This window comes from Vulpes lagopus, chromosome 14 (assembly GCF_018345385.1).
Source record: "Vulpes lagopus strain Blue_001 chromosome 14, ASM1834538v1, whole genome shotgun sequence".
NCBI lineage: Eukaryota > Metazoa > Chordata > Mammalia > Carnivora > Canidae > Vulpes > Vulpes lagopus.
In genome coordinates, this window is record NC_054837.1 from 7861339 (window position 1) to 7930610 (window position 69272).

The window sequence follows — 69272 nt, forward strand, 5'->3', positions numbered from 1 at the left end:
CTCAGAGATGGAGAAGCTGGTGCCCCTCCTCCATCAGCCAAACTCAACTTGAGCTGCCCCTCTAGCCAGCAGAGCGCCCTGGGGGTGGCTCACAGTCTCTGCTTCTGATTTCTGACCCTTTGCCGTGGGACCCCATGCCTTCAATTCCCTCCAGCCAGGCAGGGATGAACCCACCCCCAGCAGTCATCACTGGTCCCGGCTCCCAAACCGCAGCCGCTCACGGTGCTTCGGGCATGGGGAGAGGTTGGGGGCTCTCTACTCTGCCTCTCCCCAGTAAACACATCAGAACTTTCACCAGAGTCACTGATGTGGGCCCCCCGGCTAGAGCAGGGATGGAAAGGAGCTGCACCCAGCATTGCTGAGTGCCTCCCAGGGGCCTCATGCCGCCTTGGGCTGCATGGGAGGCATTTCAGCCCAGATCTTCTGAGGGTCTGAGGGTCACTCAGAGGCAGGGGCAGAGCCGGTCTGGCCCACTGGTTCCAGGGGGCAGGGGGGTCTTGGACTGTGATCTCTCCCTGTACCCCCTGATAAAGATGGTTCAGGACATCCTTAAATGTCACCACTGGGGCTGACGGGCTGGGAGTACCGTGGGCATCCTCATGATGATAACGTGAGCCTCTGTTTAAGCGTTAGCCACGTGGGTGTGAATCACTGATACACAAGGAAGGGAACCCCCTTGTAGGTGAAGCCGTGTGCCCACAAGGGCAGGGGGAAGGAGGGCAAGAACCCACGAACAAGGGCAGGCAAGGCTAGGGATGACCCCTGTTTTCTATGATAATGTTTGTATTGATTGCTTTTTTTTTTTTTTTTTTAAGATTTTATTTATCTGTTCATAGAGAGAGAGAGAGAGGCAGAGACATAGGCAGAGGGAGAAGCAGGCTCCATGCAGGGAGCCCGACATGGGACCCGATCCCGGGTCTCCAGGATCACGCCCCAGACTGCAGGCGGCGCTAAACCCCTGTGCCACCGGGGCTGCCCTGATTGCTTTTTAAAAAAGAATGACATGTTTTACAAAAGTAATAACACCATAAAATAACCCTGCAGCTTGGTTTTTAATGTGTGATCATTTGGACAGGTTGGAGATGTGAGCCACCAGGCTGACCCCTAGCCGGTGCCCTTCAACCCAGGCTCTCCGGAACTTACCAAAGATTGATGGGCTGACACCGTCCAGGGTGTCCGTGGGCGCTGTTCAAGGCCTCTGGCTCCTGTCTGGGAAACGCCCCAGTGCACGGTCAGCACTTCTGCTCCATGTGGCCCAGGAGCCTGGCCCCCCACCAGGCTGTTCCCTAGCTGCCCTTCTGCAGGTGCCAGGGTAAGTGGAAAGCTTCTCAGGGCACGTGGAGCCGGCGTGGTCTACAGGCCCCTCCCCCTGCCCCTCCGCCTCCCCACCTCCCTCCCGGCTCCCGCCCCTGCACCAGGCCTCTGAAGGCTTGGGAGTCTCAGCCCAACATTGATTTTCACTCCGGCCACCCTTTGATGTTGGTACACACTGTGCCTCCAGGTGTGGGGGGATGATGCTGACCTTGGCCTCCTTGGCCTCGGCAGAGCACACGGCTGACGTCCACCTGTGCATCCTGCCACTCTCCTAAAGGGGCTGCAACCAGCACCAAGGCCGCTGGCCGTCTGTGTTAGATTCTGTTATCACAGAAAGCAGTGCAGATGGGCCTCCCCCTCCTCTGATTAATGTTTAAACACACATGGGGGGGTGGGGGGGAGGCAGCAGGGCGGGGGGGGGGGGGCGGAGGGGATTGTGTCCCCTGCCAGCCCAGAGGCTGCCAGCTGGTGAGGCCGAGGGGAAGTAGGAAACCACGGACACGGGGGTCCTGTGTCCTCTTGAGAGGCTGAGCCTGGGGGGTGACGGTCCCACCCCAAGGAAGCCCCAGGGGCTGGGGGCAGATGCCTCTGGCAGAGTGGGGCTGTGAGGCATGGTGGGAAGTCCCACCTCTGGGCCATAGGAGGTCAGCCAGGAGCAGCCCTGGCAGGGACTGGCAGCCCAGAGGTGCTGGGGTAGCTGGTAGAGAAATGAAACACACGAACTCGGGGTTGGAAGTCAGAGCCCTGCAGGGTCCCCCCACCCTCTGTGCCACCCCGCTTCTGCCTGAATCTCCATCCCAGTTTCCAGGAACCTGGCTCTGGGTCACCCAGGCCTCACTCTCAGACTCTCAGAGGCCTTGGCTTGCTTTGAACACCGCCTGATGTTTTGGAAAAGCTCATTTCCTTTCTGATTATAGAGCTGGCAGGTAGCTCTTTGTAGACATCTTGATAAATACACGGAAAGGCGGTGGACACCACAGCATCATCTGAGATCCCAGGACCCAGGCTGGGAAGCCAGAGCTGAAATTCAGGTATAGCTCTCGCCAGGCTCTTTTCTTTGCAGGTGTGACACGCATGTGTGCACACACGGATAGATCCACGCACACCCGCATGTGCCCACTCAGCATGCTCGCCCCATACCATGCATGAGTTTGTGTGTGCACGCACACCTTCTTTTCTGGGACTTCCTGCCCCTCCTGGGTCCCAGCTCCTGTGCTCCTGGAGCTTTCACAGCATCCTTGTCCTCATGGGGGCCTGTCTGCTGTCCAGGACGAGCCATATGGGAGGGCTGCCTCAGGGTGAGTTCTCAGACGAACTGTGCCAGCTCATGGTAGCTTGGTGGGTGCAGAGGCCCCAGGAGACCTGAGAGACCCTTTCGGCAGTGCCCTCTTCCGCAGCCTCCTAGGGAAGTGGTCTGCACCCAACAAGGGTGGATGGGATCGGGAGGAGTGGCAATGGGGGACCTGTGGCATACCACCTCTCAAAGCACAGGGTGATGTCCTAGAAGAGCAGGAGCCTTGGGGGCACCAAGGGAGGTTTTGGGGGGGGGGGCGTCCTGAGGCACCAAGAGCTTCTCAACAAATGGGTTCTGAGTCACAGAGCTTTCACCCGGAGCCCATCATGAGCCCAGCACCGTGCACCCAGCCTCAGCTCCGCCCCGGCCGCTGAGAGCCAGCAGGCCCCACAGACACAGATGGACAACAGAGGCGGCTACCTTGGGACAGCAGCTTCCACCTACTGAGTGTGCACTAGATCTGGGCACGGGTGTCAGCATCGAAGCCACTGCACATCTGGAACAGCCTGCAGGCCTTTTAAAACCATGAACCAGCCACCATTAAGATTGACAGGACTCCTTGTGTCATACGTAGAGCTCCGGGCACGTAGAGGGAGGGCCATCATACAGGTACACACCCCCCCTCGATATCCTGCGCTTCACACAGTGGGTCTGGCTGGTGACCCCTGCGGTCGGAGGGGGCTGGAGGGGCTGGGCCCCAGTCCAGGGTGCAAACTGGGGGCAGAAGGTAGAAGGCCCTGACCTTAGCCTCCCTTAGACCCCCCAGCTCGAGGGCCAAGAATGGGGAGCAGTAGTGCAGGGCACACGAGGTGATGTTTCCTGTCATCGGCCCCACCACCTGGGCTGTGGCCCCAAAGAGGCCCTGCTGCCACTGCCCCTCTTCGGAGGCCACGTGTCAGGCTGACCCCTGCTGTCCGCCAGAGAGAATCCAGCAGGAGGTTTTGGGGGGGGTTGGGGAGGGCTGGGTGCAGAGCTTAGCACGGGCTCCCAGCCCCTCAGACCTCACGGGTGGGCACCCGCACCGCCGGGCCCTGGTCTGGGATCCCAGGATGAGGGCCCACGGCGACAGAGCTGGCCAGCAGAGGGCAGCAGAGGGCTACCGAGCCTCCCTGATGGAGCCCCGCCCCTGCCCCCGCCCCTGCCCCCGCCCCCCTGGGACCTTGTCCCTCCTCCAGAACCCTGAGACCCTGACCCATGGCTGCAGGGGAATGTCAAGGCTCACCCTTCCCTCTCCCCACCCCGCAAGAGCTGCTAGCCTGAGGAGTACCTGCCCTTTAGGCCCTTTTGCGGGCCCCAACACAGGGCCCCTGGCATCCCTCCCCATCACACACACACGCACACACACACACACATCACCCTCCTTGACACTGTCCTGGCCAAACCTGGAGTCTCACTCAGGGTCTCCTTCCTGCACTCCTGAGCCCCCAGAGGCTGGGGTGAGGCTCTAGAGTGTTCCAGGTTGTGCTCATGATGAACACACCCCAGGGCCCCTACAGCACACCGATGTCGCCACTGCACCACACCTCCTGGAGACGGTAACTTCTGGCAGCACAGAGACCTCTGCTTGGCAGGTGGGCCGGGGGCACCTGCCACCCACTCCCAGTGTCGAGGTCCCAGCCCCACCTTCTCCACAGTTCTTCCGAGCCCCCCAAGTGCAGGAAACTGTGCATGGGGTGCCACGAGGGGGAATTCTGACCCCAGAGGCCTGCTCCACAGGCAGGGGAACAACTTCACGGAGCAAGACAGCCTCCATGGTCCTATCCCTAGTCTGGCCGCTCGAAGGGCCCAGCCCTGGGCCCAGTCGGCCCCACACCTGACTCTTCTCGCACATGCCCTGGCCCTGTCCTCTCCAGACACTACACAGCACTCCTGGCCCTAGAGATACTGCCCCTATTCTCCTCCAATCGCCCCCTCTCCTACCCCCTCCCCCTCTGTCCTTGCTTGGCCTCTGTTCTGGACAGAAGCTTCTAACTGCCCTCCTGCCCCACCGATGCCTGAGAAACCATCCAGGGCAACCTCCTGCGCTTAGACTGAACCTCGGCTGCCCCATCCCAGCCACATCAGCACCTCTCCTACCCTGCCTACGGCAGTTGGGACATGACTGGGACTGACCCTTTCCTGCTGTGAGGACGAGGGCCTGGCTGGCTCAGCTCATCAGAACAGGCTTGTCCCTGCCACAGCGGCTGGTCCGAATCAGCCTAGGCTGGTCCCAGGCTAGCCCAGTCACTGTGTCCTGCCTGGGATATGGTGACGGTCCAGGTTGGTGATGGCAGTGGGGCCCAGGTGGTTACTGGATGGCTAGCTGAGGTGAACAGACCGTGAGCTACTGAGATGGCAAGTTGGGCCCGCAGAGCCACACTGCTGAGGGAACCCCAAGGAGCAGAGCTGAGCCCTGATCAAGCATCACCTGAAGCCTACCCTGCTGCAAATCCTCCCAGTTACATAAGCCCACAAGTTCCTTTCACCATCCCACTCAGTTTGCAGTGAGTTATCTGTTCCTTGGAGCCAAGGCTCACCGTGGGTGTGTCACCCCCATCCACCTCCACCTCACCCCACCCCTGGCCAAAGCTTCTTCCCTCTGCGGCGTGCCACGTGAGCTCCAACAGCAATATCATTACCCTTATTGCCTCCATCTGGACTGGGGCCAAAGACCCGACAGGCTCCATGCCCCCTCTCCCCCCTACTCCGACCAGGTCTTTGCTGAGCGCTGGTCACTCATTACTTACCTCTGACACCCGTCTCAAGTTCGAGGGGACTGGATTTGCCCTGGGAGAGCCATGCCCCCTAGGAGGTAGAGCGAAGCGAGGCCCTGCACCCCCAGCCTAAAGCCCCGGGGGTTTGCAGTCAGAGGTAGTTGCCCTACCCATGCTGGGGTTCACCATGCTGGTCTCTCTTCTTGGGGGCAGGGGGATGTTGTGACAATCTAGGGGAGTCACGTCAGGGGCAGGGGATGAAGGTTCCACCTGTTGTAGTAAGAAACTCGTGTTTTGGTTTTTCCCTTTCTGCTTCCCAGTTAGGAGTGAGGCAGCCTAGGAGGAGAGTGGCTGGTGGCCCCACGGTCTGCAGGATGAAATGCAAATATCCTTTCCACAGATGAGAGGCTGTTCTAGGCCACGGTGAGCTCTGGTTCAAGGGCCGCTGTGGTTCTCTGAGAAAGAACAGAGGCTTCTGGGAGGTAGAAAGGAGTGTGGGGGTACCAACTTCAGTTCCAGGGTCCCCAGGCATCTCCTCCGCCACACCTCAGTCACCAGGAAAATGCCACCTCCCTAGGCCCACAGCAGTACCCCAGGGCTCCCAATTAGCCGCAGGCACAGCCAGCCACTGAGTCCCCGAGTCCCGGTTGGGGAGGACGCACCCCTGTGCTCCGTGCTGCGGGCCCTCCTCGTTGAAAGCCTGTCTTCCCAATTATCTGCAGCCTGCTTGCCTCGGGGATAATTGGCTCCCTGCAGCTCTTTGCGAGGTCCTCCGCCTCCGGGGAAAGCAGGCGGGTGATGCCCACCCCAAAAAAACAATCCCATTGGCCCACAGCGAGCCCCAGAGGTGCCCCTTGGCCCCCAAGGGCCCAGTGCCAACCAACAGCGCCAACCAACCAACTCAGTGGCTGGCTGTGTCCATCTGGAAGTCATTGCATAGAAGAGGAGAATGCCCTCAACCCAGACTCTGGAGGGACCCCTACCGCCCCCCAATCCTGCTCTATCCCCCAGGGAAGGCCGCTCCTCCATGCCCCCTGGCCCTGCCCATTGCCCCACCTGGGTCCACACCTCGTCCTCAGGGGCCCGCAGCCCGACAGCATGCTTTGTCCACCCTCCTGCACCCACACCAGGCGTCTGCAGCCCCCTATCCCACATGGGGAGCACCAGGAAGACAGGCCAGGCCTGATGTGCCCTGCGTGTGACGCCGGGTCTGTGGCCGGGCAGGTGGCCAGAGCAATGGCCTTGGCTGGGTCTCTGATGAGCTTGAGAAGCTGGCAAAACCTGTGCGCTCCCTCTAGGAATAGGTACGAACTCCGAAGCCTGCCTCCCCTCCCAGGGTGTGGGGCGGTTACCCACCCAGGGCACCCAAGTGGGGCCCCTCGGCACAAGTCTGCAGACCAAGCAGCAGCCCGAATTGGCAAGTGAGCCCTGAGGGGCAGCTCGGGCCCAGCCCAGGCCCCTGATGCTGGTGACGTGGGGCCTTCCGTGAGCCCTGTACAGTGAGGGCTCGGCCGGGCGGCCGCTCAAGCGTTCTCCACGGGGAACGGACCGAACCTGGCTTCCCTGGCTCCTTCCAAAGCGCAGTATTTTCAAGGACAAGGGCATTTTGTAATGAAAGGGTTTGATGAGTAACAGAAACAACTTCCCACTTGCAAAAAACTGCAGAGAGCCACTGCTACAGGCTCTGCATGCAAACGGAGGCCTCCTACCTGGCTCTGCTCCCGAGAGGGGGAAGGTCACCCTGCTGTCCCCTCTGCCCCTGGTGCCAGCCTTGGGCCTCTTATCCCATCCCTGGCCCCAGCAGTGGCCCTCACCAGGTCCCTCACTTCACCCCTGCCAAGGACTCTAGCTGGTGCAGCCTCGCGCCTCTTCCCATTGAGGTGCAGGGCGGTGGCCACAGTCTCCCAGCAGCTGACAGTGTCTCCAGGCAGGTGGCTTCAGGTGGCTGGGGAGAAGGCAGGACCGGCCACCCTGGTGGCCGTGAGCAGCAACCCAGGGAGAGGAGGTTTGTGGCGGCCTGTGGCAGTCCGAGGGGGAGTCCGGCCACAAAGAGCCAGCCAGGGTGTGGCAGTGACGCTTCCCACCATACCTGGGGATGGGCAGGGTCCCAGGCACATCGCAGGCTGGGCAAGAGGAGGCCCTCAGTGGGGATCAGAGAAGGGTGGAGGGGAACTGGGGGCAAGCACTTGGTAGCCGCAAGCCTTTCTTTTTTTTTCTGAGCATCCAGCAGAGTCGGGTTTGTCTGGCCTGGAGCCCTGCAGTGGTGGGCTGTGGCTAGAGCTCAGAGACAATAGTTGCTGCCAGTGTGGTTTGGGGAACGTCCTCCAGGCTCCTGGGGCGGGAGGGTCCCATCTTTGGAACGGAGGGGCTGGGGGGGGCTCTTCCAGACACAGCGCCCGTGGGGAGAACGGGCTCTGGGCTGGCTGCCCACCCCACCTTGGCCACCTTCCCCCTACTGTGTGCTCGCCAAGCCCGTGTCCCCTGGCCTGTCTGCTAGCTTGTCCCCTCCCTCCCCATCCTGGCTGGTCCCCTGGAGCTCTCCCTCCCCAGCTTCATTGTTCAGATCCCAAAAGTCCAGCGCATGAGAGACCAAACCGACCCACAGGAAGGGAGGCACCTCGCTCAGGGCAGAGGTGGGAGTGGGAGCTGCTGTCTGCAGAGGTGACAGAAGAAACCAGCTCTGAGTGCCCCAACCAGCCCTGGGGCCCGCAGGGCCACGCTCTGGGCTCCCCAAAGACCTTGCAGCTTCCTAAGAGCCCTGAGGCCAGGTCCCAGCTGGAAGGGACGCAGCCTTTCCTACAAGCCCCTCATAAGCCGCAGGATTTGGCTTCTCAGGCAACTCTGAAGACCACGAGGGTGGGCGCCCTGCTACCTCCCTCGCTCGGCTCAAACCAGAAAACGTGCGCTGGCTCCCTGTACGGTTGGTTCTGAATTTCCAGTGTGGTTCCTCCAGTTTCACAAAATACTGCCCCAGTCTAGACATCTACAAGGAAAGGAGGTGGGGCTATTGTGGGTGGGTATGGGGGAGCAACCACGGACACTCATCGCTCTTCCTCTCCCTCTCCCTCTTGCTCACTCGCTTTCTCTCTCTGTCTTCAATCTGGCTCCGATATTTTTTTAAGTGAAAATCTCTGCTCCATGGTGGTGGCTCCTGCACTGCGGCCCCGGGGCCTCTGGGGTCAGAATTCCCCCTCGTGGCACCCCATGCGCAGTTTCCTGCACTTGGGGGGCTCGGAAGAACTGTGGAGAAGGTGGGGCTGGGACCTCGACACTGGGAGTGGGTGGCAGGTGCACACGAAGTAGTCAGGACCCAAGGCACCCAGCGCCCAGGGCCTCTACTGCCGGAGGCGTGGAGCCTGCGGCCCGGTGTGGGGGAAGGACGGCTCGGGGGGCGGATCTGCCCTTCTCACCCCTGGCTTTCCTGCCGGTCCTCATCTACCCGCAGCTGTCCTGAGGCAGGACCCTTGCACTACTGGTTCTTTTGCTCTTGTCTGGTTCCTTCTGATCTCCTCTTCTGAGACACCCTTCTTCAGGACCTAGTAAGGCAGCCCCTGGCCCCACCCCAAGTTCTGTTTCTGCAGCACCTCATTGTGTTGTACCTCCTCACTGCCTGCACCCGCCCTGGCACGTGTGCCCTAAGGAGACCGGGGTGCAGTGGAGAACGGGGCTCCCATGCCCCCCCGGGGGACCCTCTGGGGTCATTTCTCAGGTTGGGCGCACACTGGACTCTTGCTCCGGCTCTGCCTTCCATCCATGTTCCATCCTCTCCTACCAGGCCGGGCATCTCGGTGCCAGGAGGGCGTCGGGACAGGGGCCTGGCTATGGGGCCGAAAGCACAGCCTCAAGATCTGGGCCTGGCTACGGGTGTGGGCGCAGCCCGGCTCCCCGACGCTCCCTCCCCATAAATAAAAGATTCCCTTCCTCCTGCTTTGCGCAGCCGCTGCCTGCTTGTTGGCCCAGCCCTTTGTGCCCACGCGTTGCCATGGAGACAGCGATTCAAAGGCCTGGCACTTCAAGGCTCCCCTCCTCTCCGGGCGGGTGGGCTGGGGTAGCTGGGCTGGTGCACAGGCTGCTGCCCTCTCGCTGCCTAGAGGCGCGGTCCTGACCATCCAGGCCCCACCACCTCTCACTCTAGTGCCGTGGGGACCGTGGGGACCGGCCCCCCCAGAACCGCTGTGCTCTTATAGGCACCTTGTTCAAAGTTGGCTGTAATGGGGCCCCTGAAGCATGCTGAGCCCTGGTGAGACCTTGCTCCCCTCCGTCTCTCTGCGGCTCGGCCTGGTGCTTGGCGCAAGAGGGGATGGCGGCGTGGGATCTGGATGCGCCCCGCCACCCCCCACCCCAGCCCAATTTACCATCTGTCTGCCTGGACTCCTGAAGAGTCCCCGAGGCTGTGGGACACAGACAGGGGGAGAGGCTGGCCTTCCCTCCCTGCCCCCAGCACAGGCCTGGGGCCAGCAGGGGGGCTAGCCCCACGGGGCCCCTGATCCAGGACCAAGGCCGCCCCTCTGCACCTCCACATTCCCTGTGTGAAGCCTGTCTCTGAGTCACCCCATCGAGAGCACAGCAGGGTCTTTGAGGCTCTCTCACTTTCTCCTCGTCCTGTGCATCACTCACACTTTTTATCTCCCCTCAATCCACCTTTAATCATCTCCTCTGACTCCTGCAACTAGAAAAATCTACAGCAGAATTTGCTGGTTGCAGCCACTCCCTCCCACCCACTCTGGTGTGGCAGACAGAGAGGCGGCCATTCGGGATTCAGTGCCACTCGGTGCAGCATTCAGGCACGTCTGGGACCACTTCAAGCCTCAGTTTCCTCTCCTGCAGATGGAAGTGGCCATCTAACCTTTAACAAATATCCACAGATGTGCGGGGCCAGGAACAGGATGCCCCATTTATTTGGGGAGACTCTGGCCCTTTGCTCCAATCCTGGAACTCTGGCGAGGGTGGCCAGTCACAGACCCTCCCCTTGCCCCCATCCCCAGGCAGACCGGACCAAGCTGGCCCTTCCCTGGGAGTTCACAGATAGAGAGAAGGAAGCCAGAGAAAAGCAGGAGAGCTGGCTGCACCCTGGGCTAGGGCCTCCAGGCCTGGGCTTTGCACCCACCTTCCTTGACAAAGGGTGTGGACACCAAGAAACCTGGTTGTGCGGGTTTGTAACAGGAGACAGCAGAAGCCAGGCAGCTTTGCTGGGTGCTGTCCCAGCACAGCAGCCAGGTGACCCTCCATGGTTTACCTTAACCTCCTGGGAGCAGGTTCTCAGTTCTAGAAGGAACTGGGGATAGTCAGATGTCCACTGTCAGTACAGAGTTCCCTCATGACCAGTGTCCAAAACTCAAGCTCAAGGTGTCCAATGACACCGCTGGGCCCAATCCTAGCAGACAGAGGACCACAGGCACCTCCAAGCACTGCCTGCTAGTGTCTCGGGTCCAAACATCGGCGTTTGAGTGGACACGTGTGCCTCAGGGCAGGCGTGCCCCAGCTGAGGCCTCCAGGCTTCATAAAGAGAAAGAACGTGTCAGTGGCCCCACTTCTCGACCTGAGGCTGAGTCAGCTGGGCTCTGCTGCTTGGACCCCCTGCCCATCAGGCTCTGCTGCAGCCTGGATGTGTACCCCCCAGATTCATATGTTGAGATCTTTTTTTAAAAAGATTTTATTTATTTATTCATGAGAGACACATTGAGAGAGAGAGAGAGAGAGAGGCAGAGACATAGGCAGAAGGAGAAGCAGGCTCCATGAAGGGAGCCTGATGTAGGACTCAATCCCAGGACTCCAGGATCATGCCTTGGGTCAAAGGCAGGTGCTAAACTGCTGAGCCACCCAGGCGTCCACATATATTGAAATCTTAACCCCAAAGACGATGGTACCAGGAGGTGGGGCCCCTGGGGGTGCTTAAGCAGAGGGTGGAGCCCCCATGGTTGGGATTAGTGACCTTATAAAAGAAACTCCAGAGAGGGCTCTTGTGCCTTCTGCCCTCTGAGGACACAAGAAGCCTATGACCCAGAAGAGGGCCCTCACCGGACAATGCTAGCACCTGACTGGGGACTCCAGCCTCCAGAACTGGGATCAATAACTTTATGCTGTTTATAAACCACCCAGCTGGTGGTATCTTGTTATAGGAGCCCAGACAAACTGAGACACCGCATGAGCCTCCAGTGGGCCTGACCCGGGCCCCAGGATGTGCCTGGAAGGGAGGAGGCTTGGCCTGACTCAGGGGCCTCTCCAGCGTGGTCTTTCCTCAGGCCTGGAACAGAGCAGATCACTAAGAGAGCTGGGCCCTTCCCCAGGCCCAGCCCTGATTGCTCAGGCGCCCCAATATATGAGCTCACACATCACCAGGGCTAATGTGGGCTCCTGGGCCCAATGAGCAGAACCCTTCCTGGCCCCTCCTTGGGTAGGCACAGTTGGCTGGGCACCATGAGCCTCCTCCCCTAATGCTTCAAGAGAGCTAAATGGTGCCTGTTCTGCCAAGGTCACTCAGCCAAGAACGGGTAAGGCTCTAGTGTGGAATTTTGAAGGCAGCCTGTCTGACCCTCAGGCCTGGGGGTCCCCCTGCACATGCTACTTTCCATAGAAGAAATGGAAGGAGGCCGGACAGGCTGCGAGACACCACACAGCCTCGCAGGGAAGAGCCTGCTGGGTCTGAGCCCACTGCCCCCACCTCCTGGGAGCTCAGATGGGGCCACCCCCTCCTTCTGCCATCTGCACATGGGGTCACTCACAGAAGAGGGGCTCACCTCAGCCCACCAGAAAAGGGGCCTTGGCAGGGTCCTAGGTACAGAGATACCCTCTGCAGAGTAAGAGCCAGACTAAAAGACTAACTCAGAACTCAGCCCCACGTCCACCAGTGTGCGATGGATGGATGGATGGATGGATGGATGGATGGATTGTACCCAGGGGTCTCCACTGCCAGGAAGAGAAGTCCAGAGCATGTTCCAGGCGGGGCAGGTGTCAGTGAGGGGAGCAGAGGAGGGTGCTGTGGGATTAGGCCCCAGAGGGTGAAAACTGGGCACATGCAAACCGCCTGAGCCAGAGTCTGGGTCACCACTGGAGGGAGTGTGATCCCAGCGCTCAATTCTGTATATCCCAGATTTTCGCTAACAGACCTATCTTTTTATTTTTTTTTATAAACTTTTTATTTTAGAACAGCTTTATATTTATAGAAAAATCGAGACGATCGTACGGGAGTTCCCATATATCACACACCCAGTTCACATCTCACGTTAGGATCTGCAACTGATGGACCCATGTTCATATATGATTATCAGCCAAAGCCCACACTTTATTCCTATTTCCTTAGCTCTTACCTGATGTCCTTTTTCTGCACCAGGATCTGATTTTTAGTCACTGAAACCCCCCAAGCACAAAGGAACATAGAAGAGTGGTTGGCTGGCTGGGCCTCCAGCGGCTGCGTCCCCCGGCACTGTGAGGGCCCGGGCTCAGGCATCTCAGGGGCTTCCTCAGGAGGCAGGCCTGGGCAGAGGAGACAAAGGGACCCACCACACATCTGGCTTCTTGCCCTTCCCCACTCCTTGCTCCTAGGGAGACCTTCCTGGGCCTCAGTTTCTTCATCTGAGACATGGGCCCAGGCTGCTGCCTCATCCACAACCCTGCTCGGGCATGCAGCCGAGCCTTCCTCCTGATTTCAGTTGTGGCCAGATGCTTTTGGGGGCCGGACTCCCTGCTCCCAGAAGTCTGGCCCCCCCAGACAGAGTGTCCCTGTCCTGGGGCCTGGGGGAAGGAGGGAGCACACAGCCTGTGGTTTCCTGACCTGGCAAGTGGAGTCACTCGTGGACATGCCTCCCGGGTTCTTACTCCCCACAACTGTTGCTGCCATCCTCCCACCTCCAGCTCCGCCTCCACTGAAAAGGTGACCTTTTCCCCAGAAAGCTCTGCCAGGACAAGACAAGCTGGTGAGTTATGGGGCAGGGGAGAGCCACATGCTCTGCTTCGGTGAGAGCTGCTCTCAAATCAGTCTGGTCCCTGAAGCTCAGCCCGAGGGCTGCCCAGAGCACCAACTTGTCAGGCATCCCCTCCTCGGACATGAGTAGATGAGGGCCGGGCAGGCAGAGGTAGGCAGGTGAGTCCCTGCACAAAGGGCACTCAGCTTTGGCCACCCTGGCTCAGCACCTAGGAAGCAGCAATCTGGCTCCTCCAGGCAGCCCTCCTGGATCACTGTTCCCTTCTCCCAACTGACCGGCATCTCCGCACCTCCAAGATGGATGTCCCTAGGTAGGCCCTGCAAACTCAGGGATCCTTGACCTGTCCTGGGATCCCCCTCAGGGGTGCTGTTCCCCCTACATTCCACTCCTCTTGTCCTCTCTGTTCCTGTTAATTCTCCCTCCTGTGCAGTAGATCTCACCCCATTTTGCCATCAGGCAAACTGAGGCTGGGAGTTCCAGTATGTGGGAAACCTGGGATTTGCTGGCCACCTGTGACACGTGGGGACGGCTGGGGCTAATAATGTGACATGGGTGAAGCTGACTAGACACAATGAGGGGCACGGAGGGCTGGGAGCCCGCCAGGGCAGTCCTGCTTGCATCTGGCACGGCTCCCCAGATGCAAAAGGAGAGGCTAAAGAAAGCAGGCCTCGGCCAGCAGGGCACCAAATGAAGACAAAGGGGGAGCAGGTGCTTACAGGTGCTCTTCTGCAGCTCCACACAGGTGGGACAGCCCGGCGAGCCCCCACCTGCCGCCTTGTCTGTGGTGGCAGGCTGGATGAGACGGTGTCATTTGCTTTATTTTAAAATAATGCTTTATTTCCTATTTTGGATCTCCCAGCCTGCAATGTGGAATAAAAAGGACACGAAGAATCATCTCCCTCCCTCCCCATCTCCAGCCACTTGACACCCTCAGACTATCTTCAGGTATCCCCTCCCTCCCCCCCAGCAATACATGTGGGTGTCCCCCTCATCACTCCCCAAGCCCTACCTGCAGATGTCCCCTCCCTCACTCCCCACAGCCATACCTGGGGCTGTCCCCTGCCCTCACCTCCCAGACGCACATACGGTTGTCTCCTCTCCCCCCCCCCCAGTAACTGTAGGCGCCCCCTCTCTCACCAGAGCGAGTCCCCTACCTTGATGAGCTCTGCTGCCTCATGGGGGGTGGGGGGCTGGGGGAGCTGCATTTCACTGTAATTTAAATTTGCATCTTTCTCATTTCAAGCAAAGTTGAACCTGTTTTTATGGGTTCACTTCAGGTCTTGGTCCATTTTTCTCTTGGGTTGTAGGTCTTTTTCTTAGGTCTATTCTTTGTAAGAATTACTTACGTTATAACAAGCAGCGGCCCTCTGTGAAATGAGTCACCTATATTCCTGGTTTCTTATTTATCTTTTTACTCTGTGCCCCCCACCATGCATCTGCCTTTTATTTTCATGAGAGTGAATATATCCACCCTTTGTTTTTTTTTTTTTTTTTTTTTTTTTTTTTTTTTTTTTTTAATTTTTATTTATTTATGATAGTCTCAGAGAGAGAGAGAGAGGCAGAGACACAGGCAGAGGGAGAAGCAGGCTCCATGCACTGGGAGCCTGATGTGGGATTCGATCCCGGGTCTCCAGGATCGCGCCCTGGGCCAAAGGCAGGCGCCAAACCGCTGCGCCACCCAGGGATCCCTCCACCCTTTGTTTTATGGCTTCTAGGTTTTGTGTAATTCTTAGAATGATTCAAAATTACAGATTTTTTTTTTAATCCTTCCTAGTAGTTTTACAGTTTCGTCTTCCCTTTTTAAAGCTTTGATCCATTTGGAACTTATTTTGGTGTCAAGGAGTGAGGTAGGTATCCAAACGTTTCCTCCAAATGTCTGTTTAGTTGTCCCAAGACTGTATATTTATTCCATATTTTGAATTACTTATTGAAAAATCCATTTATCCCTCCTGGACTTCACCTGCTCGCTTCTACTTGCACTGGAGTCTTTTGCTGGATTTTCCTTCCCGTCATCTGACTGTCCATGGGCTGTGTTAATTATTGTGGTTCTAGAACATATTTTAGGATCCCACATGGCTGGTCTACCTCGGTTAGCTTATTTTTAAAATTTTTTCCTGGGTTTCTTTGCTCACATATTCTTTCATGTGAACTTCAGAATTGCTTTGGCAGGGCCTCTTGATTTATTCAGAGAACAAGCAGTTAGAATTTCAGCAGGGCCAGAGAAGACGCAGCACCCGGGGCGGGGTTGGGTTCTTCTAGTTACCCTGGGCACCCCCCACCCCCGCCCCCAACCCCAGAGGAGTGTGCAGGCGCGGTGCTGTCCAGGGTGCTGGACTGGGGCCTGGCCCTGGTCTTGGAAGGACAGTGTCTCCAGGGAGTGGAGGAGGGAGAGGACCTACAATCTGGGTGTCCTCACTTGCCTGCGGAAAGGGAAAGGGAGGCAGCCATGGGGTTCTTTGGCCCCAAATGTGGGTCGTTCTATCACATGCCCCTGAGCAGAGCGAGCCTGGCCCAGTGGCCAGAGCAGCACTGGGCAGGGATGTCCGGCAGAGGATCCAGGCCCTGGAAAAGCGGCTGTGGTCACTGTGCCGGGTGCGCATTCCAGAAACAGCCTACAGGCAGGAGGAAGGCAGCAGCCAGTAGACCTTCCGGCTGAACCTGTGCGTGCTCAGCCCAGAGCCTGGGGCCTGGGGCCTGGGAGCTGATTGGAGCCTTCCAGAAACCTGACCCCCCGCCCCAGGCTGCCCAAGAGTGGTGGCTGAGAGACTCGCACCCAGGATATGGGCTGCCCATGGTTCTGCACCCAGGCCTTCCTTGCCCGGTGGCACCCCCGGGGCCCAGGCTCAGCTTCCACAGTGGCTGACCCGAGAGAGCTTTACCTGGAGAAACCAGCCACTTGGGTGGGCTGGTAAGGCAAGGGCACTGAGCAGGGGCCAGGCTGAGGTGGGCAGACCCCAGATGTCCTGATGCAGGCTGGGAGAAGCGCCTCTGCGGCTGGCAACAAACCTCGGCCAGTCTGGACCGTCAGCAGGAATCCTGGCTAAAAATACCCCACTCTCAGAGGCCCGCCTGCTGCCACTGTCTCAGAGCCCCTCCTCACACCAGGCACCAAAAACGTGCCCTTCAACCCCCGTGCAAGGCACTGGGTGACAGCCCATTGAACAGATGAGAAAACTTGGGTTTTCTCTCCCTGTGCACAGGGAGTCCCAGCCTGGGGCCCCAGTCTCCAAGACCAGCCAGAGAGAACTCTGTCTCACCTCAAGACCATGTCTTAGCCACTACCCTTCTCCTTGCCTGTGACCCTGGGCAGAGGTCAGGGCAAAGCTCAGTCAAAAATAGGCCAGGGCATGGGGTGAAAGCTCTGCTATCCTTACCCAGAACAACTCTCTGTCCTGTGGCTCTTGAGGTGCAGAGCCACTTGATGGGGGCCAAAGCCCAGAGAGCTTGAGCTGAGTCACCCAGCAGAATGTGGGGTGCCAGGGACACTCTGTCCCAATTGCCTACTCCATTGGTGCATCAGTCCCTGTGGGCTTCTGGGTGACCAAGCAGCATAGATATACCGTTTATTTTGAGCTTACTAGCTGAGTGATCCAGGACAAAGCTGTGCCCCCTGGGGCTCAGTTTCCCTCACTGGATACGGTGAGATACAGTGGGAGGAATAGGAATCTAGCTGAGCTATGAAGGTATCTGGGATTGGCCTCCCGGCATGTTTGCTCAATGACTAAAATGACTGAGCAAGAGAGCAGATGAAGGCACTGAAGGGAAGAAGGCAAAGGGGTCTTCCACAGTGTCCTTTGGGTGGGAGCTCTGAGCTCCAAGCAGGGTAGGGGGCTGGTCCTTCTCTGCCCTCAACCTCTCCCTCTGGGAAATGGAGCACATTTGCATCCCTGTGGTCATGGCAGCCCAGAGGAGGGGCTCAGGGGCCCAGGGAGCCGTAGGTAGAGCAAGACTGGACACTGAATCGGAGCCCAGTGGAGGACCCCTCACTGTGGCCCCAGAATGGGCCTGTGATTTCTGCCCTGCCCTCCACTCATGTCCACTCCAGCAGCTGTGGCCATGCCTACTCCTGCCTTCCCTAACCCATTGGGTGCTCCCAGGTCCCCTCACCAGGTGCCTCCCCGACCCGGTTTTGACTGCCCTCTGGGCTCCTAGTGTGAACAGCGCATCCCAATTTAGCTGTCACTGCTGGGTGGGTGGCTCTAGAAGGATGCACATTCTTTGCAGGGGTGGAGGAGGGGCATGAATCAAGCGCTGATGCCTTGGGCACAGCCTGGGGACCCCACCTTCCAGAGCTCTGCCCCTGTACCAGATTTTGGGCCCTCAGAGACCAGAAGTATCTTACTCATCCCTAGCTGAGAGACCACCAACCTACTGCACCTACTAGAAGACTCTGAGCTTCCCCCTGGGTGACCACCAGGGAGCCCCGGGGTCTCATGCCTTTCTTTGGAAACCTGAAGAAGGGGCAGATCAGGCCTCGGGGACCAGGTGCCAGCAATGCATGTCCCACTCAGCCTACGTCTCCTCCCCTCTCCAGGCTCAGGCTGTCATCCTGGGGCCTTCTCACAGGGGCTCCAGGTCAGCAGCAAGGGGGCTGGGGAGAAGGGAAAGGCGGTGTGGTGAGAGCCACCGCTGTACAATGGATATGCTTCATCCACAGTCCTCAGCAGCCTCTTGGAGGTGGAAGGTGCACATGGCCTGGAGGGCACATCTAGCATTCCAGGATCCGGGGCTCTGTCCTGTGGGAGGAGGCCCCTGTTCAGTGCAGAGGTCGGAGGCATTTGGAGATGAGCAGACTGGCGGGATTCCTCAGGATGCAGCCAGGGGTCAGCCTTCCCTGTAATGGTTCCAGTTGCTGCTGTGTGTGGCTTTAATAAATAAGAGATGAGGAAGCTGATGAATTATGGCTTAATATGCACCAACGTTGGGCAGAGGGGCTCCTGGGGGGGGGGTGTAAGGCTGATGACGCAAGACCAAGACGCCCTCCGAAGTCATGAGATCGGGGATGATGAGGGGCTTGTAGGGGAAGCAGTGGCTGTGGGCAGAAGTGGCCCTTGGATGGGCTTCTAAGAGGTGGGTGGGTCCACTTCTGTTTTCCCGTCTGTAAAATGGGTAGTGGTGGCAGTGTCTACACCACAGGACAGAATGGAACGACGCACTCAGCACGCCTGGCACAGAGTCGTCGCAGACCTCGGGCAGGCAGCCACCCTCTGCGGTGTGGGCAGATGGCAGGCCGGCGCCCCCCAGCTCCCTGGCACTAGGACCACATTCCCTGCCACCCACTCAGAGGGCTGGGGAAGGGTCACATTGGAGCAGCGCCTGGGTGGCAGGCAAAGGTTTGCCGCAGGAACTTTGAGCTTCCTTCCACATCTCCTTGCACTGAGGGCCCAGAATGTATGTAACAGAGACCATTCTCTTGCTTCCCCACACCTCCCTGGGAAGGCCCTGGGGCTACTGCATGCCTGTGGGTACCTCTCTGGGCTGCCCAAGCAAAGTCACCACAAGCCTGTCTCTCCAGGACAGGAGCCTGCGCAAGCAGCAGCTTTCTAAGGAGGTTGAACTGTGTCCCTATCAGCCCAGGACCAGCCACAGCAGAAGGGTCCCCTTGGTTAAACGTGGAGGTTTTTTTTTTTTTTTTAATTAATTAATTTATTTATTCATGATAGACACACACACACAGAGAGAGAGAGAGAGAGAGGCAGAGACATAGGAGGAGGGAGAAGCAGGCTCCACGCCAGGAGCCCTACGCGGGACTTAATCCCGGGACTCCAGGATAACGCCCTGGGCCAAAGGCAGGCGCTAACCGCTGAGCCACCCAGGGATTCCCCTAAACGTGGAGGTTTGAGTGAAAATTCCACCCTGCCCGTGAGGGCCCCAACTGGCCCTCTCAAGGGATAGGAGAGGTGGACAAAGGAGAAACAGTGACCAGCTGACCTAGCCCAGGAATCATCAGCATCTGGCTTGTCTACAGGCTGCACTGAGCCCAGAGAGGCCAAGGGGCTGGGCCAAGGTCACGCAGCTGGGAGAGCATTCTCATGCCTGACATGCTGTGAAGGCTGGTCCCCAGGGTGGGGGTGGGGGTGGGGGTGAGGCAGCCCCGCAGCGGTGCCATCCCTGGAGGAGCGTGGTGGGCTGCCTGAGCTCGAAGAAGGCCATATCCTATGAGTGGTGTGTCCGAGGAGGGCGATGCAAGCAGAAGCCAGCCCAGGGGTGCGGTGGAGGGGGGTGACAGATCTGTTTAGCCTCAAGAGCAGACCATGCCTACTCTCAATCTCCAGAAAGCCTGAGGGAGCTCAGATCAGTGGGGCTCAAATGGCCTATACTGTCTGCACGCCTGCTGGGCCTCCCGGACCTGGCTGGTGGAGAGCATGAGAAGAGGACAGAGTGTGACCAAGCTCTTCCCACACGGTCTCTGGCTTCTCCCCCAGAGGTCGGCCCCCAGGGCTGGCTGCCCTCCCCACTGACCCCTCACCAACTGTCATGAGCCCTCCCTATCTCACCCTTTGGGCCCTGGGTGGAAATGGCTCATACCTGCCCTCCTGGGAGATGCACTGTCCCGCACACTGTCCTGCACCTGCCCACATCCTGATAAATGTGCCTCACCAAACCCCCTGCCTCCAGCCTGAGTGAGCCGCATCCTGCTGGGCGGACCCGCCTGCCGCCTAGCCCCAGTCTCCGCCTGTCCTGAGCCCCCTCAGCCCTGGCCCACCCCGCCCCGCCCCACCCCAGCCAACACCCGGAGCCGTCCCACAGGCTGGGTGGCCTACGAGGAGGGTGCTGGCCCAGGTACTGACTGGGAGTGCAGATATCCTGCCTGTGGCCCAGAGCGGGCGGGGGGGCGGGGAGCTTTCAACGCCCAAACCTGTGTGCAGGTGGGAGGCCCAGGTGCCAGCCCAGAGCAGCCAGAAACATCCGAGCTGGCAGCTGGAGAGGATCCTGGCGCCAGAATCCTCCACATGGCAATACCGGCTCCCTGTTCCCTCCTATGTGCATTTGTGCCCCAGAATGACTGTCCCCAACTGCCCTCAGGAGGGGACTTTGATCCTACAGGAAAATGGGGTCACAATCGTCAGCAGGTTGGTCAGCCTGCTGTCCCGGATCATTATAGCCACCCAGGAGCATGAGATCCTAGCTCAGACCTCAGACCAATGGCCAGTGCCACATGACTCGCCGTTTGATGTGAGGTGGCCCTGTGGAGGGAACTCTTCCTGGTCTGGGAGCTGCTGCATGCAAGGACTCTGGAGGAAGGGTGCGAGCATGGTGACGAGCCTCAGCCCCTGCTGGCTCTGTCTGGCCTCAGGTTCCCCACTTGTACAATGGAGGACACACCTCCTGTGTCACTGTGGCAAGGATTCACCGGTGGCACTCAGCAAGCAGCACCCACTGGAGAGGTGCCTGCAGGCACGTGGCTAGGGGCAGGAGCAAGTGCACAGGTACCGGAGTGCTCTGGGCTCCACCTCACCTCTGTGTGTCTGGGAATGAAATGTACTCCGCTGTGACCTGGTAACACAAGGCTGGGATGAAAGCAACAGGGACAGAGCGGGCCAAGTTGTGGTCAGGGCCACAGTGCAGCCTAAGGGATCGAGCATTGCAGTCCCTACACCCGGCCGGAGGGCCAGCCCCCCCATGGGCGCCACCGTTGGTTTCCACCCCCTGAGGCTGCCTGCAGCCGGGCTCAGAGAGCTCCTTGCTTTCCCTTGGTGAGGCTGGCGGGCCACAAACCCTGTGCTCTGCTGACCTCTCCCAGAGCCCCCTCTGTGGTTGGGAGGCGTGGTCTGGGGGGGAGGATGCAGAGTGCACCAGGCTTTCTAGTGACCAGGTCCCTCAGATTCGTATCACCAGGTGACACCAGCTAGGGCTCCCAGGGGGACCACTGAGCCCTTGGCCAGAATGACGATGTAGTCACAAGGAAGGGTCCAGAGCCTGCCCTGGGCACAGGGTCCTACAGATTGGAACCAACTTGGCCAGCCAGGCTCTCATCCCTCTGATCCTGTTACCTGCAGGGTGGGCTCAGGAGGCCCAGGCCAGGCTGATCAGCGTCCAGCACCCCTCTGTGTGCAGGACATCGGCAGGGATGCTGGCCTGGCTGCTGGCTGAGGACTCCAGGATGCCCCAGGAGCTAATCTGGGGGGCCAGATAGACCCCCCTTCCCCCCAGGAGAGGGACAGAGGGCCGTCTGTGCAGCTGTGTGTGGGAAGGGGCAGGGTCAGTGGCTTCTCCCGCCCTTGAGCCTAGGCTGGCTTTGCGGAGGGAGAGATGGGGCACTGGGCAGGGAACCTCCTGGGCCTCCCTCCCGTTCCAAAGGAGGGAACCGGTGGGTGCACCCGTGGGTCGGGGCAGGGCGCTGGTGCAGAGGGGGCCACGAGGACGGTCTGGGGGCGTCAGGAACCTGTCGGGCTTGGAGCCTCGGTTTTCTAACTGGCAGACGGGGCAGTCCCACCCCAGCAGAGGATTTAGGGGGTCGAGTGGGCCGGGCGGAAGCGCCCCCCTCCTGGGGCTCCGCGCGGGGTCTCCCGGGCGGCTGGACCCTTCGGGGACCCCCCCAGGCCGGGCCAGCCCCGGCCGCCACGCCCTGGGGCCCGCGCCCCCCGCCGCCGCCCGTGCGCGCCGCCGTCCCCGCCGCCGCCTGCAGGGGCCGCCGCCGCCCCAGCAACGCGCCGCCTTTGTCCGGGCCGCGCGGCGCCGCCGCACCCGCCGGCTGCTCCCTCCTGCGCCGGCCCCGCGCCCCGCGCCCCGCCCCGCCCGCCCGGCCCGCGCAGGTGAGCGCCCCGCCCGCCGCCAGGCCCCGCCCCGCCCCGCCCCCGCCCCGCCCCGGCCCGGCCGGCGGGGGGACCGGGCGGATTCCTCGCGCGGCGAACCACATGATCCCATAAAACATTCATCGGCTCCGGCCCGCGCCGCGAGCGCCCCGCCGCCCGCCGCCCGCGCCCGCGCCCGCGCCCGCGCCCCCCGCCCGCGCCCCGCGCCCGCGCCCGCGCCCCCCCGCCCGGCGCAGCGCCCCGAGCGCGCCCAGCCTCGTCCCGCGGCCGGGCCGGGGCCGGGCCGGAGCGGCGGCGCCTGGATGCGGACCCGGCCGCGGGGACACGGGCGCCGGCCCCCCAGCGACTTTCGGTCCTCGTCGCGCCCCGCCCGACCCCGACGATGAAGAGGGCGCCCGCGGGAGGTGAGTGCGGCCGGGCGGGCCGGGCGGGCCGGGCGGGCCGGGGCGGGCGGGGGGCGCCGCAGTGCCGCGCCGGGGGGCGGGGGGGGCGCCCCGGCCCCGGGAGGGCGGAGCCCGCGGCAGCAGGAAAAGTTGCCGCTTCCCGGGAAAGTTGGCGGCGGCGGCGGGCCCGGGGGCGGCGGGGCCGGGGCCCGGGTGGGGTCTGCCGGCCGGAAGGGCGCGGCCCGGCCTCGGAGCGCCCCGGCCCCGAAGGGGTTAACGAGCAGGGCTGCGGGCAGCGAGCAGGGGAGCAGGGGCGAGGGGGCCGGGGCGCCTCCACCCTTGCCCCAGGACTCGGCTCAGGGCGCCCCGGTGTCCCGGGGGTCAGGCCGCAGCGGGACGAACGGGGGCGTTGGCGGCCGTGGAGGGCGTGGGGGGCGGGGCTGGCCCAGAGCTGCCCCAGGGGGCTGACAAGGGGAGAAGGCAGGCTCAGACCCCCCCACCCCCGCAGCCTGAAGGCCCTGGGCGGGGGTGGGGGGCTGGGGGTGCTCAGCTAAGAGGCCCCAGAAGTGGTGGGCTCACAGCGTCCGAGCGGATGCTGGCAGCCCTCGTGGGACCCTTGGCTGCCCTGGGCGAGGTCCTGAGAGAGGGGTCTGGGGGGGTGACCTCGGGCGAGGCAAGTCGGGCACGCCCTGCCTGGAGGGTGCTCCCTTGGCGCCCACCCGGGCTGCCCTGCTGATGTCCGTGGTGCCGCAGGCTGCATACACGTTTCCTTGCATGTGCACGTGTCTACAAGGGCTGCACACTTGTACACCGCGTGTGCCCATGCATGCCAGGCTGCCCCAGTGTGCACGCACACACACGCCGTGGATGCACATCCATGTCCTCGCCCCCGCCTGCACGCCCACGGCCACACATGCATGCACATAGCATGCCTGCTGTGGTCTCCACGCTTGGCACATGCTGGGGCCCCTTAGTGGGACCTGCTGCCTTGCCTACATGCACATGTGTTGAGGGGGAGGCTCTGGGCAGCCAGAGCTCACAGATGGAGGGGCGAGAAATGGGCTGCAGGAGCACGGCCCCACCTCTGCCTGCCCCTGTGTCCTGGGAGTCTCCCTTCCACAGCCCGCTGGGTCTTTGTGTGTGTGTGTGTGTGTGTGTGTGTGTGTGTGTGTGTGTGACTCAGTATGCTTCTGCACGTGTGTGTCTCCGCACGCGTGAGCGTATGCGCCTGTGGCCACATCGGCATGTGTCTCTTTGCCTCCAGTGTGGGTGACCAGGTTTTACCTGTCTGTGTGCCCAGACGGGCTGTGACCAGGCTTTACCCAGATCTTCAGCAGAGGCACTGAGGGTGTGTGTTGAGGAGCAAATTCAACAAGCCCAGCCTAGGGTGTGAGGCCAAAGCCCCCCCCCCCCCCCCCCCCCGCCGCTATTGCCCCTCCCCCCATGTTGGAGCGACAGTGCCGGGTGAGGACTGGGACTCACCTGGGCAGGGAAGGCCCATTTCCAACCTCGAGGTCAACACGGTGACAAACAAACTAGACCCTTCCTCCTTGCTTTCTAGTCGCTGTCCTCGAGCCCAAATGGGGTACAGGTATGTGCCCACACTGAGGCTGACCCGGGGCGACCTCAGGAAGGCCCTGCCCTCGGGCCTCAGTCCCAGCACAGTAGGAGCCTTATTGGTAAGATGTTCTGTGGTGTGTCACCTGCCTCAGGTGGGGGGCGGGGGGGCACTGAGGTAGGGGTGCTGGTGTCCCACTCTCGCGGTGGTAAGGAGGACGTTGGGCCGGGGCTTGGAGAGGCGGGGCCCTACTGCCTGGTGCCCATCCGTGTCCTTGTCTGTAGAATGGGGACAAGTGGGTCATCCTTATAGAGCGTGCGGGGGTGAAACAGGGGCGGGCCGGAGGTTGGGGCAGGCGCAAGGGCTGGCCACTTCTCTTCTCTAAGCGGGTCGAGGGAGGGAGAAGCAAGCTCCAGAGGACGAACCGAGCTGGGGGAGTGGTCTGCACCCTACCACCGGGCAGAGGGCTGCTCGAAAGCCCTGGTTGCTGGGTGTAGGACGGCAGAACAGCCTGGATCTGGGTCCCCGCGCAGCCAGCCGTCGGTGGAACGACCTTGGGCGTGACAGTTCGCCTCTGTGTGCCTCAGCCTTCTCACCCGTCATTTGGGCCAGCAAGCGGGTCCGCCTTGTGGGTAGTCGGGGGCACTTCCAGGTCAGGTCCCCATGGGGTTCTGATGCCGGCACTTTTGCCTTCAAAATACGCAAAACATCACCCCCCACACACCACCCCAGTCAGTGGTTCCCACAGATGGAAGTCCTCCCAGCACCCTCGCATTGCTGCTGGACCTCTTTTCTACCTGTTTGCAGATAGGGAAACAAAGGCACACAGAGGTCACAGGGGAGTTGGAAAGGGTGATGGGCAGCTGGGGAGCAGGAGGTGAGAGCCCCGCAGAAGGTGGGAGGTGGCCAGCAATCTGCTTCCCGAGCTGCTCTGCTGCTCAGCAGCAGAGAGCCTGCCTCAGTTTCTCTATGTGGAGATTCACAGCCAGCTGGGGGTCCTGCAGTTGGGACGGGCCCTCTCCTGTGGTCATGGATGAAAGGTAGGGGAGAGGGCCAGGGCGTCTCAGGAGGCACAAGGGCTTGTGGGGTGCCTGTGGAGGACTCCCCACCGCCCGCGTGCTGGGTTCTGGGGGTGGAAGGGGAAGTCTTGCTGTCTGGGGAACCCCAGGGCTGGCTGGAGACCTGTCCCGGGGCCAAGGACTCGTGTGCCATTACTCATCGTCAGTGACAGACCACGCAGGGCTGGCCGTGTGTGGCCCTGGTCCCCCGTGCTCTCGGGGCCACAGCCTCCCCGCCTGCTGCTCCAGGCCCAGGGACCTGTGCTCCCCCATGGCCGGTGCTGCCTCTGGGCTGCACCCCGCCCCCTTGTTCCCTGCCCCAGGCCTGAATTCACGGATGCCTGTGACAGCTGGTGCAGCACCTGGAGGGGCCCGGCTGGCGGAGGCAGAAGGAACCCCTCCCCCGGGGCTGCCTTTCCTGCCCCCCCCCCCCCCCCGGGCCGGAGGCCAGAGGGACTCCACAGAGCCTCAGTCTGTGCAGCCAGAAGGGGTCAGAACAGGGGCAGCAGGAAGGGGTTCCACGGTGAGCGAGTGAATCGCATCGAATGAGTGAATGGGTATGTGCAAAGGCATGTGTGAGTGTGTCAGGGGAGTGTGTGTGACTGTGACACTCTTGCCCTGGTCCCTGCTGCGGGGCTCCTGAGGGCTCCTGGCTGTGCCCCGCCCTCGGCCTGGTGGGCCCTGACCTCTGACACCCGGGCAGGGTTGCCTGTCCCTTGGTGGCCACCCTGGGCCTGGGTCTCGAGATCCATGGGAGCCAGGCTGGCTGCCCACCCCCACCCCGTCCCTCCAGCGGTGCTGCGGCACTGGCCCCCATGCCCCATTTCCCCTCTCAGGGTAACCCCTCGGCGCCCCTCCGTGTCCCCCACTCTGCGGCCCAGCTGCCCCATCCCAGACATCGTGTTTGCTCCTGAGACACCGTTCGTTCGCTCATTCATTTGTCCCTAGCCTGTCAGACCCTATTTGGAGGCGGGCAAATAAAGGGATGTGGTCCTTGCCCTCCCGAGTTTATAGGACTAAATGCTTTAAAGGACAGGTGGTCAAAGAGCCAAAAACAGAAGCCCAGGCAGAGGGTGGGCACGCCGTCCACACCCGCTGCATCTCCCCGAACCGTCACTGGAGCGTGTGGGCCCGGCCGGGTGTTGTGTGCTGCCGTTTCTTCTTTTGTCGCTGTATTTTAAACATTTTGCACGTCGGGAACTATTCTTGTGCATCATGGGTTTACTGGTGTGTGTGGAATGCCTTCCTGAGGGTTCGCCATAATTTGTCCGAACTTGCCTCGGCCTCTCACACCATCCAGGGTCCTGTAGCTGGCCCCCAGGGAGTGTCCCCAGGGCAGGCCCTGCAGGTCCCCAAGGGCGTGGCCACGGGCCCCCCTCCCAGCTCCTCCCAACGTTTTGTGGGTGGGCTCCCCGGGCCTCTCGCTCACCTGGGGTCCAGTTTCTCCCAGGTAGTGGTGCAATCTGCTGCTGGGTCAGGACTCTGACCAGTCCTGACCCAGCAGGGGGGATGGCCCTTATGCAGCCGGGCTTCGGGCTGCCCCCCTCCCGCCGCTGCCCTCACCCTGCAGCGTCCTGACAGCCCTGTCTCCTCGTGAGCCCTGCTGAGAGAGGATGAGGATGGCCCACGGGGCACCATCCTACAGCTTTGACCGCCTGTATCCCCAGGACAGGGTCGCCGGGCCCAGGAGGGACAGCTGAAAGGCAGGGCCACGGGCAGGCCTCCTGGAGGGGCCTGTGTGGGCAGAGGCCGGGGACTTGGGTCGCCTGGGTTGGGCGCGGCAGGCTGTGAGCCCTGTCGGGGCCCTGGCACGTGGGGCTGGGCCGCCCGTGATGCGGGGAGCCCAGGTGGAGGGCCCCGGGTGTCAGGAGCCGCAGGGCTTTGTTGAGGCAGCCCTCCCAGCACGCGGGGGCGCTCCTCTGCTCCCCGGTCAGCGCTTCGGCGTCCCTAACTGGCCATCACGGTCACACTCCGCGTCAGTGAAGTTCCAGAGAACGTTGGTGGGATTGAACGAGGATTTCGCAGTCAAGCAAATTTGGGACCGGCTGGGTTAAGCGGCGCTGACGGGTCTCACACACAGCAGGGTGTCTCTGGGCCTTGGGTTTGCAAGCAGGTCGGGCAGGGCCTCTGACGGGCACCCCCACGCGGCCCACTGCAGGGACTGGTGAGCCCAGAAACGGTTTTGGGCAACTGGCTGAGATGCCTCCGAGAGCCTGAGGGAGACCTTTGGGCCCCAGGAAGGGGGAAGGGCCCCCGTGATGGGTGGGCCGTCCTACACCCAAACCATGCAGCCTCGGCACCTGGTGGGCGGGGGGACCACGCTCCTCCTGGCAGTGTGAGGCAATGTGCAAATTTAACCTTTGGGTTTATGACTCTATTTCTTTGCAGCAAATGTCACGGGAAATGTCAGGCTGAGGCTGAAGCTGGTGAAGGGCCCATCGAGGAAGGGGGTGGAGTGCCGAGGGGCTCAGGCCAAGGCGGGGCTCCGGGCCCCTCACCTCCTCCAGGGAGCCTTCTCGGATTGCCCTTCGCTTGCCTGGGCCCAGCGCCGTGTCCTCCATCTGTCCCAGCTATTGTGACCTTGTTGAGATGTTGCCTTTATTCACCTCCTGCCAGGGCCCAGATGGGGCGGGCTCAGAGGCCTGCCAGAAGCTTCCCCATCCCGAAGTCTGGGCAGGCGTTGGATTAGCCTGTGCAGCGCCGGCTCATGTGTGACCTTGGGCAGCACCCGCCCTCTCCTGGTCACCAGAGGCCTCATCTGTAATCCTGTTGACCAGAAGTGGTGATTCCAGTTCAGAGCCTTTGTGGGTGGGAAAGCGCTCAAGTCTGAGGTGTGTAGGGTGCTGGGCTCTGGGGGAGAGCCATGGGTGCTGGGGGGCTGGACCCAGCATCGTGTGGCAGCTCCAAGCACACAGTAGGCGCTCCATCAGGGGCAAGGGACAGTGAGTACACGTGGAAGGTGGGGAGGCGGGGGGCACAAGGCCAGCTGGGGACCCAGAGCCCCAGACTCACATGCCGGCCCACCCACCGCAGCAGGGCCAGCCCTGAGGCCCAGCTTGGCCTGTCACCGGGTTCTGCTGTGGCCCTCAGGTCCCGGCCATCGCTTAGCAGGCATTTATTACCCCCCTGCTGTACGCGAGGCCTATGCAGTTGAGTAGGGGTCTCGGGCCCTAGCTGCCCCCACCCAGCAGTTCTGAATCTTTCCCCTGCACGTGCAGCTCTGCTCTCTGGTGTCATAGGTCCCCTGGCTCCAGGCTGTCCGGTGCTGGTTACCCCGGAACCACCTGCCCCTCTGCCCCCAACATCTCCACCCAAGGGCCACAGTCCTGGCTGCCTTCCATCCTCGAAGGCGAGTCCAGTGACAAGTTGGGCTCCGGGGAAGTCTGTCCCCTTTTACCCCTCAGCGAGGGCCGGCCCCCTTCCAAGTCCACGGCCACAGATGCCCTCAGCTGCCTGCCTGCCATCCCATCCTCCGTTCGGGCTCTGAGATGCTTTCCTAAAACATGTCACCCCAGCCAGGCCCCTCTGCCTAAACTCTCTCAAGTCTACCCCTGGGTGACCCCCATTGTTTTCAGGGCCTGGGCACTTCCTCTTCCACCCTTCCAGCTCCTTGGTCTCAGCACCTGACATGCACACCTGTGCCTGTTCCCCCTCTCCATGTCCCCAAGCCTGGCACCGGGGCTCCCTGAATGGTGGGGTGGTCCCCTGCTCAGCTCCCAGGAGACATAGGGGCTGACAGCGTTGGCCCTTGGGGACGGCTGCTGATTGTCCGGTGCAGGCCAGTTGCCCGAGGTAGCTGCGAGAGGGCGGACCCCTCGGACCCTGAGGAGCAAAGGCACAGGTCTAGAGAGAGCCAGATGCCATCCTATGGTGGATGCCCAAGGCTGGGCAGTTAATATCTGCATCGGGACCCTCCTGGCTTTAGCCCAGAGCCAGCTGAGCACCTGGGCATGTCACTCACTTTCTGAGTCTTCCTGTCACATGGGACACTCCAAAGGGGAGTCAGTGTTAAATGTCGCCCACAGAGCCCAGCCTGTGGGATCCCCTGCCCTAGGCTGGAGCTTCCTGTGGAGATAGAGGCTGGTGATGGGGCTTCCAAGGGCCCTCAGTGGGTCATGGGGCCCCCACTTTCCAGGGACCCCTTGGGTTCCTTCACAGCTGCCCTGTCCTGAGGGGTCTGCGGTGCAACCCAAGCAGCAGGGTAGAGAAGGGTGTGTGGGCGCCCGTGCCTCCCCGGAGCCGGAGCCTCTGTTGAGCCATGGGAGCATGGAGGAGGAGCCCCTGTGTGCACCTGCCCCTGCCCACTGATCCTCCTGCCATGAGGGTCCTTGCTACCTGCCCCATGGGGAGTCTTGACTTACCAGTTCCTGCCAAGGGGAGCCAAGTGAGGAGTGGGGCTGGGAGGCCAGGGGGGCTGGAGGTGGGAGGCGCCGAGCGCAGGCAGGGCCAGCAGCAGGGGGGTCTGGAGGGGCCTCTGGGACCCCCATATGGCAACGAATCCCCGAATCCCAGCAGGAGTCTGGGCCAGGCGGACATTGGGCCTGGTCACCCCCTGCTGCCTCAGAAGGGGAATTCAAGGCCCCCCTGCCTTCACCATGTGGAGACTTCTGCCCCACAATTCACTTTGCAGCAGCTTTGTGGGGCTGTGGAAGGGGTACCGCGTGGTCTTCGGGCAGGGTGCGGGCATGCATTCGGAGGGTGGGCCGTCTGCCGCCCCCCCCCCCAGGCTTCCAGCCCAGCACCGCCCACCCCCAGAGACGGGGCTAGAAGCGGGATTACAGGGAAGGGCCAGCCACCGCCATAGCAGTGTCGGGAGGCCTGGGGGGCCCAAGGTCCCCCAGGATGCTCACACCCAGCTCCCACCTCCTTCCATAGGCCTTTACCTGCCTCCGCAGCACACCCCAGCCGGGAACTGGGGGTGGGGCCCTGGAGCTCTGCCCTGCCTGCGCCCTTCCCAGAGCCCCGCCACCTACCTCCCATGGCCCTCCACTGTCCACGGCCCTCAGCCACCCTGACTGAGGCTCCTGCTCTCCCAGGACACATTTGGCCGGATGACGCCGTGTGAGCCAGTGGCCTAGGAGCCTGGTGGGAACTGGGCTCCCAGGTTTTCTTGCGGGCTAAGCCCCAAGACTACCCCCTGGGGGGGCCATCTGAGGAAGATGCAGGACCATCACTGTCTCCCTGCAGTGAGCACTCCTCACCCCAGGGCATGGGGGCCCCCATATGACAGGGGCTGATGGGGGAGCTGAGGGGGGCCCTGGGGTGTGGTTCCGGAGTATGGCCTGGCAGGCAGCCCCCCAGCATCCCCTGGGCAGAACCATTAGCCAGGCACCGAGATGTACACTGGGGGTGGGGTCTGGGAGGGGAGCCTGGGCAGGTCCCTGAGGGTCACTTGTGTCTCCCTCCATTCTCTTGGTTAAGTGTCAGGCCACCTGTGTTAGGCAGCAGGGACTCCTGGGTTCTTTGACACGTGCTGCCCCCAAGGCCCCCCAGGTCCCAGGGACATGCCCCAAAGCCCATGAGAGCCCCAGGAGAAAGAAGTGCTAGTAGGGGTGTGGTGAGGCCCCTGAGGCCCGGGCCCCCACCCTGAGGTCACAGTAGCCCCTGGGTCTTAAAGAGGCACTGGAGCTCTTGGCCTGGTGGGGGCTCCCGGGGTGGGGGGGCAGCAGAAGCCAAGAGACGCTGGGGCTGCCGCTGGGGAGGTGGGGGAGATGAGATTTGGGTGAGGAGCTTGTGAGGGCCAGAAGGGGACCCAGGGGGGCCGGGGGATCTCGGGCAGGGAGGACAGGGTGGAGTGGACGGTGGTATGCCCTCCCCCCGCCCCCGGCCAGCCCCAGCGCGAGGCCAGCCCGCTGCTCTGTGTGCTCCCGGCCGTGGGACACGTGGCCCCGCACACCGGCCGTGTCCAAGCTGTCTTTCATCCCCCGGCCTCACAGCCCAATTTATGTCAGGCAGAGGCTGACACGGGGACAGGTGTGACAAGTGTCTGGCTTCCTGTTTGAAAATTGGCAAAAGAAAAACTCTCCCCATAAAGATATTCCATCTACATACCTCCTGGATGTCACGGAGAGGACCCGTCACGGCCGAGACAGATGGTGGCCCTAATGGACTCCATTCTTTACCTGCTGCTGGAGCCACGGCCCAGTCCCCAGGGTGGCCCGAGGCGAGTGGTGGCAGTGTGTGTGTGTGAGTGCGTGCAAGTGTCTGTGTGCGTGCATGTGTGGGTGTGTGTGCGTGTGTAGTGTGTGCACGCACGTACATCAGTGCCCCTACGGAGCCCTCCCAAGGCCACGGCTGGCTGTCTCCCCACTCCCGATCACGGGGAGCCTGACATAGGCGTGACCCTCCTCATCAGTGACAAAGGGACCTGGGCGGGGGGGGTGCGGTGTGTTCCTAGAATTTAGACAGACCTTCACCCTCAGGCCCTGCCAGGTGGCCAGCACCAGCACCGGTAAGTTCCCTAGACCCCCCACTCCGAGGCCCGGGGGGTCAAGACCTGCTTGGCATGTCACTCCCTCCAGCCGATGCTTTCTCCCTGCCCAGGGCCCCTGAGCGGGAGTCCCCGGGCTGTGACCCTGGCCAGGCTCCAGGGCTCTGCTTGTTCACCTGCTCCCTTCAGTGGCCCCGTGGGAGTCTGGCGCTGGGGGCAGGAGTGAGGATGGACACCGCAGGCGAGGTGTGGGGTGGGGTGGGGGGGACGGGTCGGGAAGGGCCTGGCCTCCAGAGGCTGGCCCAGTGGGGCTCTGAGGAGAAGAGCCCTTCCAAGGAGATGTGTTGGGAATCAGGTAGGCATTCTGGAAAGGGGAACTGGCCAAGCAAAGGCTCATGGGAGCCAGCCACAGGGTCCAGGGCACGTGCCCGGGCGGAGGTGGAGTGAGGCTGGGTCAGGCACCAGGATGCCCCTTCTATCTGTGACCTGACCTCCCTTCCGTCAGGTGGGGGTGGTGGGTCCCTGCTGGGGTGACGGGAGGCACTCCTGAGACGATCCCACACGTGAGCCAGGCATGTCCTGCGTGCTCATGGCGGACCAGCCCTGTGCGGGCCGCGTGGTCTCTCCCTGCCCTGCGAGGTCGGTTTCATTATCCTCATCCTCCAGCTGACGGAACAGGGCCCACGAGGTTGGGAGGCCTGTGTGAGGCCCCAGAGAGGCAGATGCAGCGCCAAGGCCCGGGCCTTCTCCTGTCCTCCTGCAGGCCCGGCTGCGGTGGGCAGGGACCCCACGGCCTGGGGGTCTTGGAGGAGGTCTCCCTGCCAGAGGACTGCCTCACTCAACCCTTCTCGGGGCAGGACTCCCCCCCCCCCCCCCCGCCCCATCCAGTGTTGGCACATGAGACCAAACAGATCAAACTGAAAACGTTTCCGATTTACCGGTTCGTACGTGTTGTAAAAAAAAATCTGGGAAAATGTATTCGGAGATGTAAGAGAGAAGTTGTATTAGTCAGCTCAGGCTGTCATAACAAATAACAGACTGAGCGGCTTAAACAACAGAAATTTATTTTTTCACAGTTCTGGAGGCTGGAAGTCTGGGATCAGGGTGCCAGCATGGTCCGGTTCTGGTGAGAGCTTTCTTCCTGGCTTGCAGATGGCCACCTTCTCGCCGTGTCCCCACGTGGAGACCATGAAAACAAGCCCTCCAGGACCTCTTCCTAGAAGGGCCCTAATTCCGTCATGGGGGCCCCACCCATGTGACCTCCTCTAGGTCCCCATCTCCCAAGGCTCCTCTTCCAAATTCCATCACACTGGGGGTTAGGGCTTCAACATAGGAATCTGGGGGAGACACAGACGTTTCTGTAATGGGAGTGATGTTGCCTTTGGCCTCGGGGTGCTGCTGCCACACCCTCATGGGGATGTGAGTACCCTGTGGACTCCTGGGCCTGCAGGTCCTCAGGGAGCGCAGAGTCTGCAAGCTGCCTGTAGTGGTGGGCGTTTCTCACATTCGTGCGTGACAGACATTTATGGTGTGTGCTGGTCACCAGTGTCCTGTCCCTGTGGAGCCCACAGCCCAGGGGGCAACCGACAGAAGCAAGCGACACGGAGACCAGCTAAGTTGACCAGCAAGGTGTGTGGTGACGTGGGCACCCTGGACGGAGGAGGAGGGTGTCAGGGACCCTGGGTCCCTCGAGCTTCCCCTGGCCCTGGGATTTGTCAGGTTCTCAGACCCAACTTGTCCCTTCCACAGACGACCAACCCAGACCTGAGCGGTGAAGTCACCAGTGGTGCCTGAGCCGAGCTGGTGCCCCAGCCTCTCAGGCCTATGACAGCCATGAGGGGAGACAGAGAGGCAGCTGGGGGGGGGTGGTCAGGAGTGGGGCGAGGTGGGCACAGCCTGGTTTCCTGCAGCCTGGTCTGGGAGGGAGGCTGTGACTACCTACCCAGGGGATTGCAGGGTTTTAAGTGTCCACTTCCCGCAAGAGGTGCTGCTCGGGTACACGGGCCAAAGGCACCCCGTTCCCTGATCATCTGCTCCCTTCTCTTCATGGGGCTCCCCCGGCCCTGGGGGGCCCCCGAGGCTGCAGGGCCAGTGGGAGGGGGGCCTCTGGGAGTGCAGGCTTCCTCACCTTTGCTGAGCAGTTACTGAGTGCCTGCTTGTGCTGCCCCTCACACGGACCAACGGGGAAGCAGGCTGAGCCCCTGGGAGTTGGGGGCCACCTGGGGGCACTGCGGGGGTGGGGGGACCAAGTCTGTCTGATCTGGGCCTGGGCGTATGCTGGGGGAGGAGGGAATGAGGATGGGGGCGGGGTGTGTGTGAAATCACTAGGAAAATGTTTAGGAAAAAGAAAAATGCCTTTCTAGGCTTAATAAAGTTGAGCCATCCTTGGCCTGGGCAGGGAGGTGGGGGGAGTCCAGCTGGGCACCCGGCACGTCCTCTGTGGGGCGACAGGTCTGGCTGCCCCCAGCCTGAGGGTTACGTGGGGTGGGGGAGAAGGGTGGAACGTGGCCTGCAGATGGCCCCCTGACCCTGATGGTCCAGCCACGTGCCTGCGGTGATCCCCAGCAAGGGCTTCGGCTTTCAGGGGCTCCTCCCCGGGCCCCACCCTTCCTTGGCCCAGGGTGCATGTGTGTCTTGGGTCTAGTGGGGCAGGCTGAGTCTCTTGGGAGCTTCCAGCAGCTGTTGGAGGTGGGGAGAGGCCATGCTGGAGCACCTGCACTGGCCGGTCTTGGGGACCCAGGGGCAAGTGCTGAAGAATAAGGCGGCCCTCCCTAGCCCCTGCCCCCAAGGCAGCCAACCCCCTCCCACATGCCAGCTCCTGGCATAGCAGCCTCAGGAAGTAGCCGAAATACACTGACCTGCTTTTCCAAGAGGCAGCGGCGCCTGGTCCTCCCACCCTCACTGGTGAGAAGCCGCCAACAATTTCCATCCCAAATTGATTTCAAATAAGGAAGAGTTATCACACACAATCATATAGGAATAATTTATCACTCGTTAATAAAAGAGCAATTACTTATTCACGTCGCCCCTGCCTGAGTGCCGCAAGTTCAGTAGTGGAAACGCATTTGGGGCTCTCACTGAAGCCAAGCCTGTTTGTGTTCTGCCAAGGTCAAGGCAAACCCTCCCCAGGGGCCACAGACCCCCCCACTCTGGAGGCCTCATGTGCACCCAACCCCCTGCCAGGTTTACCTGCTGGGCCCCCTGCTCTTGGGGATCCTCAGTCTGGACTGGGAATCTCAGGTCTGTGAACTGGGCAGAGATGAGGAGGAGCTGGGATGGGACTTTGTCCAGCTGTGGAAGGTCTGAGCGCACAGCTGAATTTTCAGGCCAGAAGCTGTCCTCCCATCAAGTGTCTGAACTGTAGAGGCCTCTGGAGCCAAGAGCCCGGAGTGTCCCTAGAGATGGGGAACAACCTCGGTGACCCTTGGCTGAGCATGATGCCAAAGAGCTTTGTTCAGGGCCATGGAAATGCTGCTCCAGCAATCACAGGCCCACTTTCTCCTCCTGCACCCTGGAGATGCCTGCTTCGAAACCACATTCATCTCCACCTTCTAGCAGATACACTTTATTTTCTTTTTTATTTATCTCTATTTCTATTTCTGAGATTTCAGTGCCAAATATACAGTCATTTGGAAAGATAAAATAGTCAACCATATCTTGCTCAAAGTTAAAACCTGCACCCAGTCCTTTAGAGCTAGTCTGGAGAATTGGCTTGCTCTGCCCCAGCCCCCATTCCTCCTTGAAGGCCACCACTGTTGCCTTGGTCCCTGTTTTTCCAAGTGGTTGCCTTCACATTACCATGGCTCCTACCCCAGCCCCCTCTTCCCCAGCATTCTTCCCAGTGTGGTTGTCTCACTACCATCCCTTAAATTCGTAACCAGTGTTTCCCAACCCAGGTCACATGAATGCCCTCCCCAGGTTGGAAGAATGTGTGTAGGGGGAGGGTACTTTGGTGACCTTTCTGCTCTTGTGTGGCCTTTGGTTTTCCTGGAGTTTACAGTTGATTTTGTCTTTTCTCTTTCATCCCATCTACTATCTTCCTATGCTTTCTCTTCTCCACCTCAGATGTTCTACTGGGTGTCTCATTTGACCCCAGGGAGGTCTGGCTCCGGTATGCTGTGGCCCCCTCATAACTGCCAGGACTTCTGTCATCACCCAATATTTCCTGGGCCCCACCTCTTCCTCTTTCTGGGTTTATATACTAGCTCTAGCTGAAGCACATCCTTAACTAACTCTCTAAAGAATGCACACTAAAGAATCCTTCATATGTTAGCAAACCTATTCAGGCTGGATTGGCCTGATCTGGAATTCCACGTTGAACATAATGTCCCTCAGAGTTTTGAAGCCATTGCGATTTTGTTATCTTCTTGACATCCAGTGTGCTGTAGAGAGGCCTGATGCCACATTGCTTTTCCCTTGGGAGCTTCAGGCCTCTTTTGAGCCCCAGGGGCCTGAAGTCACATTGTGAATATCATCTCTTATGTTAGGCACTTGCCCAGTGGAGGTCTGGGTCTTCAGCTCTGGGAGATTTTCTGGTATTATTTCCTTAATAACTTTTTTCTCCTCTATTTTCTTCGTTTTCTCAGATATTTGACCTATATTTGTCTTCTGAATCTCATCAATTTTTTTTCTTTCTTTCTCTTTTTGTTTTTCTTTCTGGAAGACTTCCTTGACCTTGTTTTCCAACACTCCTATCGATTTTTTTGGTAATTTTAGTAATTCTATTTTTAACTGCCAGGTACTCTTTTTGTTTTCTGATGGCTCCTTGTTCATAGTACCCTGTTCTTGTTTTAAATCTTCTTCTATCCCTGAGAGGACACTCATTAGATTTTTTCCTAATTTTTATTGATTCCCTGTACTGTCTCTGTTTCCTCTAGAGTTGTTCTCCCTCTTGTCTGCATTAGAGTCTTTTCTAGATGCCTAGCTTTCTGGTCACGTGGTCCTAGGGAAGCACTGTTGAGAGTGGGGCTTATCAACTGGCAGGTTTGGGGTGATCAGGAAGGAGCTACCCTGAGCACCCCCAGAAGCCTATGGTGAAGACCCTTTCCCCGGGTGCTTCTCCAGGGGAGCAGGTCCATCTCCCTGGTCCTTGCCTTTCTTAACACATACTCCATCATCATCACGTTGGCTCTCAGGGAGGAAGGATGACCACGAGTCTCTAACACAGGGGAGTAGGTGGTCAGGGAGGAGAACTACCAAGTGTGCCACTGTTCTGTGAGAAGCAGCAACAGCTTGAGGCCATGCTGTAGCACAGGCAAGGATCTCTCATGACTCAAGCTGGGCTGCACTGGGCTCCAGGCCTGTCTGTGCATCTCCTCGCTCCACTGAGGCTGAGGCTGAGCCTGACGGCGGGAGTGGGGGAAGTGGCTCTAGGCATGCTTATGGTGCAGCCTGGCTGCCGGGCCCTCCTCCCATACCCTCCTCCTGCCTGAACACAACCTCTCTGGACAAAGCAGGGCCATCAGGCCAGGCAGGAATGGGCTCATGACTGCTGGAAGCAGAGCAATCGGTATGGCTCCAGGATGCCACCTCTGAGTTGTAGGCCTCACCTCCCTGGGCTCATCAGCTGAGATGGGGCTGACCTAAGGTCTTCTGGGGAGGCAGGATACCAACCCCAGAGCCGGAGGCATCTCAGGGTTCCAGGGAGGCTGGTGCTATCCTGTGGTCATCCTTACGTCGTGAATGTGGAGACAGACCCAGAGCTGGCCAGCAGCTTCCCCAGCCAAAGTGGTATTGGGCCCACATCTGATCCTAGGACTACCAGACCCCAGGGCCTACTAGCCCAGGGAACAATAGGCTTGGGCCTAGGATGAAGTGCAGGGGGTTCAGGGAGCCCAGGGCATGGGGGTGTGTGCTCAATAGCTGGCCAGCTGTGGGGAGAACAGCTGCCCCTCAGCTGTATCTGTCTCAGGCTCGGGACCTGCTCTGGTCACCTGGGGCAGTAGCAGGGGTTTTTAGGCCCTGTCCTCTGGCCTCAGCTGGTGGTCATGCTCACCTCCTCTCACTAGGCCCACCCAGTGCCCTTGTCTGAGGAGTGAGGCTGATGGTCATTCCCTTGCTGTGCTGTTGGATGTCATGAGATCTCAGGAAGTCTTGTGCCTAGAGAAGTCCCGGGAGGCCAAGGGCCCTATCTCTCCCCTCTCCCTCCCTGTTCCCTGGTACAGGCCCAACATGGACTGACAGGGCCTTGGTGGGAGACATGCTTGGCCAAGAAGCCCCGCACAGCCTCAAGACACCAATGCTGAAATGGGCATCCTTGGGCCACGACCCTGCTCAGGGATGTCTGGTGTCTACCCTGCCCTGGCCCTCTGCTCACCCACTTCTGGGGCACCCCACCTTTGTGTGAGGCTGGCTGCACTTCAGATTGGCCTTAGGTTGGTCCCAGGCTGGTTCTCAGCTGCCTGTGATCTGAGAGCCTCGCACATGGCCTATGTGATGATGATGATGATGGTGTTGGTGACAACGATCTGGGCTTCCACAACCCACTTTCCATTCAAGATCCTGGCCAGAGGTCCACAGGGTGGTCTAGGGGGCAGCCTACTCAGTGTTTGACCACCGGCCCCCCAACAGCCTCTTTAGCAAAATCATCATTTTTCTTTTGACCTACACACCATTTGGGGGTCACCTTCCCTCCAGCCTTCCAAAGGACAGCCACACTCTGTCCATTCTGGCAGTGTGCTTTCAGCAGGACAGTGGCCTTCTCTGACCCTTGGTTTCCTTTTCATTAGGTGGGGGTTCAGGTGACCTCTGCAGGGCCACTGTGAGGATAAGGATGGCAATAGTCACATGCAGTAGGTGGCCTGTGTGCTCTGATCACAAGCCGAGCTTGTATTTCTTTAAAGGGCCAGATCCTGAACAGTTTCAGCTCTGTGGGCCACACCGTGTGTGGCAACTCCTCTACGCAGCCATTGTAGTGCTAAGCAGCACAATAGACACCCAGGTGTGGCCATATGCTGATAACCCGTTATTTACAAAGACAGGTGGTGGCTGGTGGGCTGGTTTGTCGGATGCCAATGGAACAGGAGCCGTGAGGACCCATTGGTTCAGACGAGGGTTTCACTCTGGTCACCTGGACATGGTGCCCTGGCCAGTGGTGGCCGAAATGGGAGCATCTCATCACTGCCTCTGGAAACCCTCATCCCCTGGAAAGGGCCAGACCTCATGGCCCTGCCCACTTGTCTCTGTCCAGGGACACTCACCAGCCCTCACTGGGCTTCTCCATGGTCTGAGCAGGTGCTGCCCCTCCCTCCCCACCCCAGCTGAGTTACAAAGCCCCTGAACACTCTTCATTCTTTACACCCTTCCCGAGGCTTGACTGCCCTGGTCAGGAGTGTTCGCGAGAGCTCAGCTGCCCTAGGACAGATGAGGTAGCTGCCCTAGGACAGATGAGGTAGCTGCAATCCAGCTGCTCCCGCAGGACTAGGGCTGATCTGAGTCAGACCGCCGAGAGGCAGGACTAGCTGAGCCCAGAGGGCAAGGGGACGTGGGCCTCCCGAGACCTGCACTTGTCTTTTCATAGTAGAATAAATCCTACTCCTACAGAAGCCACCTGCCTGCCTTGTTGGTGATGTTTGACAAGTGCCCAGGTCTCCAGAGCACGTGGGGACACGCCTTCCTGTCTTCTCCCATCGCAAAGAGCAGATCCTCTGCAGCCCTGCTTCCTGGCAAGAGCTCTCCATGTCTGTCCAGCTGCATCACAGCAGCCCTGTGCTGTGTGGCCGGTTCACCCACTGTGCCCTGACCCACCCAGGCTCTGGCAGCTGAAGGCCCAAAAGTGTACACCTAGAGTGCGCACCGTGTGTTCCTATAACATGCACCTGTGTGCTACTACAGCATGCACCCTGAGTGTGTGTTCCCATAGCACGCACCCCAAGGGGTGCATGTTTCCTACAGTGTGCGCCCCAAGTGGGTGTTCCTATCACACGCACCCTCAGTGGGTGTTACTATAGCGTGCACCCCAGGTGTGCGCTGAAGAGTGCACTTCTGCACTGTGTCTGCCCTATTGGAGGCTGATGCTCTGGGCTCGCAGGGATGGTCAGCTTCTGGCAGGTATCAGGTGCAGGGTCCTGGGAGGAGGTGGGATGTGTTGGGGTGGGCAGGACCCAGCACTGTTGGTCCTGCCGGCTAGGCGCCCAGTCCTGGATAGGAGCTGGCAGTGGGAAAGGGTCAGGGAGGCTAGATGGGCATGGTGGTGGGTGTGTGGCAGTGCAGGCCCCAGGCCCCAGGCCCCAGCGCTGGGAGGGCCCCACTTCTGAGCTGTCCCCTTGGGGCAGGGCAGGTCATTTGGCCATCAGCTGATTCCTCCTTAACATCCTCTGGGGACTTGAGCCCATGCTGGCCGCCAGATTGAATTAGTTGAGGGACCAACTGATGAGCAGTTGTGGAGACAGATTCTCCAGGTAATTAGGCAGTGGATGTTTGTTAGGGGTCTGGTGGAGGGGGGTGGGGGATGCTAGCTGAATCCCTGGAGTCAGGGGGGTGTCCTGCACCCTGGGCAGGTTTTCAGCCAAACAGAGCTTCCAGATGCTGGCATCATCAGCCCTCCGTGTGGGACTCCTTGGAGGGGGAGGGGGGGCAGCAAGGGAGATGAGCGTCAGGCAGAAACATGGGCTGGGCAGGGTGAGGTTCCAGAGCCCTGTGGTCCAGCCGCTCAGCCTGGACCAAGGATGGATTCCCAAGGCGTGGTCACAGGACTGAGGATCCCCCCCATCAGAAGGTCTGCTGGGACACTCACCCTAACACCAGAGTGGGCTCTGGTGCTCCTCCCCTGGCAGCTCCTGATGTCTGGGGCCAGGTGGGGATTCCATGGCCCCCTAAATCTCCCCCCTCCGACATATGGCACATGCCATGCAGCAGGGTGACCACCTAGCCAGCCTGCTTCTTAACCATAAGTGTTAGACGCCGGGGACCCGTCTGTTCACAGTGCTCACAGTGTCCAGCGCGGCCCCTATTGTGGGGTATCCCCTCAGGAGCACACCCTTAGTGTGAGCTGTGCATCCAGGGCCTCTGGCCCTCAGGTGGGCCAGCCCCTCCTCCAGCAGCCTTGGTTTCTTTGATTTGAAAGGGACCCAGCGCCCTCCCAAATGCTGTGTTAGCTGAGAAATTCAAGGGGGGACCATAGCTTAGGTTCGGGGGTGGGGGGAATGGTAAAGTGGGGATGGGGAGCTTTAACTCCACTGCCAAGCAAAGCCTTTTAGCAATTGCTCGCTGTGGGGTTTGGAATCCTACAAGTCCCGGGACTGTGAGCAAATGGCCTCCCTCCTAAACATCATTTCCTCCCTGTAAAATAGGAAAATAAAATAGGCCTCTAGGAGGATTCAGCATCTACTCTTGGCACTGAGTCCGCTGCGCACTGAGTGCATTCAGGAGGCTGCTGCTGCTCGCTCCGCCTGCGCTGGGCCTCAGTTTCCCCCGCTGCAGGCAGCTTGGCCTGCTGGAAGTGCTCCGCCCCGGGTCCAGTGCTCTCCCTCCCCGGCAGGTGACCTTGCCTGCTATCGACCTGGCCTGCCCCTGCAGCTGAGAAGATCAATGAGGAGTGGGGCCTCGAGGGGCATGGCTGGCAGCAGGAGGTGCAGGCCCTCTTGGGGTGGGCTGCCCCCGGAGCTGCTGCCGCCCTCCCCCACCGCTGCCCCCACCCCGGGGCACCAAGGAAGGGGCTGGGAAACTCCAAGGGCGTGCACACTGCCTCCTGCGTATGCCTGTGGGGTGGAGGACAGACGGAAGGGGGTGTGGGAAGGCGGTGGCAGGTGGAGGGGGGCGGGCTGGCAGGGGAACAGGAAAGGGTGAGTGCGGCACTGCCGGGGTGCCCTGACCCTGTGCGGTGTGTGGATGCCACCAGCCCCCTACCCCCCCCCCCAAGGCTATTTCTGGCCTTGGTGTGCTGAGCTGTGGCCTCTTGTTCTGCTGTTTAACTGTGGTCTGTGATGTGACCCTTCTGGGGACGTTCTAGGTGATCGAGAGGGTCCTGAGCTGACCAATGTCCTGGCTGTACTACAGCTGCCCAGCCCCCGTCCCCAGCCTACTCACCCCAGTCTCCTGGGGGCGAGGGGGGCAGACAGCCACTCAGAGCCTCCCTGGAGATGCCCCCCCAACCACAGATGGCACAGGAGGGAGCCAGGTGCCCCTGGTGCCGCCTGCGCGCTCACACACAGTGGCTGCCCTTCAGGCTTGGGCTTGACATGCCCCCTGGACCATTTCGGATGGGAGCAGGCCAGGGATTAACTGCTCTCTATCTCAGTTTCCTTTTTTTTTTTTTTTTTTAAGATTTTATTTATTTATTCAAGAGAGGAGTCACACACAGAGAGGCAGAGACCCAGGCAGAGGGAGAAGCAGGCTCTCTGCAGGGAGCCCGATGGGGGACTCGATCCCAGGACCCCAGGATCACGACCTGAGCCGAAGGCAGATCCTCAACCACTGAGCCACCCAGGCTCCCCTCTACCTCAGTTTCCTAATCTGTAAAATGGGTTTGTGATATTGTAAAGAAAATTGATTCTTAATTTTTTTTTAATTCATTTATGATAGTCACAGAGAGAGAGAGGCAGAGACATAGGCAGAGGGAGAAGCAGGCTCCATGCACCGGGAGCCCAATGTGGGATTCCATCCCAGGTCTCCAGGATCGCACCCTGGGCCAAAGGCAGGCGCCAAACCGCTGCGCCACCCAGGGATCCCAAGAAAATTGATTCTTAGGCTGCTCTGATTCACGCCTTCTATGCCAACGAGTAGAACCTCGTAGCGCCCTATGGCAGCGGGGAGGCCCAAGGGCACTGACCGGGGCTCTGGGCAAGCAAGATGCCAGCCCTGCGCTGTATCTGTGGCCTCACAGCAGTGGGAGAGGGGGGCGGAAGTGCCCCATAGGACTCGGGGGCTGCACACCTACATCCCTCAGCCCAGGCTAGGGGACCCCGAAAGAAGTAGAGGCCAGGGAGCACACCAAAGGCCTCCCGGGTGCCTACAGCCTCTGGCAATCCCTGCTCCCGAGCTGCTGACCTCAGCAGCTGCCTGCCCGCCCACTGGCTCCTGCGGCTGCTCGTGAGTCCCCAGAAGCCTCTCTCCCTTCTCCTCCCTGTTCCTCCTGCCTCCCCTTCCTCCCCCACACCCTGCAGTGACCACGAAGGAGAACCCGGGCCCTTTGCTGCCCAGTCGGTGGGGCAGGGCAAGCAGTACAGGTGCTGTTTGGGGCCACTCCCAGGCCCGATGGGATTTGGGCTCCAAGGCCTCATCAGCTGTCATTCCTGCCCCATTTGGCTGCCTTAGTAGGAGAGGCCCTGAGTGGAATCCAGTCACTGCTCCCTCCAGAGCCTCCCAGGCAGGAGTGGCCTGTCCTCCCCCAACGGTGGCCCTTGGGCCATCTCCACTGCTCCTGAGGTCGACCTGAGCTGAGGAGGGCGCTCCTCCCGTGACCCCATGGACCTCTCCATGGGCGGGGCGCTGGAGAAGACCCCTCTGCCAGGGCCATTCTGTGCTGAGGCCTAAGGAAAGAAAGGGCAAGAATCTGCCCCAGGGATGGCAGGAGAGGGACTGGTTTGGGTTTGTCGAAGTTCAGGTGGCCAGGCGGCCTGGTCGGGGGGCATGCCTTGCTGTGTGAGCCAGGGCTGCGCGGGGCTCACAACCTCGTGTTTGGAGTGCTCGCTGAGAGCAGGAACCACTGAGGCTGGGCACAAGTGGGAGGTGGGGCTGAGGGGAGGGGCTAGGAGGACAGATTGGGGGATGGGGCCAAATGGGGACCAGGTGGGGAAGGGTGCTTTTTAGGGTTCAGAGGGGTCAGATGAGTGACTGGGTCCAGCCCCAGGGTGGGGTCAGGGATGGCCATTCTGCAACCTGGCAGAGCCTCCTGTGTCCCTAGGGCCCCTGCTGTGAATATGAACACAGGCTGCAAAGTTGGGTTTGATTATCTCATAAAAAAGATGCCCCCTCTGCTTGCTCAGCGGAGGGGTTGCCATGGAGACCAGCAGGCAGGCCCCAAGGGGGGCCAGGCTGGAGCCAATTACCGTGGCTGCAGCGAGGAGAGAGCCCACCGCTGGCCGCTGCTCTGGCAGCAGGCCTGTGCAGAGGGACCGACCCTCACAAGTTGGTTTCTGAAAAGCAGCTGGCTCAGCGGGAACGGAGCTATGTCTGTGCCTGATGCCCCATTCCCGGCAGGGCCGAGCTACACGGCTGCTCCGTCACTCAGCCCCCTGGCTTGGCTCAGCCCAGAGTCCGGCTTGGGCCATCCTTGCAGTGGGTGTAGCCCCAAGCACGTGGCTTACGGCCTCCTGGGGGCTCCGGCTGGGGAGGGCTGGAGGCCGGAGGAGCCGCTGGTTCTAGTGAAGTCGGCTGAACCTGACACCAGCCCAGCTCACGGACCACGGCGGCAGGCCTGGCCGCCACTGGACTACTTGGCCGGTGACGTGGCAGGCATGGTCATGGTGGGTGGCTGCTGGCATCGCCTGGCTGGCGGGGTGGCCCAGTTTGATGACTTTGGCACGGTTGTGACGCAGCATGATTGGTGACGTGGCCCATCCGTGGTGGTGAGGTCCAGAGCCCGGCCCGGTGAGTACCCGGGGCCCCCATCCCACCCTGCCCCATGTCTTCCTCTCCCATGAGTCCTTGGGGACAGGAAGTGCTGTGTTCATAGCATAGTTACATCCCGTGACAGGTGAGCGCTGGTGACAGCTGGCATAATCAGGCCCAACTTTCCTAAGAAGCCCCATAAGGAGAGAGCCTGGAGAGGATGTCAGCAGTTTAAATGGAACAGCAGGCTGAGGGGACCCCCTCACAGCCTCCTGTGCGTGGCCACCAGGGAAGGGCGCCCTGGGCTCCCAGAGTTCTGGGCCAGGCCGGCCTCTCTGGACTCCCATCCATGGCCCAGGGCCCAGCCTTGGAGGTTGACAGAACAAAAGGGCCACATGAGCCCCCAGGGTACAGGTGCCCATCCTGGGGACCAGAGTCCAGGAGGGCACACTCCTTACGACCACTGCACATGCTGGCCTCGCTAGGACTCTGGACTTGGGGTGTGCATCAGCACCGGCCCAGACAGAGGATCCAGTGGGGTGAGGACCCCAGCGTGAGTCGGGGGCGGTGGGGTGGGGGAGGTCAAGGTCACAGCTCTGGGTAGGGGACGCTACCCATGGTCCTCTCCTTCCTCCCACCTGGCTCCAGCCCCAGCACTCAGCCGGCCTCATGTCTGCAGGATCCTGCTCTTAGCTAACTGCCAAGAAAGGTGTTAGCTGTCAATGCAGGTGTTAGCTGTCAACGAAGGTGCTAGCTGATAACTCCAGTGTTAGCTGATAAGCCATAACCCTCCCAGGGGGATTCACATTTTAATAGACTCACTCTTGAAGGAGGAAAGAACCTTTGGCATTCAAAGAAGGGGCTCGAATGGTGGGATGATAGGCGGTGAGCTTCATACTGGGGTGTGTGGCTCTGCTGGTGAGACCAGGGTGGGTGCAGTGCCCCAGGAGTGTAGGTCTTTGGTGAGGCCCTGTGCGTGTCTGGCCCGGAGATGGCGGGGGCTGGGGGTGGAGTATGAGTATGAGGAATTGCGCAGACATCGATTGCCTGCAAAGGAGTAAGCTCCTCACCCGGGGAGGAGATCAAGCAGAGAATGAGGCCGAGGGGAGGAGGCTGCAGGAGGAGTTCCATGCCAAGTCAGGATGTGTGGAGGAGGGAGCAGCCTGTCTGGAGGGGGCTCGCAGGGCTCACCTGCCTGCCCTGCTGCCCCTGCCCTCAGGCATCCGGCTCCTGATCCCGTGAGAGCAGAGTTACTCGGGAGCCTGTGGTGCCGGTAGCAGTTGCGTGTGCCCTGTTGGTGGGACGCAGGCCCCCCACTACGGGAGGGCTGCGGGGCTTGTGGCTCCCCGCTCTAAGGCCCTGTGGTTTCCCCATTAAAGCACAGCTTTCTGCAGTGGTGAGGCCTCCTCAGACTCTGGGCAGGCCTGGGGCCTCAGGGGCTCTGGGAGCCTGGGCAGGGGGGCCTGTGCAGGGCACGGGGTCTGAGCCATAGTGCCTCCCTTCCTGCAGCCTGGGAGGGCCCTCGGAAGAGCCGCTGCAGAAACTGCTGGAGCCCAGCATCTGGCTGCCCAGCAGGCCTGTGTGAGCTCAGCCAGCCTCTCTCCCAGCCTGGCCTGTGGGCTGGTGGGGCAGGGGACAGGCCAGGGACAGTGCTGGGACTGACAGGGATGGTGGGCAGGCCTGTGGTGGGGGCGGGGGGCTCGCTAGAGTACTAAGAAGGTATCTGCAGGCATGAGTGTCCATCTCGGGAGGGCTTCAGGTGGGCCTTGGTCACCCAGCTAACCTCGAGCGGCTGGTGTGGGCATGTCAGCTTGGACGTCTGAGCGCTGGGCAGGGTGGCCTGGGCATCTGCAGGGGAGCTTTCTCAGTGTGGAGCACATAACTCCCCCGGCAGGTTTTACTGCAGTCGTCTCCATGTGGCAGATGCAGCAGGGATCACAGCACCTGAGTTTTCAGAAATGACAACGTGTCCTAGGCCCAGCGCAGGGCCCTCCCGAGGACTAATCGCAAGGGCCAGCCTGGCTCCAGCACGAGCCGCAGCCTCGCAGGGCCCTCTGCCTGTTAACCACCTTCTCTTCTGCCCACAGGGAGCCAGCTGCTGGCCTGGGTGCTGTGGCTGCAGGCGTGGCGGGTGGCAGCACCATGCCCAGGCGCCTGCGTCTGCTACAATGAGCCCAAGGTGACGACGAGCTGTCCGCAGCAGGGCCTCCAAGCCGTGCCCACTGACATCCCGGCCTCCAGCCAGCGCGTCTTTCTGCACGGCAACCGCATCGTGCACGTGCCGGCCGCCGGCTTCCGGGCCTGCCGCAACCTCACCATCCTGTGGCTGCATTCGAACGCGCTGGCCCGCATCGACGCTGCTGCCTTCACCGGCCTGGCCCTCCTCGAGCAGCTGGACCTCAGCGACAATGCGCAGCTGCGTGCCGTGGACCCCGCCACGTTCCGGGGTCTGAGCCGCCTGCACACGCTGCACCTGGACCGCTGCGGCCTGCGGGAGCTGGGCCCGGGCCTGTTCCGAGGCCTGGCCGCCCTGCAGTACCTCTACCTACAGGACAACGGGCTGCAGGCGCTGCCCGACGATGCCTTCCGCGACCTGGGCAACCTCACGCACCTCTTCCTGCACGGCAACCGCATCCCCAGCGTGCCCGAGCGCGCCTTCCGCGGCCTGCACAGCCTCGACCGCCTCCTTCTGCACCAGAACCGCGTGGCCCGTGTGCACCCGCATGCCTTCCGTGACCTCGGCCGCCTCATGACGCTCTACCTGTTCGCCAACAACCTGTCGGCGCTGCCTGCGGAGGTGCTGGCGCCCCTGCGTGCCCTGCAGTACCTGCGGCTCAACGACAACCCCTGGGTGTGCGACTGCCGGGCTCGGCCGCTCTGGGCCTGGCTGCGGCAGTTCCGCGGCTCCTCCTCCGAGCTGCCCTGCAGCCTGCCCCCGCGCCTGGCCGGCCGCGACCTCAAGCGCCTGGCGGCCACCGACCTAGAAGGCTGCGCCGCAGCCGCCGGGCCCTCACGTCCCATCCGGACGGGCGGGCCGGCCGACGACGAGAGCCCGGGCCTCCCCAAGTGCTGCCAGCCAGACGCCGCAGACAAGGCCTCGGTGCTGGAGGCCGGGAGGCCGGCCTCGGCTGGAAATGCGCTCAAGGGACGCGCGCCGCCCGGCGACAGTCCCCCGGGCAACGGCTCTGGCCCCCGGCACATCAACGACTCCCCCTTCGGGACCCTGCCCGGCTCGGCGGAGCCCCCGCTGACTGGGCTTCGGCCCGAGGGCTCCGAGCCCCCCGGGCCGCCCCCCACTGGCCCCCGCCGGAAGCCCGGCTGCTCCCGCAAGAACCGCACCCGCAGCCACTGCCGCCTGGGCCAGGCCAGTGGGGCGGGCGGCGGGGCGGGTGACGCCGAGGGCTCGGGCACCCTGCCCCGCCTGGCCCGCGGCCTGGCCCCGCTGGGCCTGGCGCTGCTGCTCTGGACGGTGCTGGGGCCCTGCTGACCCCGCCGAGCGGCCAGGCGCGTGTACATAGGGCCCCCCCGACGGGCGCCGCCCGCCCGCCCCATCTCCACCCCGTCATGTTTACAGGGTGCGGCAGCGTTTGTTCCAGAACGCCGCCTCCCACCCGGATCGCGGTATATAGAGATATGCATTTTATTTTACTTGTGTAAAAATATCGGACGACGTGGAATAAAGAGATCTTTTCGTAAGCTGTGGCCTCTCAGGCTGGGTGCTGTGGGCAGCGAGAGGCCCGCGGGCCCCAGGAAGCCCCGCGAGGGGAGGGAGCTGCCTGCCGCCGGGCCCCGTGGCACCCCCGGTGGTTACCGGGGCTGTGGGCTGTGTCCTGCCCCCGCCCTCCTCGCCGGCCACGGAGACCCGTGTCATTCGGCAGGGCACCTTGGCCACCTGCCCTTCCCGCTGGGCTGGTAGTGGCACCTGTCCGGGGAGGGCTGTGTGTCCGGCACAGACACACCAGGCTCACGGGAACGGGCGGGGGCTGCCTTTGTGGGATGACTGCTCTGCAGTCCCCCAAGCTCCCAGCCTTCCTCTGGAGCCAGCGCACCCCCCAGCTGCTCTCCAGCTCCATGTGGGTTGGGGTGGTCCCAGGAGGACCATGTGTGAGTCGAAAGGTGGCCCTAAAGGAGAGCTGAGTGGGTGAGGCCAGGCTCCTCCCATCCGAGATCTGGAGGGGGTGGTGTGTACCCTCATGTGTGTGCACCCTCATGTGTGTCTCATGCCTGACCTGCAGCCCTGCCTGCGTAGGTGTGCGCCCAGGCATGTGTGTGCTTACACCGTGCCACACCCTGAACACAGGCCACATGAGTCTGTGGACCCCTGCACACACATGTGCACACAGCACGTACACAGGCGGGGCAAGGACCACATGTGTGCACACACATGCATGCACACATGTGCTTGCAAACACAGCACACACAGCAGACAAAAATATGCACGTGCACATTCTCTCAAGGCCTGCATCTGTGAGGACTCAAGAAACAAAAGGGAAAGAGACCACATGGCCCATGGCTGAACTGAAGCTCCCCCATCCCCTGGGGCAGGGGCCTTGGGGAGCAGGGCGAGGGAGGAAGCACAGAGAGTTGGGGGAGGGAGCAGGGTGGGGGGGAGCGATGCTGGTGGAACCAGATGGCGGTGGGGGCGGCCAGGGCTCCAGAAGCCCAAGGGAGGGAGGAGGAGGTGGGACTCGCTCAGCAACCAGGCTCCTGGCTCCCCTACCCAGCTCCTTAGTGCCCACGCTGTGGGCTCAGGCCCCCCCCCCACCCTGGGGCTCAGGGCAGAGTCCAGGGCCTCTTCTTGATCCTGGGCCCCCTGGCGCTGCCTGCCCCCCATGTGGGCCCTCGCAGCTTATTCCTCTGCACAAAGGGTGCACGTCTAAGCTCAAAGACCCGACTGCCTTGCCCCCAGGCGCAGAGGGGACAACTCGGGCAGGCCCTACAGGGCCAGGGACGCTACAGGCCCAAAGCTCCCGACCCAGGCCCTCTGGACCCAGGAGACTCTCTGGCTCCCCCTTGAAAGCCCTCACAGGCAGCCTGTGGGGTCTGCCTCGGCCCTATGCCTGGGTGCCCGCCATCAGTGCTCCCTGGCCCCTCGTCCCTGGGCCTCAGTGGGCACAGGCGGCATGGGATGAGAGTTTCTTTATCCGGTTTTCACCTGAGCAGACCCTGCGAGGCCCAAAATGCAAGATCTGGAAAAGAGGCGAGGCTCCGAGCTGAGGCTGAGGGGCTTTGGCACAGCGTGGTGGCCCCTGGGCTCCCACCACCGGCCTGGCAGCCAGGAGATGGCAGATGCCCATTTGCAAAGAGCTCTGCAAAGAGCAGACTGCCCACCTGAGCTCCTCAGCTTGCATGCCTCCCGGGACAAGGCACTCACTACCTATGCTGGGCCTGTTCCTCACTGAGAGACACCTCAAGGTACCTTTAAGGCTTAACTGCGTCTGTTACCACCTGGTGGCCCTCATGTGGGGGCTGGCACCCACTGGCAGCTCCAGAGACTACAGGGCCCCACGCTGAGATGTGCCTCCTCTGACCCCCCAGACGCCCTCCATGGGTCCTGCCTCCACAGCCACATTTTCCTCGTGGCACGGCCAGAGCCTGCAGCCCATCCCTCGGGACTCTGCACCCTCCTTTCCCCCAGGAGGGAGACCTAGGCCGTGGCAAAGAGTGGGGGCAAGGGGCCAAGCAGGTTTCTGAGGGCGAGGCGGGTGGCTGTGTGAGCCCAGGGGGACCTGGAGGGTGGAGGGGGCCGCATCCCACAGACCTTGGAGGTTTTGTCCCGAGAGGGGCAAAAGGAGGATCTGATTTCCAGAGAAGGTCCCTCCGGCTGCTGCGTGTGCGGTAGAGGCTCGTGCAGTGGGGAGGGGGGCCAGGCCCAAGCAGGGTGGGGTGGGGGGACCGGGTGGGACATGGCTGCCTTTCGCATTGGATCTGGCAGGAAGGCGGAGATGGTGGGCAGGGCTCCCGGCGTCTGCCCTGAGCAGCCGGCATGGGGCGCCCATCCCCGAGGTGGGGGTGCGGGAGGAGCGGCCACCGTTGTCGAGGCCCAGGAGACATCTGGGCGGGGGTGTCGCGTGGGCTGTGCGGGCTGAGCTCAGGAGAGGGGCCTGGGCTGGAGGACAATTTGGGAGTCGTGAGCGTTTGGGTGATATTTACAGCCCAGGAAGCGATGAGATCACCGGCCGGTGCTGGTGAGGGGCCGGGAGCGGTGGGTGCGCGGAGCCTGGGGTGGTGGCTGAGCGCCTGCCTGCCCCCACCCGACCCCGGCCCCTCAGCAGCCCCCTGCTGATTCTCCACCGTGGGGTCCCGGGCCCTGGGTGGGCAGGTGGCTGATGTCCAGCCCCAGTCTCTCGAGCCCCGCGATCTGCACAGGAAGCTAATTAAAACCATGAGAAGTGGTGTTGAGTGTCAGCCTCCCCCCAACACCGGCTGCTGCGTTACAGCGGATGCTCCTGGCCTCCACCCAAAGATGCCAGGCCGGCCAGCCACAGGGCAACCTGTGGACAGAGCATCCCTCATAGCTCACAGGTCAGCACCGCCCACAGCGATTGCTGGAGGGTGACCCTGGGCGCCGGGCCTCTCTGGGGGTCAGTGGGGCAGGTGAGCAGCCGTCTCAGGGTGCTGGGCTCAGGGTTGGGCGGCTCCTGGGTCACTTCTCTGCCAGCCCTGATTCCAGGGCCCTGGGAGGGCGGGGAGGCCCGACTGCAGGCCCTCTGGAGGCCACGGGGTCCCTGGGGTGGCCCTGTGTGGCCACCTGTCCCAGGGGCTGCAGGGTTGGCGCAGGTCCTGGGATAGAAGCCCCTGCCCTCGCTTACCTGGCTGCTGGGGTTTTGCAAAGTAATCAGAAGAATTATTTTTTTTAATGCTTAAATTAATTCTGAAATAATAGAAGCTGCAGAATGTTTAGCAGCTTATGGTAGACGGATGCGCAGGGAGATGAGAACATGCCGGGGACGTGTTTACAGAGCAGTGAGTGTTTGTTGGACGAGCTGGGGCCTGGGGCAGCGGGGTGGAGGCCCCCCCACCCCAGCCAGGGCGCCTGCCCTGCTCATGGCCCTGCCTCAGCTCGCACACACCATCCCATTCGTGTGCTCACAGGGAGAGGCTGCTGGCGCTTGCGGCGTGCCAGTGAGGACACGGAGGCCCACAGGCGTGAAGCGATGTGCCCGGGCAGTGTTGCACCTGCTGGAGGCCAGCACACACACCCAGGCGCACCCACTGCCAGTGCAGCTCTGCCCCGGTGCCGGGACAGCACACCTCTGCCTGGGGGTGTCAGCCCGGGGGTGTCCCTCGGCCTGAGGCCACCACTCAGCCCTGTAGGCAGATGCACTTGGAGCTGTGGTGGACGTGTGACCCCAGTGCATGACCTGTCCCTCTCCCAGCCAGCCTTGTTCTTGGTCCCAGCTTGTCCCGCCTCCCTTGTCTGTCTCCTCCCACCCTGCGCTGGGCTCAGGCTGCCCTGGGGCCCTGGACAACAGGCCTGATTGCTGTGGGCAGCACAGCCTGGGAGGGGGGCAGTGGCAAGGCTCCCCACGTGAGGTACGGGCAGCCCCAGGGGGACAGTGGCATTCTGCATGCAGCCCTCCCCATGTGCCCAAGCTGGGACCCCGAGGGAATCCGGGGGTCCTGCTCATCTCCCGCTGCTACAGATGCCTCAGGATCCTCTTCCCAGTACCCTCCCCTTAGCTTCAACCCTTAGCTCCGATGCAACCCCCTCCTCCAGGAAGTCCTCCATGATCCCCCCAAGCTGACCCTCACCCAGCCAGGCGGTCACAGAATGGATCCATATCACCCAAGCCTCGCCAGGCCAGGACTCAGGGAGGTCCAGAACCAGGTTCTGACCCAGGGCACGTCGCCACACCTCACTAGCTCTCAGTTTTCCTGCCTGCTGTAAGGAATGAGTGAACCTTATGGCAGGAGTCCCTGCGGCCCACAAAGCTGTGGTGAGAGAGGCCCAGTTCCGAACCAGCACCAGAGAGGCCCGAAGACTGCCAGGAGGGCCGAGGTCCCATGCAGAGGGGCTGCTTGGGGTGCTCCTACTACACCATCCCAAGGCTGTCCCTCCCTCCAGCTGACCCGCACACACAGCAGGCTTGTCTTCTTGTCCCTCAGACTCTGTGCAGAACACACACCTGGACTCCCAGGCCCAGGCAAGTCCAGGGAGTCCCCTGAGGCCATGCAGCCGGTGGTGGGGCCGGGCTGGACCACCTGAGCACAATTCACCCTTTGGGACTCCTGGAGCTGGCCTCAGGGCCCTCTCACCCCGCTGTCAGCTGGTGCCCAGCCTGCCTGCTGTCCTGAGCATCACACACACAGCATTTCCCTCCTTCCTGCAGCCGACTGGCGGGAAGGGAGGCTGGCTGTGGACCTGCAGACCATGGGAGGGGGTGACCTGGCCTCCTTGCTGGGCTGCGCTCAGTGGAAGGGGGTCTTTATGCTCTGGCCCAGGCTGGGGGCGGGTGGAGCCCATTCAGCCAGAAACCTGCCAGTTCATCTTACATTTATGAGGTACCTACTGTGTGCTGGGTAGAACTAGTGGGACTCCTTCCTGGAGGCCAGCAGGGGTAGTGCTGGGGCTTCTGCCATCCATCCCCCGGGCCACCAGGGCACACGGGGCCAGCCTGGGACTGGGTATGGGAAAGCCAGCTACATGGTCTGGCATGTTGAATCACACAGATGGATGCATGAGGGAGGAGCCTTCTGTTGTCCCTGCACGCGCCCCAGCCTTGGTCCCCCTAGACAAAGCACAGGGACAGGAAAGGCTCCTTCCCTGGCCCCAGCCCAGCCCGCTCCTCTGCGGGGAGGGCTAATTAAACCCGCCGCCGACAAACACCAGGGAACTGGAGGCCTCCGATCTGTCTTCACAAAGGGCTGTGCAGAGATTTATAGGCAATAAAGGAACATCCATCTCGGGGCAGTCAGAGGAGCGGCAGCGGGGCAGGGCTGGGTGTGGGGAGGCGGCCCCCTCCCAAGGAGCAGGCAGACAGCCGCGTTGTGATGCCGGCAAAGGAGAGGTGGGGGCCGAGGCTTCAAGGGATGCTCACCAAGGAGGGAGAAAAAGTAATGCGAACAATTAAGGGATGATGAAGACCTTGCAGAGAAAACACCTTGACACGCACCTCGCGGCCGGGGAGGGTCTTGGGGAAGGGTCTTAGGGATGTAGAGCCAGCCACAGCGGGGTGGGGGTGGGGGCAGCCCGACAGGGACCGGCTCAGTGACAGCCTGATGCCACACAATTATTTTTGAAAAATGATGGAACAGAGAGAGAGCAGAATTGGAGGGGTGGGGGGCTGCAGCAGCCTCCAGGGTTCCAGAGACGTCTGGGAGGCAGTTGCTATGTTGGGCGGACGGGGGAATCTCTCAATCTCAGGACTACCAGGGCCCTTGAGGACGGAGCAGGGTCCCTTGGCTGCCAGGAGCAGCCACAGCCACACCTGCCCCCCTCGAGGCGCCCACCTGGCAGCGCTCTCTGTCTGGCTCTCCATCCCAGCCCCTCCGTCCCAGGACCCCTGTCCAGGGACAAAGCCGGGATCTGACTCTCCCTGGGTGCCAAATGCCCTGGCCATGCATCCCATCCTCCCGTCTGCCTTGCTGCCCACCACGTGGTCCCTCGATAACGCCTTCCCTGCTCTGCTCCATATGTCCCACTCTGTCCATCAGATCCTGGTTGGGGGACTAGGGTTTTCCTGCCCCCAGGGTCAATACCATCCAGGACACTCTCCCCTACTCCAACCACAGACCCCTCCGGACCTGCAGAGGGACAAACTGGCCACAAGGCCACGTCCCGGGCCAAGCAGACCTGGAGAGACCACCCAAGCCAGGCCAGTGGTGCTATTGCCCCCATTCCTGCCTTGCCCAGGGAAGCCTGTGCCCCCCACACCCCTACTGCAGGGTCTGGTCCGTTCGAGGGCCTAGGCCAGGAGGGTGTGAATGACTTCAGCCCTGACGTGGCCAAGGGGCAAACACCTCCCAAATCTGTAGGTTAACTGGAGCACAAAGACTTGCAGACTTCCCCACCCCATTAGGCTCATTCTGTAAAAACCAACCCCAATTAACACACCAAATAGAAGCACCCAGCGCCGCATTCTAGAAATAGGACATGCGCTGGGGTGAGAACGGTGGTGCAGGCGCAGTGAGGGGGCGCCCGGCATCCACCGTCACCACGGTAGCATCTCAGGAGAGCCTCAGTGTCCTCACCAGCTGACGCGGGCATTCTAGACAGTGAGCACAGAGTCTGGCATCCAACATTCTCCACCCAGTGAGTCCTACAGTTGCTCTAAGACCAGGCTCTAAGGCTACCTCCTCCTGGAAGCCAGGCCTGACTTGCACCCACTCAGCCCTGAAGCCTGAACCCTCACCCAGCGCTCCTCCCACTGCTGACAAGGTCCTGAGTGTGTTAGGTATCGACTCAAACCCTCCAAATGTAACCCGAGGTGCCCCCATCTCCTATCTGTGACAGGCAAGTGTCAGGCATGTGCTGGATGCTCCTGGAAAGGCTTCCTGGGGCTGGAGAGGGGATGAGAAGGTGCAAATGTAGAACACTTAGAACAGCATCCACCGGGATCCCTGGGTGGCGCAGCGGTTTGGCGCCTGCCTTTGGCCCAGGGCGCGATCCTGGAGACCCGGGATCGAATCCCACGTCGGGCTCCTGGAGCATGGAGCCTGCTTCTCCCTCTGCCTGTGTCTCTGCCTCTCTCTCTATCTCTCTGTGACTATCATAAATAAATAAAAGTTAAAAAATAAATTAAAAAAAAAAAAAAAAAAAAAGAACAGCATCCACCTTCCTGGGACCACAGGACCAGCCTGAGCCAGAGCCAGGTACTGAGGACACATGGCACCGCTAAGGGGGGACCTTGGTGTCCACCAGTCCTGAGTCTGCCCCTCCTCCAGCCGGCTGAGACGTGCCCACCCGCCATGCTACCAGTCACCTGTCTCAGTCAGGGTCTCCCTCCTGTGGCCCTCAGGGGCTGGGGACTCACCGTCCCCAGTAGGAGGAAGGGCCTGGAAAGGACAGAGAAGGAGAAGTTGGGGAGGGCAGTGGGGGCCAGTGCAGCTTGGACAGGAGACAGCTCTCATCCAGGGACCCTGCACCAGCAGCCCCTCACCTCCCACCAAAGAACTGCTGAGAGCCAGCAGGGAGCTAAGAGGCGGCTGACCCTCCAGATGAGGGGGGTGTTTCAGCCCTATGGGAGAAACTGAAAGACCAGGCTCTCAGCCCCATGGAGAGCCAGCCTGTGGTAGCCGGCATCGTCCCTCATGTGTGTCACAGCTGCTGGGTCCCTGACGGCCCCGCGGAAGGAGGGACTCACCCCCCCCCAAACCTGGCCAAGGAGGTACCACGAAGGCCATGCCATCCCAGCAGAAGGAGCAACCCATGTGGAGATCAAGAGGCTGATGGCTCACCCTGACCTTGGGGAGCCTCAGTGGGGGATGGGACGGGGCAAAGACCTGAGCCAGGTGTGCATGGGCTCACCCATCTCCCTTTTACCAGCAGCCCATGAGGGATGGGAGCAGGGGCTCACCAGGGAACCCTGAACAGGGCCGGAGTGAGGCTGAGAACAGACGGAGGTGACCCTGGAGCCCGGTAGAAGCCATAAGGTTCATCCCACCTGCCTCTGGGGTCCCCAGGCCCCTCTGATGGGTGACTGCGATGCCTGACACAAAGCCCTCCTTGCCCCCAGCCGGCCTCTGGCTTGGCTGGCTGCATACCAAGCTGGAGGTCCGAGGGGACGCTCAATAACGCAGGATTTGACTTGCAAAATTGGCAAAGCAGTGCAAATAAGAGGACAGGCTCATGTCCGAGTGGGGATAGGGACCTGAAATCCAGGCCCTGAGGGAACACCCCCAGCCTCAGGGGACCCTGGCCTGTCCCACAGCCTTAAGTAGGCAAAGCCACTGCGTGGTGTGGGGTGGGGGGCTGTAGTCCACAGCGTGTGGCAACGTTTCCTTCCCTTGTGGGGAAGGGCTGGGCGGCCAGGTGGAGGGGAGCGGTGTCTTACCTGACCTCTCCCTCACATAGTCTCAGATCTGGGGGCCTCACACACCAATCCTGCTGCAGCTCACCCCCTCCTCCTGGTCCCCCACAGGGACTCAGGGGCTGGCAGGGTGGGCCAGGCAAGGCCACGGAACCGTGTACCCTCTGCAGGGCTGAGCTCAGCACACAGACAGGGTGGCCTGAGGTGGCATGTGGGGAAAGATGCTGCATCGAGGTGGGTGTCCCCACGGGACACAGGCACATGGCTGGGGTCCTCAACCCCTCCCTGGGCCGTGTGCAGGCCACGACAGGCCTGGTCTGAGTCGGGGGGCCACAGACCATGAGGAGTTCCTCCACAGACCCTCTAGCACGTGGGGCCTCCGGGAGGGAGTTGGAGGGAGTGGATGAGGGGCCAGCCCGGGACCCACTGAGCCCCAGGGTCCCAGCAATGCGTTCTCCTTCCACTTCTCCACATGTCCCCATCACAACCCTGGCCACACTGAGTTGCGGGCCAGCCCTCGGTGCTGAGGAGGACACAGCCCGGGCTGCATGCCATGGCCAGTTAGCCAGGCAATTCCCCAGTTACAGCTCCCCCGCAGAGGCCGGCTGGAGGGCTGGCCGGTGTGGCCACAGCCCAGGAGCGGGGCCGGAGGCACCTGGCTCCTGCACCCGACACAGGTTTGCAGCCTTGTGGCATTTTCCCAGCAACGGCCGAGTGGATGGGAGGGGTCCCTGGCACCCAGGACCCTGCCAAGGACTCTGTGCCCACCCTCCACTGCCCCCTGCACTGGGCTGGAGCCTGTGTGCCCCATCCCAGGGGGCTGGCAGGTGAGGCACCAAGCTCAGCTCCCTCTCGGGAGCCCAGCACCTGTACCGTCCACCTGCTGCCACCGGCGCCCAGAGGCGGTGTATGGCCGCCCCGGGGCACACTGGACCCGGGGCCCCCGCACTCAGCCTGGCCTGCTGCACGCCCCCACACTTCCCCTTTTAATTGGGCCTTCTCCCTGACACAGTGCCATGCAGAGGCCTGTTCTGTCAACGTCGGCACAATCTCTGCTCGCTGAAGCCTGGCGGAGCCAGAGGCCGGTGCAGCAGAAATAGCTCCAGGCCCCTGGGAGCCGCGCAGCAGGAGCGGGGAGGGGCTGGGCCCGAGGGTAGGGGCGCAGGCCAGTCCATGCAGGCTGCCTGGGACTCCCCTCCTCTGGCCGCGGCTTGGTCCGGGGCCCAGGCACCTCGAGGGACCCCAGCAGGTTCTGCACCCAGCTAGGGCCCCGGGGGCACTGGGCCAAGGCAACGCGCTCAGCCAGCGTCGGGTGGGGCACCCAGCCTGGGCAGCCCGAAGCAAGAAGCCCCAGGATCAACTGCCATCCTGCTCCTTCCCGGGGGGCCGGTGTGGGGCCCATGCGGCCCTCAGCCTTCTTCCTTCACCGAACACCTGCCCCCCCCACCTGCCGACTCAGAACCCCCTCTGGGCCTTGTTTCACGTGCGGGTCGGTCCCCTCCCTGGAGCATGGGTCGGCGAGTCGGGGAGGGTCCGGAGCCATGCAAGTGCCCTGGGCGATTCCCGTGACTGGGCACATTTGGGACACGGGCCCCAAAATGCTGCCCTCCACATGGAGAGACGAAAGCAAGAAGAGGCAGGAATAAACACTGTGATTTTGTAACCAGGGAAACTACAGATAAAGACGCCAAGAGGAGCAGGGGGGGCCAGGGAGGAGATGGAGGGGGCCGTCAGCTGGCCCCTGCTGCCTCCTGGGGCTAGGGGTGGGGGCCGGGGGCGGCCCAGGGGCCACATCTCCTCAGGCCTCAGTTTCCAGGTCTGTGAAATGGTCATGATGAGACTCGCAGCAGTGCCTCCAGAGAATCACCAAAGGCCCTTGTCCAGCCTCGCTCCGCGCTCAGGCTGGGGTCTCGGAGGACTCCTTCTCTTCTGGGGTTCCTGCGTCTGCGGCTCCCGTCCAGCCTGCGTCCCCTTCACCTAAGGCCTCCTGCCACAGCAGCGGCTGGCAGCAGACACTTGGTCAGCCCAGGGGACCTTGCCAGGGTGCCAGGGGTCTCCCCAGAGGTCCCCCTGGGGCGCTCCAGCTCCTAGGCCTTGAGCTCTGGCCCCAGGGAGCCCAGGGTGGGTGTCTCTTGAGCAGCCAGGCCTGGGCAGCACCACTCGTGCCTGTACTGGTGTGCTGTCACCTGCAGGCGCTCACTGGTGCTCAGCGCTGGGACACAGAGGCAGCAGGGGGGCCCATCTTTTAGCCCGGTCACCTGTGGGCTGATCCCAAGCATCAAACTGTGCTCAACCTACAGTATTGACCTCCTGCCCCGGGCATTGCTCACCTTGACTGTGGGGTCCCTGGGCCCGGTTCAGGGAGGGAAGTGGCCTGGAAGGACCTGTTCCCTGGAAGCTCCAGGAGCCAGGCCCCCAAAGCCCCAGCCCTGCTCTGTGTGTTCGCACAGTCTTCATTGTTTGCACCGTGTGTTGTTTACAACTCGCTTAACATCAAAACCAGAAACTACTGCTGAAACTCCAGCAAATTCTGGCCCCAAGGGCAGTTGCTTCAATGAGCAGTAGAACAGGGCAGGAGCGGCTGGCTTGACCCGAGCAGGCACCTAGCCACGAGCGTCTACACCAAGGCGAGAGCCAGCCGGGAGCTTCCCGAGAGCTTCAGAACTGGGGGGGGCAGTGGGGAGCAGCTGCAGCGGCCGCTCTGGCCCCCTGCAAAAGAGACACTGAAGCGCCTGACCCAGCCTCAGACCCTGTCGGGGGCCGCGGGCCTGTGGCACCCGATGCTGCCGGGCCTGCCTGTGTCCTGGCAGCCGTCCAGTGATGTGGTCACGCAGTCCAAGGCCTAGCTTCAGTCACCAGATATGCTTCCCAGGCACCTGGCAGGGACCTTCACAGAGGACAGTCCTGTGCTCCTTCTGGCCCCTTGGGGGGCGAGTGTGCCCATGTGCCACCACCCAGGGAGGACACAGTCAGGCTGAATGGCGGAGAGCTGACCCCAGAGCCGAGGCTGCCGCACCCAGACTGCTTCCACCCCTCCCCATCCTCCCGGGGCTCCCCACCCATACCTCTGGCTTCCCTCTGGCTCAAAGGTGGGCCACAAGGAACCCCCGAGAACCCTGGCCCTCTTGCCCCCGGGTTCACACTCAGCTCCCCCCACCCCGAACCTCTTTTTCCAAGACCCCAGGGTCAGGCCTGGACTTTGAGGGGCCCTAGTGACCTAGAGGAAGCCTCTGGCTTCTCAGCCACCACAGGAGCTGGACCCAAGAGTCCACAGGGCAAGCCTCAGGCCGGAGTCACCACCTTGCCCGGGTCTTCCTGCTGTGCAGTGCTGGGGCCCGCTGACACCCCCCTTCCTGCCCAGTGTCCCTCCAAAGACTGTGCGGGCACCCCCGACCCACCAATCACCCTGTGGGTCTCCTGTCTGCTCAGGAGCCCACTCCTCAGCCTCAGTATGTCTGCAGGGTGAGAGGAGGACAGAGGCCTAAGAGGGAAGTGGAGGGGGCAGTAGGCACCCTGCTCCTTGTCCTGGCGGCGTGGCTGAGGGCTCCAGGCCCCTGTGTACTGGGCTCACCCAGAGAGCGGCCCCGGGCTCCAGGCAGGCAGCAGGAGACCCTGAGCGGGCACAGTCCTGTGCCCCAGAGGCCCCTGATCCGTTTTCAAATTCAGCAAGCTTGTGAGCACCTGCTGTGCATGCACACAGTTGGAGGCGACTCTCTGTGGCCCTCACGACAAGCACAGGTCTGCAGAGCGGGAGGAGCTTGTGGGTGTCCCAGGAGCCTCCCCTAGGCCTTTGCACTTGCCAGCTCTGCAGCCCCCTCCCTGTCTCCAGGCACACATTTACGCCTGCTCTGGGCCCGGGGTTCCGGCCCACCTTCTAAGCAGGGCCTCCTGGACTGCCCAAACCTACCCCACAGCCCCCCCGCCCGGGGTTCCCCTGGCCCCCTCGAGTTCACCATGTGCAGCTAGGATCAGCCTCACGGAGTGCTGCTTTGTCTGCACTCCCCCAGGCCAGCGTCCAGAGGCCTAAATGATGACCTGTGACAGCTGCCAGGGGTCAGAAACATGTCAGGGCCATGGACATGGCCAGGAAAACGTGGCCAGCCCTCGACGGCATCCCCTGCCATTCTGACCGTAGGCCTGGCATGGCCCGTCCTTGTACAGGAAGCCAACGGGAAGCTGGATCCAACAGAATCACCACCCTGGGGAGTGGCTCAGACACGCTGACTGTAAACAGCTGTTAGTTTCTTGGAGAGCAAAATAAATTGTGTTGATGGCAGAGCAGTTACTCTTCCCCATGCGGCCTGGGGCTGAGGGCCTCGGAAGTTTCGTGTCCTGCTAGTTGGCCCTCACCATGGACAGCCCAGAGGGCCTTGGGGCAGGGTAAGCCTGTCCAGCAAGTGAGGGATCCTGCCCCAGAGCGGACCCCGAGCTGGGCCTCAGGTCTGACTCCCCATCCTCCACCCAGGACGTGGCTCCTGGCCTACACCTCTCACTGCCCCCTCATGCATCTTCACCCCTGTACCCCGAGCACTGCTATACTGGGGAATCCAGGAACCTGAGGCCCAGCGTCAGGGACCACATGCCACAGCCCCATGTCCCACGGCTCCTGAGGTGGGGACGACCGACAGCTCCTGCACCGCTACAGGGTGAGGGTGGGGGTGTCAGAGCCGCCTCCTGGAGATGGGCTGCAGCCACCGGTTAGCTCTGGGGAGGGTGAGCCAGGCACGACTACCCGGGACCAATTATCACTGCAGCAGCTGGCCCTGCCTCCCTGCCTGCCTGGGGCCCCTGCCCTCACCACAGGCTGAACAACTCTGAACGTGCGGCAGGGGTGGGAGGGTGGGGGCAGGGGCACGTGTGCCTGTGGATATGTGTGTCTGTGTGTGTGTCCACGTGAGTGGACATGTGTGTCTGCCTGTGGGGTCACAGCGTCTGTCCTGTGCTCCTACCCCTACCCTTGTCTCTACCTGGCGCCTTCCCCTTCCCCACCCAGAGGTCCCCAGGCCAGCCTCCCTGGCCCCAACACCCCACCTGGCACAGTGGGGGGAGGGGATCAGGACCAGAGTGTGCACTTCTCCAGGAGCCCGGCTGCGTGATGCGACTGACTGATGACCCCTCTCTGGACCCGTTGCCGCCCCACTGTCCCCCACATGAGGTCAAATGTGTGCAGAGCTCTGGGATTTTGTCCCAGTCACTCCAGCTGTAGAAAGGGTTTTGAGGCGGTGCTCTGGGCGATGGGCAGAGGGTTCTGGCTGGGGAGACGCCTGGGCAGGGGACCAAGTGAGGAACCCCCAAGCCACAGGCAGGAGGAGAAGCCGGAGTTCTGGGCGGCTCAGGCCCACTCGGCCCTCCCCTACACACCAGAGAAACATCCCCAGGCCAGCATCCGCTCAGCAACTTCACCGGCTGCCAGCAGCCTTGGCGAAGACAGGAAATCCATACTGAGCTGAGCAATATTTCCAGCGAGGTCAGACCTGTTGGTGGGGGCGAGGCTGGTAGGGGGACTGAGCCAGACTGCCCACCCTCACCCGCTCGCAGGCTGAAAGCAGGCCAAGGCGACCAGGCCAGCTCCCCACATGCCTCTGTGAGCCCAGCCAGGCCATCCCGGGGCCAGGCCACCTCAGGGCCATCTTCCCTTGGGAGGCATCTGGCTCATGAACCCTGGGGCCGGGTCCTCTCCTCCGGGCAGCAGGGTCACAGGCACCGAGCCCCTGCCTGCCTGGAACAGGGGGACCGCCAGAGCAGGGATCGCCTCGCCGACCAGGACGGAGCCGCGCAGCCCTTTCCCGGCAGCCCCCGCCCTCTCCCCAGCTCCGGGGGCTGACAGAGCTTCAGGAGGCCCCTGCTCGGTCCCCCTGCACTGCTGCCTGAGGGCACGGCTAATTCCACAGGCAGCCCTAGTCCTGGAGACCCCCTGCCCCCCACCCACTCATCGAGGCTCCTCTGGGCCCCCAGGCCCCTTGGCCAAGTGAGGTGACCTATGGGATCCAAGTCCTCTGACCCCCGGAGACCCGCCTGCCCAGTGTGAACCCAAGGTGCCTGCCCCGGAGGTGGGGCTGGAGCGGTGCCTCTAAGGTGGTTGTGAATGAGTGAAAAACAGGGTCGAGGCCTCAGGCCTCCCTGGGGTTTGCCCCGGATGATGACAGGAGCCAGAAGCTCCAGGTTCCCGTGGGCAGGGGTTTCCATGTAGGACCCTGGGCCCAGCTTTGTTGGAAGCTCCTGTCAGTGCTCGTTGGCCACTGCAGGACGGCCAGGGCCTCCTGGCACTGTCATGGTGGGCGGGGTACGCTGTGTGGCCCTCGGGGAAGTGGGGGCTGGGAGTGGAAGCTCCTGCCACTGCTCCCCAAGGGTTCTCCGGGGGCGCCTTCCCACCTCAGTAGCCCAGCCCTTCAAGCCTGGTGGCAAGTGGCCAGTCCTGGCCAGTGGACTGTGGGCAGGAGTGGGGGAGGCCTGTCCAGGCTGGTTAAAGGCCGACACATTCTCTCCCTCTGCCCAGAAGCCCGAAACAACATTCCCAACTGGTAGATGGGTCCATCTGCCAAGTGCTGTGGCATTCAGTGCGAGCAGGAAATCCTCCTCTGTGGCTTTAGGATTTGGGACTATTTGTTTCACCAGCACAACTTGCCCAGCCTGACTAATAAAAGGGACAGCCACTGAGTGGGCTCCTCACTCAATACAGAAACAGGCGACAAGCAGGGCCTGAGGCTGCCCCAAGGAGCCAGAGGCGGAAACTTCCCTCCTGGACACATGTCTGGGCTGGTGGGCCAGCCGATCTCTGCAGACTTCAGGCCCATGAACGGGAGCCCAGAGAGAGGACTTGGGTGGGGCCAGCCAGCAGGACAGGTATGCAGCTGCTGTCCCCTGGGCCTTGCCAGGATGGGCGGGGAGCACTCTGTAAGAGGGAGGAGCCTTGAGCTGCATCCCCGGTGTGGTCTCTCCCTCAGAAGCTGTCCCCTGGACCAAATCGTCTCATCAGGATGAACCCACCAGCCTTCATCCCTCTTACAAGGGTACCCCCCTCAACCTGATCACAAAAGCCAGGGATGCGTGTGGACTGGCCCCCAGTAGTGACCAGTCCCCACTGTTCATTCTTTCAGGCCAGTCTGTATCCTTTGTCCCCCGCTGGATCCCAAATCCTAGTGCAGCCTTTGCCTGACGCACAACTGAATGGCCTCGAGGGGGTACCATGATCACCCCATTTTACACAAGGGGACACTGAAGCTCAGAGCCACCGGCCCCGGCCCCACGGAGCCTGCTACACAGAGGCCCAACACCTGAGGCTCCCAACCCCCTACCCTTAGACCAGACTTATCCAGGAGCCCCAAGACCCCCAAGGGATCGGGGGGGGTGCTGTGTGCCTGCAAAAGCATGTTTTCATTAGCAAGAGATGAATAATTAATGCCACGGTGCCTTTGAAACTGTTTTGGTTTTATTTTAAACCTTTTTTTCTATGTATAGAAACAGCACTTCCGTTAGGCACCAAATTTATTTTTTAATAAACACGGCTTTATTTATTCCATCCCTATTGCTCCCAGGGGCCCAAGGGCGTCAAAGACCTGACGGGCACTGCCATCCGCTCCCACCTTGTACCTGCGCAGCCTCCGAGTGAGGACAGAGGGCAGAGGACAGAGGTCATGGGCAAGGGCACAGATCCCGAATGCCCTTCCTGGTTCTTCGCATCTCCTCCATCGCAGGCTTGGGATGGGGTGATGGGTGGGTGGTGGCAGCTCTGAGATGAGGGGGGTGGAGCCTGGGGTAAGATGGGCACCAGGCAGAGTTCCTGTGGAGGCTGGGAGCTCCCCTCGCAGGGATAGCATGTGATGGAGGGGCAGGTCACCTGTCCTGGTAGGTGAGAATGTGAGGCCCAGACCCCAGGAAAGCACCTGCTTTGCACCATCTATGAGGCCTTCCTTCCTTCCGGATTAGATCCTGGGACCCAGGCTGGGGCCTGGATGGTTCAACTCGGTGATTCTCTGGGTCAAGAGTCTGTGAAACACTGATCCCTTGGCTCTGCAAGTCCATCCTCAAATGGTGCTTTCTCAGAGAGGAAGTCAGAAATACTTATTTTTGAATTACAAGTCAAGGAGCGTGGGGCAGACAATACGTTAACACTCTCCAGATGCACCTTCCCGGGTCCAAGGCCCTGAGCGTCAGCACCTCCCACCTGTCCACGGCCAGGATCATGGAGTGGCAGCTGGACCCCACACTCTTGTCCTACTGTGCAGCCTCATTTCCTTGCCTAAACCGTGACACTAAACAAAAGAATTAGGATATAGACAATTTTTTTCTTGCAAGAAATCGTCATTAATTTTTTAAGGCGCACAATATTGTCCTCAACGAAATATGTGAAAAATGAGTTGTCTGTTCCTAATAAATATTTTCTAGATTAACTATTTGTAATGCTATCAATTATTTATCTCCATATATGGAGAATGCATAATTTGTAATAAAATGCAGAAGGGATTTTAATTTTTCTGCACAATATATGAAATTGAGTTTTTGACTAATACACAAATAAATTGACTCTAATCCCATCCTGTCACGGTTGTACTGTATTGTTTTCGGTATAAATCTCTTATTTTATAGATGTTTTCAAAAAATTAATCTCCAATATTTAAAGATTGGAGTAAATCTCCCTAACGGGGTGTTTCAGTGGATTCCCATTTATAAGACTTGTCACTTCCACAGGCCTCCTCCACCCCCAAATCGTCAACTGCACATGCCGAAATCTTGCCAGGCCTCCATAAACATTTACGAATGTTCATAATTTACAAAATAGATGCTGCGCTGCCTGTAATGAGGAGACTCCGGGCCCATTGACAGCAGCACGCACGGGGCCTGGCCCCGTCCTGCAGTTCAGGGTGCCCGGCCTGGTCGCAGATGCCAATCTCACACATGAGAAGGTCCCAGCTGAAAAATCATATCTGGGCAATACCTTGCTCTTGTGGCCTGGAGACTGAAAGGGATCAATGTGTCAAGGAATCAGCAGGGACCCAGGAGAACAGGCATACGACCAGGCGAAAGCCGAGGAGAGGCAGAGGAGAGAGCCCAGCCACAACTGTTAGGCCATAACCGTGAACTCCACAGACCCCCCGGACATGTGCAGGAAGCCCTTGTCCTATTCTGGACCCTGGGGACAGGTGTGTAGTGTGACATCTAGTGTGACCACCCCAGACCCAGCTAGGCCAAGCCACAAAGGCTTCCTGGAAGAGAGGGCACAGTACATGAGGGGCACCCAGTCACCCTAGGACGTGGTACAGCTTTCTGTGTGACCCCGGTGAGTCTGCGCCTGACCTGGACCTCGGTTTCTCCCCCTGGAATCACAGAGCCCAGGTTTAAGGCCCCACAAGCCTACAGGTTCAGGTTGTCCACTCTCATCTCGGAGCCCAACCCCAAGGGAGGCTGATGGCTCTGCAGGGTCCGTTACTGTTGGGACGGCTGATACCCCAGGCATCAGGGCGGGCCCAAAGCCCAGGCTGGGACAGTCTCAGTGCCTCCTCCTCCCCGCCACATCACAGTGATTGGGCGGAAGGAGAGTTACGTGACTCAAGCCAGGCTGCTCAAGACACCTTCCTGGAATTTTTCAAGTGGAAGCAGGGGAGTGGATCCCCTTTCTCCCTGGGAAGAGAGAGGTGTGAGGCAGGCACTACGAGGACCACAGGTCCAGCCTGGGGATCGGTCGGTCGGGAAGGCTGACCACGGAGGGAAGTGGCAACAGGGGCTGGGAGGGGCCTCCTAGGCACTCTGCGTCCTGAGTTCCCGTGTCCCGGGACCACCTCATCCCTGTGTTCCTGAGGCCAGCCCAGGAGCCATGAAGTCTCCGCTCACACTGTCCTGAAACAGCTCCCCGGGTCCTGGAGGGTCCTATCAGGCCTGGGTGCTCAGACACTCATGGAGCCAATGCTCCCGTTCTCATAACTCAGGGGCTGGGCTGGAGGCGCACAGAGCCCAGGGGGGCACGTGCACATTAGGGGGTGACAAGCATTGCTTCAACACAAGCAGTCGATAATTGCAGAGCCAGAGGGTAAAGTGTATTTTTGACAACCGGGACTCAAGCCCTGAGAATCAAGAGCAGGACATCCATCCGCCTTACCACCCGTTGCTGCGGAACACAGAAAGCCAGGATGCCAGGCAGCAAAAGCGTATAAAGCAGAGGGGTGAAATAGGCCAGTCACAAAAGGACAAATACTGTAGGATTCCACTTATGTGAGGCCGTGAAGCCACCAGGTTCAGACAGAAAGCTGATGGGGGTTGCAGGAGCTGGGGCGGGGACTGGGGGGTTGTGTTTAATGGGGACAGAGCTTCCCTTCAGGAAGATGAAGAGCTCTGGAGGTGGCTGGTGGGCATGGCTGCGCAGCAACGCGAATGTGTTTAATGCCACTGAACTGGACACTAAAAAACGATTAAAACAGTAAATTTTATGCTACATATATTTTATCACATGAAAGAAAGAAAAAAGAATATTTCCCTCCCAAACTTACCCTCCCCCAAATTATAAGTCTATATACCATTGAATTTTTTTTTAATATATAAAAATAGGTCTCTGGTTCATTCTAGATTTACTATGCAGAGTAAATGTCCTGAATATGCAATCTTTAACTCAATAAATGGATCATTTTAGTTAAAAAAAAAAAAAAAAGGAAGAGGAAGTAAAGAGCATTGAAAACAGGACCATAAACTGGACAACTGAAGCAAGACCCGGCCGCAGCCATGACTGATGTCGGTGTTTTACATTGTCCTTCTAGAAGGCAGATGCCCTCGGACAGGGAGGAAGCGGCTGAGCACCGTGTGTGCAGCCTCAGCAGAACTGGCAGAGGAGCGCCGTGCGGGGAGCGTGGAGAGGGGCTGGGCTCGAGGTCACGGTGGCTGACGGGGCAGGAGGGACATTCTTGGGGGACACAGATGATGCCCGTGTCTGGGAGGTCCCCTCCAAAAGGGACAGCTCCTCCTTCTCTTACTCTTACATTTGCCCCAAACAAAAATTGTAATGAAAGGCCACAAGAGCCCTGTGAAGACGGGCTCCCACAGGGGACCCAGGCCGGGACAGAGGGCCAGTCCTCCTGGGGCTCTCCCCTCCCCCATCCAAGCAGGTGTCCAGACCCCAGGGACTCTGGTGGGTGACAGGCCTGGATGGCCCAGTGGGGCCCTGGGCTCCTCAGCACCTGCCAGGCGCCACCCCCCTTCTCCTGGGCCTTCCCGGCAGCGACAGTGTTAACCATGCCTTTAATTTTCTATATCGTGGTACTTTGACTTCTGGGGTCCTGGCTGCCCCCCGGGGGGCCCGCCCCTCCAAGGACTAGCCAATCCCTAGAGAGCAAACAACTCACCATGAGCACACATTTCATAGACAAACCAACCAATCCAGAGTCCCTCCCCACCGTCTCCTGCGTGGCTCCGGCACTCTGGGCCACCGCCCCCTATCCCCAATCACCCAGGGCCACCACGAGGCAGACGACCAAGGACACCTCCTGTGCCCCAGAGGGCTGAGAGCCTTCAAACCAGCCCGTCCTAAGGCTGCTTCCCCTGCAGGCTCCCCTTGGAAACTACAATAAAGGCTCCTGCCCGCGGCTTCCCTCTCCCTCCACCTGCTGACCCACCTTCCCCAGCGGCCCTTGGAGCAGGGCCTACCCCCACTTAGGATCTGTGAGTAACCACCATCTTCTCAAGGACGAAGGTCTCCTGGTCTGCTGGCTTTGCCAGAGCTGAATAATAATAAAACCTGGCTTTATTTTTTTTTTTTTTTTAAAACCTGGCTTTAAAAACAGGCAGTTCAGGAGCACAGGGACAGTGGATGTGTGTGTCACAAGCTGCGGCAGCCAGCTGGAGGGGAGGGTACGCAGGGGTGCGGCGGGTCCATCCCCCGGGCCAGCTGCTGCCTCACCTGGGGGGGGGGGGGCTGCTGGGGCCTCTCAGGGACCACCAGCTCAGACCACAGCAATGGGCATGCAGGGGTGCTGGGGGGTGCTGGGAGGGTGCTGAGAGCTCTGCCCAGGCAAAGGCGTCTACACCAGGGATGGGAGGCTGCGGGGGGACCCAGAACCCCGGATCACTGTGACTGTGGCCTCACCCTGAGCCGGACTGCCCACCACCCTGGGGGCACCCAGCAGCCCTGCTGGGTTCGGTCCTTCCACCCTGAGCCCTGGCACATCTGTCTCTGAGGATGTCTCTGAGGCCAAGGACGTGGGAGGCTGAGTAGAGTGGTTACCAGGGAAGCTACACAGCCTCAATTTCCCTGGGGGTCTCCCCATCCTGGGCTTGACAGGCGGGAGACTCCGTCTCCATGACGGTGACAGGCAGGATAGCACAGGAGCGGCTGCCGCGGAGCTGGCAGGTATCAAGCAGAAGTCATGTCACCAGGGGAGCAGTGGGCCAACTGCGGGTTTGGGAAGCACAGCTCCGGGGCACTCAGGGCGCCGGGGCCGGGGGCGCTGAGGGCTGGAGTTCGGGGTGGCAGCTGAGCAGTGCAGGGCAGGGTGCGGTGGCCGCGAGGGCCTCACACACTGTCACACAGAGAGGGCAGGAGTAGATGTGGGCATGTGTCCCCGCTGCCCTCACCCCAGGCTGTTGGGTGGGAGCTTGAGTTTGCCAGCAAAGGATTCCACACTGCACCGGGGGGCTCAAAGCCCCAGGGGGCTGACACTGAGGATGTGTGGGACTCCCAGGACCCAGGCCCAGGGACAGGGTGGCCTGTGGGCCAGAGCTGGGTGTGAGCCATAGGTTTGAGGTGTGAGTGGGCAGCACAGGCCAGGGAATAGCGAGAGTCAAGCTGCTCTCCTCCCCCGAACCTCTCAGAGCTGTCCCCCCAGTGGTCAGTCCCTGGAGGGGACAGCGACAGCCAGCACAGTGCAGGAAGGCCAGCTGGGAGAGTGGGGCCCAGGTGCCTCTGGCTGCCCGATGGCCCTCAGGGCATGTCTGGGGGCCTGGTGGGCACAGCTGAGGCCCCATTGACTGGCCTCATTACCCACAGTCTGGCTCCTGGGCAAGCAGAGGAGCCTGGAATCATGGTGCAGCTTCCGAAGGGCTTTGGGGATTGACGTGGACCAGGCCTGAGCTTGCCACCAGGGCTCACTGCGGCCAGCAGCACTCAGGCCTCAGACTCTCGGCGTTGCTAGGCATGGGTGCACTCTCACGCACAGGCAAGGCTCACTCACAGACACTGCCGCTCCTGGGCTCCTGGGCCCACGACCGCGGTGCAAGGGAGCAGCCACGGCACTAGCCACAGCATCGCACAGGCCCCATGCACCTCCTCCGTGTCTCCTGCACCCGGGTAGCGGGATCCCATGTGCCAGGTGAAAGGACTCATTATGTAACACGCCTGGCCCTGCGCTGGGACTCGAATCCCTGACTCAGACCCAAATCCTGGCCCTGCCTCCAAAGAGAGCCCCCCTCAGGTACGGGGAGGG

At 61.2% G+C, this 69272-nt stretch overlaps 1 protein-coding gene across 1 annotated transcript; it reads left to right on the forward strand.

Moving 5' to 3' along the window:
• Positions 1-22268: 22268 nt before the first annotated feature.
• RTN4R (reticulon 4 receptor) lies at positions 22269-47593 on the forward strand. Its single transcript, XM_041729396.1, has 2 exons — positions 22269-22383; positions 45985-47593. Exons 1-2 carry the CDS (start codon positions 22362-22364, stop codon positions 47382-47384), a joined length of 1422 nt encoding a protein of 473 aa, XP_041585330.1. The 5' UTR covers positions 22269-22361; the 3' UTR covers positions 47385-47593.
• The last annotated feature ends 21679 nt before the right edge of the window (positions 47594-69272 follow it).

What these genes read in the sequence shown, in the direction of transcription:
- RTN4R (XM_041729396.1), top strand. Translation starts at nt 22,362, where the DNA reads ATGAAGAGGGCGCCCGCGGGAG. An exon ending in GAAGAGGGCGCCCGCGGGAG is followed by an intron (nt 22,384 to 45,984) that starts GTGAGTGCGGCC and finishes TTCTGCCCACAG; the next exon opens with GGAGCCAGCTGCTGGCCTGG.